Source organism: Impatiens glandulifera, chromosome 1 (genome assembly GCF_907164915.1).
Source record: "Impatiens glandulifera chromosome 1, dImpGla2.1, whole genome shotgun sequence".
Taxonomy (NCBI): Eukaryota; Viridiplantae; Streptophyta; class Magnoliopsida; order Ericales; family Balsaminaceae; genus Impatiens; species Impatiens glandulifera.
Genome location: NC_061862.1, coordinates 101,417,733 through 101,489,821, shown reverse-complemented (window position 1 = coordinate 101,489,821; position 72,089 = coordinate 101,417,733). Strand labels below are relative to the sequence as shown.

Here is a 72,089-nt window from a genome sequence, read left to right as displayed (position 1 = left end):
GCAAACATCCTCCCATTTGACTTTTTTTCCTCCTCTGCCTTGTGTTCCCTAGATGTAGTCTCTCGTGATTCTATCGAGTTCATCCATTACTTTCTTTGGGATGACTATCTATTGTGCTCAGTAGCCAATAATTCCAAAGATGACTCTTTTAACGAGCTCGATTCTACCTTCATAAGACAGTTTTTTTTGTAGCCCAACCCAAGACAAAATTTCTAATCTTTTCTACCAGTTGTCTGAAGTGATTGTATCGGAGTTGTTTTGATGACAGGGGTACTCCAAGGTATTTCACTGGTAGTTCACCTTCCTTGATTTGTCTTTCCCTTCCTCTCCGTCGACTCAATTACATCGCCAATCGTGGGCCTACTACTCACCTCCGACTAATTCCTCAAATCAAGCAGAGCAGCCGGAGGGACAAGAGAGATTTAACCTCCGTACAATCAATCTATTCCCAAGCCGATGCTTTGGGTTACTTGCCCTGCTTTCGGGGTGGTCAACTTCCATACTTGTTTCCTTGCTTAGAATGGCATTCTTAGCCGATGTAGTTGCTTATCACACGCCTTTCACCTGGGCGGTAGAATGAAACGAGAACACCGTGGCCGAGTCAAGCTATGACACGTACCCGCTTTCTTTGTAAGAGTTTTAAAGCATTGAACTAATCCTGCATGGCTGCGCGCCATTCTGGTACCTGGGAGAAGCAGGTCGGTTCACAAAAAGAAGCATCGGACTGAAGAGCAAGAAAGCATGCCGGAACAGGTGGGTCAGGGCTTATATGTTCTCCCGACGAGGTTCGACGTCAAAGTTATATTATAGGAGTACTGCTCGACTTCGCTCTGCTCATCCTTATGAATGAAAAAGGGCGGATTTCACTTTAGTAGAGACTTGGTTCGGTATCTTTAATGGGAGTGAACTCGAGGGAGAGTTAGACTCCGTTTCAAAAGAAAGGGGATTATCACATAATGACGATCAAGTAAAAGGTGGCCGGCCATTCGTCAAGGCCCAGGAATCCGCTGGACATCTCAGCGGCGGGATTGGGTCCTCGCCTATAGGGCCGATTGATTGACCAAGATGGAAATCAATGCCTAGTAAAAGTAGGCCAAGAAAAGAGGATTTCTTTCTATCAGAATCACCCCAGCTGCTAAGAGAAAAAGTGACATAGATTTAGCTATCTCAGAAATGAGTAAGGGCATGCTGTCGGGATTGGACATGTCTTCAGTTCTTTTATTCATTCCGTAGTGCGAAATCCATAAGGGGAATTCGATGGTCTTCGAGATGGTATAGTTCCATTCCAGATTTTATAGTAGGGATCGATTCCCATAATATTGAATATGTTTTCTTTCCTTTCTTCATTAACCCCTCCATAGAAAGCCTGACTTTTGTCCACATTGATGTATGGACCTGTAATACTCAAAAAGATTGTTAGAGCTTCTTTGATTATACTAACAGATTCAACATCCGCATAAGCCACAAAAAATAGATCATCTGCAAAACATATATGGGTTATTGCTTCTTCTTTGCAGTACGGGTGAAATTTGAAATGATGACTTCTCAAAATCATTTTTAAAATGCAGTCAAGAATTTCCATTATTAAGACGAATAGGTAAGGATATATAGGGTCTCCTTGTCTTACTCCCCTTTCACCCTTGAAAAAGCCTCCATAAATACCATTCACGCTCACAACAAAGTGAGGAGTGGAAACACATTGCATAATCCAATCAATGAAAATAATTGGAAAACCTGCAGCAAGGAGGAATTCGTGGATTGATCCCCATCTAATCGAGTCAAAAGCTTTTTCAATGTCAATTTTGAAAGCCACACGTGGCGATATGTTTTTCTTGCCATATCCATTCAATAAGCTCTGCATGAGTAGGATATTATGGGAAATAGAGCGTTTAGGAATAAATGCTGATTGCCCTAATCCTACAAGCTTATCAATAACTATTTTCAAATGTTGCAAAATATTTTTTAAAATAATTTTGTAAATAACATTGCAGCATGAAATAGGACGAAAGTCCTGAATTTTTTCCGGAATTGAATTCTTAGGAATCAAATTCAACATTGTGACGTTCCATTGCTTCAACATTTTCCTGTTTTGGAAGAATTCTAAAAGCCCTTCGCTTACATCTTTACCTACTATTTCCCTGTTTTCTTTGAAGAAGTTCGCGTTGAAACCATCTGGCTCTGGGCTTTTATCCCCTTTCATCGAAAATACAACTTTTTTGACTTCTTCCATACTAACTCTTGTAATCAATTGGTTACCACTTTCTTTACTTATTTTTCTTTGCACAATCTGTTGAAACAATCTTTGACTGTCCTATATTATTGTGCTCGTTTCTGATCCAATCAGCTCTTTGTAGAAACTTATTGCTTCCTCATGAACTGCCTTTTGTCCCTGTAAACATCTCTATTTGAGTTTGTGAGCCTTAGGACATGATTTCTGAAATTCCTTGATGAACATTTTTTATAGAAGAAAGAAGTATTCTTGTCTCCAAATTAAAGCTAATTTTCTCTAGATTTTTGCTTAGCAAAACTTTCCTCTTTAGAACAGAGGTCTCTGAATCGCGTAAGAGCCTCTTTTTCCTCTTCTCTGTTATAAGGTAGATTTGGGGCTCTTAGTGCCTTGTTTGTATTTCCTCCAGTTTTGTTCTGGCTTCCTCTACTCTTTTAGAAATCTCACTATATTTTTTCGGTCTAACTTATTTAGTTTCCCTTTCAGTAATCTTAGTTTCTCACAAACTCTGAACATCTTTGTTCCATTAATTCTGATGTTCCAAGTTTCATTAAGGATTTCATTAAATTCTTCATCTTTCATCCAGAAGTTGAAGAACTTAAAGGGTCTTTTCTGTTTTTTCTCTTTCTCCCAAAAGAATTTCAAAGGGCAGTGATCAGAGATATCTAGTTGCAAAACCTGGATTTGGCTTATTGGGTAAAACTCCTCCCATTTTTCATTCACTAGACCTCTATCAATTCTGCTCTTTCTCATATTGTCCGCCCCTCTTGTAGTTGACCATGAAAATAGATTACCTGAGGAAGACGGTTCAATGCAACTTATGTCTCGAATGCATTCATTGAAATCCTGCATGTCTTGTGTTATGTCTGTCTCAGACTCTCTTTCATTTCTGAATCTTGTAACGTTAAAATCTCCCATAATAACCCACGGTTCGTCGTCCGTAATGTTTCTTCTCAAATCATTCCAAAGTGTCTTCCTCTCTGTCCCAGAGTTGCTTGCATAGACTACCCCAAAGAATATTTTTACCATTGTCATCAGATTGATAACCTCTGTCAAAATAACTTGCTTGCTTTCAAAAATTTTCTTGATTTCAACCCTTCTTTTATCCCATCGTACACAGATTCTACTTTTAACCCCATCAGAGTTATGAATAAATTTCCATTCTTCTTTGAAACAACCCTGGGCAACATTCTCTATTTGACTTTGTCTGACTTTTGTTTCAATAATTCCAAATACTGTGATTTCATTCATTTCTGCTATTCTTCTAACCTCTCTTCTTTTTATAGGGTCATTTAACACTCTAATATTCCATGTTATTAAATTCATTAATGAAAAGAAGATGTTCCAGCTTTACTTCCCCTTCCTTTACTTTTTCTTCCTTTCTGTTTTTCCCATATAGCAGGGCTATAAGGAATTGTATTTTCCTTAATTTGCTTACCTTTCTGTTTAAGAATTTTTTTGTTTCTAAGGGCAACTTTCTTTTGAATTCGAGACTGTACAGTTTCAACCGATTTAGTTGTCTCTTCTTTATCTTTCTCATTTCCTTTACCCACTTCCCCTTTCTTGCTTTCTCCCACGCTTTCTCTTTCCACAACCTCTTCGGTATTGATTCTTGCTTCCAGTTCAAGTTTCTTTGTTACCTCTTCATTCTCAGCTTTTGATTCTGAATCTCTTACCACTCTATCTTCCTTCCCCTGTTCTTCAAAACCATGTTATGAATTTCCTTCCTTATCTTGATCCTTCTGTTTACTCAATACCGATTCTTTAGTAACCTCTTTCTGCCTTTCATTCTTAACATTTTCCTTTTGCAACCTTTCTTGTTCTTCTTTCTGTTTCTTTTCTGTCTCTGTCTCTGTCTTTGTCTATTTCTCGATCTTCTTTTTTCTTTATTCTTCAATTATTTTCGTGCACTTGTAATAGACATGTTCGAATGTATTACAGTCAAAGCATCTATTCGGCCTCCACTCATACGAGATTCTCATAATTGTGGGTTCACCTTTTCTGTCTGTTATCGTCATCTGGTATGGAAGATTTGATCTCGGGTGTATCTCAATGCACATCCTAGCATAAGTCATATGCTCACATTTTTCTGTAGTTGGGTCCATGTAGAGTGGACTCCCCAATAGGCTCGCAAAGTGACTTAATGCTTTAGAGTTATACATGTGGGGAGGGATGTTGCGCAATTAGAACCAGATTTGCGCAGTTTCTTTGGGCTTGCTGAAGAGGTTCATACTTTCTGTCCATTTTTCGAGTTTCATGTAGTTTTCCCCAACAAATGTGTGTCCGTTGATCAGAATACTTTCGAGATCTGATCCTTCTTTGAATTTGAGAAAGTACAAGTCATGAATGTTTGATGTTACCTTTTCTAGACCATTTTCCCCCAATTGTTCCATTAGGGTTTTTTTTGTTACTATAAATGGCACCTTGTTTCTTCCGATGAAGTTGCCCACTATGACATTCTTCCATGACTTTACGCAGTTTTCCTCAACTTCTTGGGGTAGTTTGAATTCAAACGGGGAACCGATAATTTCAACTTTTGGCTTAAATGTTCCAAGGAAAATCTTTCTCCTCTCTTGAACTGGATTGTCAGCTTTTGTTTCCCCTTTGTTCTTCTGCCCTGCATTCTGTTTCTGTTGTTCATTCTGCTCGTTACTCTGGTTTTGCCCTGTTTTTTTTATCCTTCCCTTGAATTTTACTTTGTTCTCCAGTTTTTTTCCAGACCTAGTCTACATTCCAATTAGAATTTTTCTTGATGAAGTAGACTCTGGTTTTGGGACATTTAGAAAGCTCTCTCAAAGTTTCAACAGACCAGTTCACAATAGTATCGTACTCCTCTTTTTTTAGAAGATTCCAGTCTTGTAGGTAATGTAGGTTGAGCTGCTTTGTGTACTGTTGGCTTTTCTCTTTGCTTAAAACGATTTGTCCTTTCTTTCCTAATATCAATAATTTTGTTATCTGATTTCTAAGCCCTTTCAGATTGGCCCTTTCATTAAAACCAACACTCCATTTCCTCGGGTTTGTTTCTTTACCGAATGTTTTCGCTGCCATTCTTTGCGTTTTTCCTGTTTCACCCAGATTTTCTGCATTAATTCTTTCTTTTTCCAATTCTTTCTGGATTACTTTCTCTACTTCTTCGTCTGAGTCAGGTATCTCAATAGTATCAAGTTGAATTTGATTCTCATTGGAATCCGAGTTAATGACCTGTGCATTTTTATTTCCTAGACTATTTTCCAGAACTACTCTATCTTTTCCTAGAGCATGTATTCCACTAACAGTTCTATTATCATTTGCATTCATCTCATGAGTGTTATTGGGATTGGTAGAAAACATACATGCCGTGTTGACTACAAAATCCTTATTATTGCTCTTGCTCACGTCAGTCAGATTTCCACCATTTCCTCCTGGCTTTGGAGACCAATGATTTTCAAAAAGGATATTCGTGTGATTCTCTCCTGAGCCTATGTGGAGGTTAGTTGCATTCGAATTTTCTGTCTTATGATCAGGGGAGCATGTGTTGGATTCACCCATTGCTCGATTAAGAGAGTTGGCCGAGCTTGTACCAACTGTTGACAAAAAGGGAATTGCCCGTACTGCTGAAGCTACAATGTTTGTAAAAGTCATATTTAAAGTGGCCGACACAGACGGATTTGTGTCAGCGAAGCTTTTAACAACTTTACAGTACACATAGGTTTGAAATTGATTTCCTGATGTACTCTAGTCTTAACCGAGAGATCAATGAGTAGATTTAGTAGATTTCTACGAAAAGACGACCCTTTCGACCGAGAGATGAAATCACGACGCACACGGAACACGGATCGCACAAATCGCATAGATGGAACAGTTCGCACAACAACGAACGGTGTGTGATTTCTTTGCGACTACGACCGAGGGTTTCTTCAACGACGATTATGACCGAGAATATGTTATCGGCATATCGAGGCACACACGGCACACATGGCACGCTGATTGCACAGTTCGCACTTCACCTAGGGTTTTGCCGTCCTTAAAAATTTCTTCTTTTTTTCTAGCCTAGCGGCAAAAAGAGGTGGATACCAACCCTAAGATCCTGGGTTTGAGCCCGTCAGGCGGCAAGTTCTGCGCCTGGTTAAATGATTAAGTGTGTTTGCGGGCTACATACTTAATTCTTTGCTCCATTTTATCCCCTCTTCTAGCCTAACGGTAACAAGAGGTGGATATTAACCCTAAGGTCCTGGGTTCGAGCCCGTCATGTGACAAGTTCTGCGCCTGGTTAAATGGTTAAGTGTGTTTGCGGGCTACATACTTAATCCGTTGCCACATTTTTTATCCCCTCTTCTAGCCTAGCGGTAACAAGAGATAGATATTAACCCTAAGGTACTGGGTTCGAGCCCCCCGTCAGGTGACAAGTTCTGCGCCTGATTAAATGGTTAAGTGTGTTTACGGGCTACATACTTAATCTGTTGCCACAAGGTCTTTGATTTGATTTAGAATAAATTGGATTTTTTAAGTATTAATACTTTGATCGATATAACAGTTTGATCAGAATGTCTAATATCTAAACAATAATCATGTTCACATATTATTTTTTAAAGCCCATTTTTTTCTTAAAATTTTGAAAAAATTTCAGCATGTCACTTCTTTTAAAGTTTGTTTAAATCCATATAGACTATTGTTTAATTTACAAATTTTTGATTTAAAACCACATTTCAAATCATGTTTTTTTATATAGATGTATCTTCAATAGTTCAATGAAGAAATGTATTATGTATATCGATTTTGTATAAAAAAAACTTTTTTTAAGTTGTTAGGGTAATAATTATTCTAACAATAATATTCATGGCAAACTGCACAAAATATTGATTAAAATTAATTTCATCTTGTTTACTATAGTTTTTAATTACAAATTTTGTTTTAAATTTATTTAATGTGTTATTATCATTTTATTATTGAATTTAAATTGATTTTTAACTACAACACAAATCTTAATTTTTCTTGAAAAGAAAGATTAAAGTAGATTCATATGAATCAATAAAACAATTTTATATTTATAACTTTATTAATAATTCTATTTGATCCATCTTGTTAAGTTAAGAATTAATGTTTTTTTTCAAATTTGTTTAATTTATTTTATAATTACAAATATGTTTACTAACTCCAAATCTATTAGAATTATTGTGTTGTTTAATTAAAAATAGTTGTGCTCATATTTTATTAAAAAGAAAACATTTTTTTTAATCATAGTTAGTCTAGACTTACTTGTATTCTCCAACAATCTTTTCTATTTTCTTTCACTCTTTTGAATCATTTTTTAATTGTTTTATGATCGTTCAAGTTAGGTTCACAAACTTTTTCTCATCTTTCGAGTAAGTTGTTGAAGTCGAATTTGTTATTTTCCTTTTTAACTTTGCTTTAATACCATGTTAAAATTTATGTGGAAGATTAAACGTATCTTATTTGAAAATCAATCACAAATTAATAAAGAGAGATATTAGAGAACAAGAAACAAAAACTAATTTATGTAGTTATTTATATTTGTTGATAAAAATTATTGACTCAATCAATGTATATATATATATATATGAATTTATGAAACATCCCTAGTTAGCAAAATATAAAATTATCTTAATATTCTAAAATTTAAATAAAGTATTACTAAATAGATCCTATCTCAATTATTTTAATATGTTTTGGACCTATTTAATAGGTTTTAACATTAAAGTCAAAATCGACCATTTTAAAAAAATATATTTTAAAACTCGATCGATGGCTGTGCCTCATAACTCACTTTCTTCTCGAGTTTTGAGTGAGACAATGAACTAAATTAGTAGGCGGGACTATATTTCATTTAAAATTGTCTATTTAAACTAGTTTTGACATTTTTAGAATGACCACTTAATTTACTTTTTAAAAAATTAGAAAATAAAAATATTTTGCATTTTGAAACAAATTTTAGAGATTCTGTTTTTGATTCGGCGATTAGTTACACATGAAAAAGGCATCAGCGATATGTAGGGGTGAGCATAATATGGGTTTACCCAAACCCAACCCTAACCCAAACCCAAAATATTAATTTGAGTTGGTTAATATGGGTTGGGTTGAGTATGGGCTGGGTTGAATATGAGTTGAGTTTAATTTGGGTTGGGTTAGGGTTACCCAAATTACCCAAATTATATAAATTTAGTTTAATTCTCTATTATTAATCCAATATAAACTAATCATTTTCCAACTTTAAGTCGAACACGTTTTTGACATGTTTAAAATATTTTTCATACGTTTAACACGTTTTGCACACATCTAACACGTTTTTAATATTTTTAAAACGTTTCACTTATAACATGTTTTTCACACGTTTAACACGTTTTTACGTTTTTGACACGTTTAACACGTTTTTGACATGTTTAACACATTTTCACACTAATAACACGTTTTTCACGTTTTTGTCAAGTTGAACACATTTTTGACATGTTTAATACGTTTAACGCGTTTTTGACAAGTTTAACACGTTTTTTACATTTTTGGCACGTGTAACACGTTTTTAGCATATTTAACACGTTAACACGTTTTTGATAAGTTTAACACGATTTTCACGTTTTTGGCACGTTTAACACGTTTTTGGCATTTTAACACGTTTTTGATATGTTTAACATGTTTTTCACACGTTGAACACCTTTTTAATATTTCTATCACGTTTTTACGTTTTTGGCACGTTTAACAAGTTTTTGACATGTTTAACACGTTTTCATACTAATAACACGTTTTTATCACGTTAAACACGTTTTTGACATGTTTAATACGTTTAACGCGTTTTTGACAAATCTAACACGTTTTTTTTTACGTTTTTGGCACGTTTAACACGTTTTTAACATAACTAACACATTAACACGTATTTGATAAGTTTAACATGATTTTCACGTTTTAGGCACGTTTAACACGTTTTTAACATTTTAACACGTTTCTGATATGTTTAACACGTTTTCACACGTTTTTCACACGTTTAACACGTGTTTCACACATTTAATATGTTTTCACGTTTTTGGCATGTTAAACACGTTTTTGACATATTTGACACGTTTTTCACACATTAACACATTTTTCACATTTTGGTACGTTTAATACGTTTTTGACATGTTTAACAATGTTTTTCACGTTTTTCACATTTTTAACACGTTTAACATGTTTAATACGTTTGTAACATGTTTAACACGTTTTTCACGTTTTTAACAATTTAACACGTTTTACACATTTAACATATTTTTGACATGTTTAACATATTTTTTTGCACGTTAACACGTTTAAATAAGTTTTAACACGTTTTTGTCACGTTTAACACGTTTTTGGCATTTTTGACACGTTTAATATGTTTTTCACACGTTTGATATTAAACGTGTGAAAACATATTAAACGTGTCAAAAATGTGAAAAACATGTTAAATGTGTCAAAAACGTGTTAAACGTATCAAAATGTGCCAAAATAGAGGAAAACGTGTTAAACATGTCAAAACGTGTTAAACGTGCCAAAAATGTGAAAAACATGTTAAACATGTCAAAACGTGTTAAACGTGCCAAAAACGTGAAAAATGTGTCAAAATGTGTTTAATGTGTCGTAATCGTGAAAAATGTGTCAAACGTATTAAAAATGTGTTAAACGTGTCAAAACATGAAAATAGTGTCCAACGTGTCAAATGTGTTAAACGTGTTGAATGTGTGAAAAACATATTAAACGTGACAAAAATGTATTAAACGTGTCGAAAACGTGAAAAACGTGTCAAAAACGTGTTAAACGTCTCAAAACGTGGAAAACATGTTACACGTGTCAAAACGTGTTAAACGTGTCAAAACGTGTTAAACGTGCCAAAAATGTGAAAAACGTGTAAAATATGTCAATAATGTGAAAAACGTATTAAACGTGTCAAAAATGTGTTAAACGTGTCAAAACGTGGAAAACGTGTCAAAATATGTTAAACGTGTCAAAACATGTTAAAACGTGTTATACGTGCCAAAATGTGTCAAAATGTGTTAAACGTGTCGAAAACGTGAAAAACGTGTCAAAACATGTCAAACGTGTCAAAAATGTGAAAAATATGTTAAACGTGTTAAACGTGCCAAAATGTGTCAAAATGTGTTAAACGTGTCGAAAACGTGAAAAATATGTCAAAAACATGTCAAACGTGTCAAAAACGTGTCAAACGTGTCAAAGACGTGTTAAACGTTCCAAAAATGTGTCAAATGTGTTAAACGTGTCGAAAACGTGTCAAAACGTGTCAAACGTGTCAAATGTGTCAAAAACGTGTTAAATGTGTTAAACATGCCAAAAACATGAAAAACGTGTTTAACGTGTCAAAATGTGTTAAACGTGCCAAAACGTGTTAAACGTGTCAAAAACGTGTTAAACGTGAGAAAACGTATTAAATATGTCAAAAACGTGTTAAACGAATAAAAAATTGTTAAATGAGTCAAATACATGTTAAATAAAAAAAAATAAAAATAAAATAATTTGGGTTACCCAATCCATACTCAACCCAACCCATACCCAACCCATATTAGTAAATAATATGGGTTGAATTATGAGTTTGGTAAATTTAATTTGGGTTGAATATGGGTTAGGTAATACGGGTTGGGTTTACCCGTTTGCTCACCCCTAGCGATATGTCTCAAATGCTCATCGATTGAGATTCTATACTTTAAACTTTTAACCATTTAAAATAATATTATTTTATACCTTATTTATTTATTCAATCTTAAACATTCGCTTAAAGATTTTATCAAACATAAACATGTGACAAGGCTTTATCATTTTTTATTCACAGGGCATGCCTTTAAATTCATCATTATACAATATAAAAAAATAATTAAAATTCAAATATGATAGATTTAAATGAATGAATAATAGAAAATTTAAAAGAATCAAAATAAAATGGTCTTTAGGCCAGCTAACTGATGAGGTTGTTATTAATTTTTTTTCTAAAAAGATTGTGATGGTTTAGGATCAAATAAAAAATACGCTGGCCTCAGGCGGGCGCGGACGTGAAGGAGGAAAACGGGAGATAGACTCAAGGTCTTTTAAAATATATTTATTCAATCAATTAATAAAAAATATAATGTCATTTTTAATTTGTTAAAATAATATTTTAATTTAATATATTATAAATATATTAATATACTAATTTTAATATCATTGTATAATTGTTTTAATTATATAAATATAAAAATATTTAATTAATATTAAAACTGTCCATATTTTTATAACTATAATTATTTTATTTAAATATAATGGACCATTTTAAAAAAAATTATTTAAATATTTGTATTTATATTTTAAAATTATTTTATCTTTAATTATATAATCATTATGTTTATCAACTTGTCACAGTTTTACACACAAATCATATAAAAATTGTAGAGATCTCTACCATTATAATTAAATATTTTATAAAATTATTATATATTTAATCTTATGTTTGTAATATTTATATAAATATTTATCTAGACATGAATTAAATCAATCAACCTGTTTTTTTCTTTCTAAGTAATTACAATAACTATCCAAAAATAATTATCAATATTGAAATAAATTAAATACCAATGTTATATCTATTCATAATTCATAGATATTTAGTTAAATAAAAAAATAATTAAAATATTATATAAGTATTTAAAATATAAAAAAAAAGTTAATTAATTAAAGGTGACTTGGATGATTAATGTTAGTGAGCAAGCCAATCACGACTTAAAAGTGAAATTTGTCCTATTTTTATTCACATACTGCCTAATGGTTCGATGATACCTAAATCTTAATAATATTTAGGTCTTGTTTGTTTAGATTTATTAAATAATTTTAACTTAATAAAATATTATTTTACTTTTCTCTCATCTATCAAATCATTCAGTTTATTAATTAAAATATTAAAATATATTTTATTTTAAATTATTATTTTTTATTTTATTATTATATATTCGTACACATTAAATCATTTAAAAAAAATAATTGATTCATAATCACCATAATTATAACTTATCAAATAACTCTATACTATTTAAATAACTTACCTGCCAATGTCTAAAATATCTCAAATCTTTTTATTTAATAAAATAATTTTATTTTCTAAAAGAAAAAAAATGTTAAAACGACTACTTCAAAGACAATCGCACAAATATACATGCATCATGGTGTTTGATAACAATATAATTATAATTGGGATGCAATTTCAATGTTGAATATGATATTTAAGATTAAGAATTGAAATTAATTTAGTGTTTTTATAGTTCTTAATTTCATTTTCTTTAATTCGATTTTTTTTTTTATTTTTCTTATTATATGTTTTTAATAGTAAATTAACCTTTCGAACTGATATATATTATTTTTAACTTAGAAGTTAACCTTTCGAACCAATATTTTCCCGATTTTTTTTCATGATAATAGGTCTAAACAAAACTCTTGATACTTGAATTATTTTAATATGTTGTGTCAAATAAATATCTTAATAATATATGTTTAAATTATTTTATTATATTTTTTCTTAAAATGACAATTTTGTGAAATTGAAAATGACCAACTGTAATTATAATTTAAATTGTTCAAACATATTTAAAAAAAATAAAAGAATATAACTTAAATGAACATGCTAATAAATTATAACTAAATAACAAGAATATTATGTTAATAAAGATATAACTAAATAATGTATGAAATAATTTAAATGAATATATTATTTTGAGTTTATTTAAACTTAAAAGGGAATGTTTTGAGATTTTCAAAACTTTTTTTTTTATTATTATATAATTCAGTGTCTGAAGTATTGGTTGTCGTCGAAAGAATTTTTTAAAATTTTTTTATTTAACTTATTATATTTTATATTGTATTAGAATATATAATAATTTATATTGCATTTAAAAAAAAATAGTCAAGTTAATTAAATTTTAATAATGTCTATTTTGATCGTATTTAAATTTTGTAGTGTAAGTTTTTTTTTAAGATGTCAGGAGGATGGTGTTTTAGGCGGGACCGGCCCCGAGTAAGTCCATCAAGGTCCATTTAATGAAAAAAAATTATTTAACATTTTTTGTTTATAAATTATAGGTTTAATTAAATTTCATCAAAATAAATTTTTTAATAATTTATTTAAAATAAATTTGGACAACCAAATATTTTTCACTTTTTCTAACTTGGTTAGAATGCAAGAGCATCTTCGTATACTTTATAGACTAACGTTCATTCTTAAACCCAAAATAGGTTTTTAGTTATTTTTTCACTATTGTAAACGCAAATATGTGTTTACACGGTTCACAATCGCAAACTATTTTTTTTTTAATTCAACCCTTAAAATTAGTTTAGGTATATTTTATATATTTAATTAATTTATTTATTTTATTTATCTAATTTATTTATATAATATAAATTTATAATAATGTTTAAAAAAAATATAATAAAGTTAAAAAAATTATAATAATATTTAAAATAAATTTATAATATGTTAAAAAATTATAATAATGAAGAATATTTAATAATATTTTTTTTATTAATGTTTGTTTTATCAAACAGTATTATTTTGTACAATATTTTTTTATAATATTTTTTTTTTTGTATTATTGAATTTTTATAATTAATTTACAATCAAATTTAAAATAATGGGGTGATATTAAAATATTATAATTTATAACCTTGAAAAATATATAGATATATTAAAAATTTATAAAAGTTAATATAAAAAAAAATATTATAAAAATATTCTTTTAAGTTTGAGAATGGATTTTTGGAGAAATATTACTGTTTGATGTGACATTTATACCAAAATAAGTTTTTCGGTTGAAGATCATCTAAACCGCCTACCGCAACTATTATATATATGAAAAATATTTAGTATTTATTGCTATTTGAGAATTGAGATATTTAGTTATAGTTTTAAATTAATTTTTAATTATTTTAATTATTTTTAAATTTTAATGTTATTTTGTTTATTGATAAAAATAATTAGTTAAAAAATTTAATTTTTTTATTAATTTGAAATATAATAATAATGGTTTTTATTTTGTGATATTTGTATTTTTTTAAATTAATAAAATTTTATTATTTCTAAATAATGTAATGATGGTTGGCATTAATTTTGTCTGCTGTTGTTAGATTTGGTACTTAATTGACCAAAGTATTTATTATGGGTGACCAAAACGGGTAAACCCAATCCGTATTATTCAACCCATATTCAACCCAAATTAAATTTACCTAACCCATAAATCAACCCATATTATTTATTAATATGGGTTGGGTATGGGTTGGGTTGAGTATGGGTTGGGTAACCCAAATTATTTTATTTTTATTTTTTCATTTAACATGTATTTGATTCATTTAACACATTTTTATTCGTTTAACACGTTTTTGACATGTTTAACATGTTTTCCACATTTTTCACGTTTTTGGCATGTTTAATACGTTTTTTACACGTTTAACACGTTTTTCACGATTATGACATATTTAACACGTTTTTTCACGTTTTCGGGCACGTTTTGACACGTTTAACATGTTTGTCATATTTTTGACACGTTGAACACGTTTTCACATGTTTTAGCACATTTAACACGTTTAAACACGTTTCACACATTTTCTACATTTTTGACACGTTTAACACGTTTTGACACGTTTTTCACGTTTTCGATACGTTTAATATGTTTTTCACACGTTTAACACGTTTTTTTATATATTTTCACGTTTTCGACACATTTATTATGTTTTTCACACATTTAACACGTTTTGACACGTTTAACATGTTTTGGGCATGTTTTTGGCACGTTTAACACATTTTGACACGCTGAACATTATTTTCATGTTTTGACATATTTAACACGTTTGACACGTTTTTCACGATTATGACACATTTTCACGTTTTGGCACGTTTTGACTTGTTTAACATGTTTTTCATATTTTTGACATGTTGAACACGTTTTCACATATTTGTCACGTTTTTGGCACGTTTAACACGTTTCACACGTTTTCCACATTTTTGACATGTTTTGACACGTTTAACATGTTTTTGACACGTTTTCACGTTTTCGACGCGTTTAATACATTTTTCACACGTTTAACACGTTTTGACATGTTTAACATGTTTTTGGCACGTTTAACATATTTTGACACACTAAACACTGTTTTCATGTTTTGATATGTTTAACACGTTTTGACACGTTTTTCATGATTACAACACATTTAACACATTTTTCACGTTTTTGGCACGTTTTAACACATTTAACATGTTTTCTTATGTTTTTCACGTTTTTGGTACGTTTAACACGTTTTCCAGGTTTTTGTGCACATTTGACATGTTTAACACATTTTTGACACGTTTAACATGTTTATCACATTTTAACAAGTTTAATACGTTTTTCACACATTTGACGTGTCAAAACGTGAAAAACGTGTTAAACGTGCCAAAAATGTGTTAAAACTTATCAAAATGTGTTAACGTGCAAAAAAACATATTAAACGTGTAAAAAATATGTTAAACGTGTTAAAATGTCAAAACGTGTTAAACGTGCCAAAAACGTGAAAACGTGCCAAAAACGTGAAAATGTGCCAAAATGTGAAAAACGTGTTAAACGTACCAAACTTGTTAAATGAACTAAAAATGTGTTAAATGAGCCAAAACGTGTTAAACATGTCAAAAACGTGTTAAACGTGCCAAAAATGTGAAAAATCTGTCAAATATGTCAAAAACGTGTTAAACATGCCAAAAACGTGAAAAATATGTTAAACGTATGAAAAACATGTTAAACGTGTGAAAACGTGTTAAACATATCAAAAACATGTTAAAATGTCAAAAACGTGTTAAATGTGCCAAAAACGTGAAAACTGTGTTAAAATTATCAATAACATGTTATTTATATTAAAAATGTGTTAAACGTGCCAAAAACGTAAAAAAAATGTGTTAAAACTGTCAAAAACGCGATAAACGTATTAAACATGTCAAAAACGTGTTAAACGTGACAAAAACGTGTTATTAGTGTGAAAACGTGTTAAACATGTCAAAAACGTGAAAAAACTTGTTATTAGTGTGAAAACGTGTTAAACATGTCAAAACGTGTAAAAAACGTGAAAACGTGTTAAACGTGTAAAAAACGTGTTATAAGTGTAAAAATGTGTTAAAAATATTAAAAACGTATTAAATGTGTAAAAACGTGTTAAATGTGTGAAAAACGTGTTATAATTGTGAAAACGTGTTTAAAATATTAAAAACGTATTAAACGTGTTAAACGTATGAAAAACGTGTTAAACATGTGAAAAACATGTTCGACTTTAAGTTGGAAGATGATTAGTTTATATTTGATTAATAATAAAAAATTAATTAAATTTATATAATTTGAGTAATTTGGGTAACCCTAATCCAACCCATACTCAACCCAACCCATATTCAACCCAACCCGTATTAACCAACCCAAATTAATATTTATGGTTTAGGTTAGGGTTGGGTTTGGGTAAACCCAAATTATGCTCACCCCTGGTATTTATATAGTTGACGGAGCTTAGTTTGATTCATTGTTTAGTAAAGTTTAGTTATTAATTTTTCTAATGAGTTCCGTTATCATACGGAATACGACTAATTATTTTTGTGGTTGAGCATATAGTCTGCCTACACAATTAATCATTCGATCTGAACTTTCCTTTCCGCCTAACAAATTCGAACACAAGATCTCAGGTAGTTGATGCCAAAACTAGAAAAATAGAGGACAATTAGAATTTTTACTTTCATTTAATTAAGTGTCAAGACTAGAGAAACTATGATGTTGAGAATGAGAGTTATTGCTCACTAATGAATTAGTCTGCACAATAATTTTAAACATAATTATATTTTTATAAATGTATTTGATACCTTACAAGTCTGAGTCAATTTATCTGTATAAAAATGTTAAGACTACTTTGATGTAGTGTTATGTCTCCATTTTATCTTAAGTTTCTTAATAAAAAATAATTAATTTTTAATGTTTGAACACACATAAGCTACACTCTAATTGGATTTAATGAATTCTAAGTATTATAGGATGATTAAATAAAAAAAATTATTTAAATAACTCAATCTAATTAAACATTATTTCATTCTCAATCATTTATTGTATTACTTAATTCATTAATAAAAATATTAAATACTTTATTTAAAATTATAATTTTATTTTATCATTATATATTAATATAATTTAAATATTTTTATTTAAAAAAAATACACACCTACTAAAAATAATTAATTTTTAAATAACCAAAATTATTTTTAAAAACCTTATAATCCAAACAAGGCCAATTCAACTTAAAAGATACTCAATTAGAATGTGACTTGGATAATTTGTATGTGGGTTGGTTAATGAATAATGATCACCCAATTAAATACTCGATTAAATATGAGCATTTAAAAGTGATGTGTGCCCTATTTTTATTCACATTCTATGATGGATAACTAAAACCCATATTTTATTACATCCTCAAATGGATAACTATAACCCATATTTTTATTCATATCCTCATATGGATACCCAAACCTAATTTGTAAAGTTTTAAGATATCAAGAAATCACAAAATTTTTCTCTATTTAATAAAATCATTTTATAAAAAAAAAAAGTGGTAATTGACTTTTTAAAAGAAAACCTGTATATTGAGCAAGAGGCGCTCCCACGCTAACTTATTGATAGGGGAAGAATTTGATAGATGGAATGATGGAGAGAATGACGTGTCACTACATCACTGGTTGGAAAAAAAATAAAGTGTGAGGAGAGAGGGAAGAGAGAGAAAATTTGTTAATTTTTCAATAGGTTGTGTCACGTCATTCCTTTTAAAATTCTCTCTCTCAAATTTCCTCCACAATCATTTATCATATATATATATGATAATGCTTAATTTCAAAGTGTATGAATTGTCGAGTCGAGAGCTGTAGTTAATTTGAATATGTATGTAAGAATAAATAAATATTTGGATCGGTTATTAGGTTGACCTGCCAAATATACTTAAAACGGTTAATTTTAAAAAACAAAATTAAAAATGCTATACAAAAGTTTCAAACTTACAAATTAAGAATATAAGTACAATATTTTAACCAATTAAGCTAATAAGACTTTATATTTAAATTCAACCTAAATTTTGATGAACGTACGACATTGCTAACATCATTGTTAACAATATAAGTTCAATATTTTAATAAAACTATGTATCATATGTAAGAACCTATTTAAAACTTAATTTACAAAATATTTAAATAAAAATAAAATAAAATTTTATTATTTATCTCCCTTTTATATTTGACACGAAAAGAATAAATAATAATTTTTATACTTAGAAAATAATTTTAGGTTAATAACAAATTGGAAAATATTATTTGTGAATTTTAAAAAATAATTCAAAATTTGGATATTTATTAGGTTATAAAATATATATGCATACATATAATTATAAATAAAACTTATCAAACAAATTCAAAATTTTGATATTTATTAGGTTACAAAATATATATGCATAGATACAATTATAAATAAAACTCATTAATTACAAGTTGTCTAATTATTAAAGTGACCACCTTCTACATTCAAGACTATAGTTTGAATCCCTGCATTATATTTGTTTGAGGGGATAATGTGATGGTGGTATATGGGTACAAATTTGAATATATTATATTTGTTTAAGAGAATAGTGTGTTGGTGGTATACGTGGGTACATATTTTAATGAATTATATGTGTTTGAGAAGATAGTGTGATGATGATATATATGGGTGCAAATTTGAATGAATTATATGTGTTTGAGGGAATAGTGTGATGATGATATGTATATATGGGTGCAAATTTGAATAAATTATATGTGTTTGAGGGAATAATATAATAGTGATATATGTGGGTGCAAATTTGAATGAATTATATGTGTTTGAGAAAGTAATGTGATAGTGGTATATGTCACTACAACAAAATATCCTTTTAGCTACCTTTATATGCCAACGCTTATTAAGCGTGGATAAAAATTAAAAGAAAAAAACTTTTGTCAATCATTATTTCTATAAAACCACCTTTATTTTTTTATATACAAACTTTCTTAAAAACTTTAAAATATAACTATTCTAAATTTAATATTTTTTATGTTTTTTTAACTTTGTAAATATTTTATTTTATTATTTAAATTTTTTAAATTAAATTTGACTTAAATTTTATTTACATTAAAATTTATTTCATAATTTAATTTTTTTTATTAACATCTATCTTTTAATTAATTAAAATTAAATTAAATTAAAAGTAAAAATAATTTAAACTAAAAATAAATAAAACATTATATTATATTTAATAATAAAAATTTAACTTATATATATTTTGAAATTAGAAATCAATTTTTAATTACTTAAAAAAGTTCGGACAGTAGAGTCTAGCCCTAGAAGAAAGCGTAACTAATTTTTTTCTACACAGAGCAATTTCTAACCTAAAACAGCCTTTGCCTAATCGGCTATCATCCAAATTGTTGCGCGCAAACTTAGTTACATCCTTCTCCAACCACTAGGGTGCAGCCATATCCAAAATCTTTCCATTCTAATCCAGACCACAATTTTCGTTATTCTCACCGGATCTCCTAACCAAATATCCGATTTCTGATTTCTGATCTCCGATCCGACGGAGAAACCTTAACACTCCGATGGTGGGAGTCTCCTAGGCCCTCTTCCTTCTCGATATCAAAGATAGAGTTCTTGTTTGGCACGACTACCGTGGAGACGTCTCTGTCGTTTAAGACGAACGCTTCTTCACCAAGCTAATCGAGAAAGAGGTTCTTATTCTCAAATTCTATCAAGAAAAATGAAATCAGCATTTCTACCGCTCTTCATTTGTTCAAGTTTAGCTATACGAACTCAATTTTATAGTTTTGTGATCCGATCAAACTGATTTAGCTATCCGTCTTCTTATTTTTATTTATTTATATGGAAGATGATTGTCTCATAGTGTCTCATAGTTCAATTGTATGATCAAACTGTTTGTTTATAGGGCGATCCGAAATCACAAGATCCAGTTGTACATGACAATGGAGTTACCTATTTGTTTATTAAGCATAATAATGTTTATTTGAGGACTGCTTCCAGACAGAACTGCAACACTGCAAGCCTTCTCATCTTTCTTCATCGTGTAGTTGATCTAAGGACTAGTGATCCTCGTTTTATCTTTTTCTTTCTTGATTGTTCTAAATTTGGATTGATTTTATGGTTTATTTGGACAGTTTTTTAAGCATTATTTTGAAGATCTAGAGGAAGAATCACTGAGAGATAACTTTGTTGTTGTGGTAAATGGATGATTGCTTTTATTTTGTTCCATAGTTTGTATTTTTTTTATCATTGGACTTCAATTTCTGTTGCACTTTGCAGTATGAATTGCTTGATGAGATGATAAACTTTGGTTATCCTCAGTATACAGAAGCAAAGATTCTCATTGAATTTATCAAGATTGATGTTTACGGTCTGGAAGTTGGTCAAAGGCCACCCATGGCTGTGACAAATGTTGTATCTTGGCGTAGCGATGGCATACAATATAAGAAAATGAAGTAAGCCATGTTCTTTTGAAAGCACACACTTATGATGACATTTTGTGAGATTTTGTTATGGGTCTTTTCTATTTTTAGGTCTTTTGAGTGTTAATATACTTGTCAACAGCCATGGCCAAATTATTAGGTCAGATGTTGTTGGGGGCATTAATGATGAGAACTTATTTAAGGTGCATTTCCGACCTCATTCAGCTATTTAATTATAATGTTTAAACATGCATACTAAGATGATGTATGAGCTCCTTTCTATCTTGTACACTTACACACCAAAGCTGTATGCATGATTTGCCTTTATATCTCTTATATTCTTTGTATATTTTATAACATAAAGAGAGACAATTCCGAAAGGTTGCAGTTGCAATGAAGTTACAGAAGAGAGTAGAAAATTTATATGATGTTATGGTATTTCAGTTGCTAGAGTGTACACAACTTATAACTAGATGTTCTAAAACTATAAAACCAGACCAGAGTAATAACAGGCGAGTCAAACCTTTCCTCCTCATTCTTCTATAGGATATTCATCACATAACTTCTGCAGATATCACCCTCTTTGATACAAGCTCGTATTGGTTATTGATTATGGCATCATATTTAGGAAGAAACAGCTAAAAGAAAGGTAATTTTTGTTCTGTTGAAAATTTCCCCCGCTTTATTGATAAGTTATTCTTACATTAATTTGTTTCTTTCTTTAGGCGACAATAATTAATCCTTTTATGAAGCGTTACATCATATCATGTCATGGTGTTCCACTCGGCGACATTGGGTAAAAGCCTATATATTGAATAGCTGCAATTCTCTTGATTTATAAAATTAATTATTACGAAAGCATTCGTATGAAGCATTTTAATGTTTAAACAACAGGGTGGTTATGTCAAAATTCGCGTCAATCTTTCTTATTCCCAGCTGCAACAAGTGTTCAAGTATTTGGTAGTATGTTCATTACCTGAGAACTGTCTTTAATTATTCCCCTTACAGATTGTTATCCCCTTTGCCTTTCTTGGAGATAACATGTATATTTAAAACATCTCACTGCAATATTTATTTCTGAGTTTACCTAACAACATTTAGCATTACTATGTTACAAATATATACTATTGGCTAAACATAATCACGCATAGCCTTGATACTTACAGGGACTTTGGGTTGTTGTTGGTGCCATATCCCGCATCAGGATCGTCAAGGAAACTACTTGTCAATTTATGACCCGTCTGCCTTAACATTTCAGTTTTTTATTTATTTATTTTAAGTTTAAAATAACTTAATTCGAACCTATCTACGTTTCAAATCTTTGTACTTGTCATTTCCATTTTGATTGTCTAGTTTTAAGTTTTATAGTCTTTATACTATCCTAGATTTGCTGATTATTTACTGACATTAGTGGTCATCCATGGGACCCTATTGTTGAATCAATGATCATGAGAGGAGGATGAGAATATACTAAATAATGATGATAATTGATTATAATATATATATATATATATTGATTAATGATGGATATATCTCTGGTTTGCAGCTAGAGTAAACAATGAGGCACTTAAAAATGGAATAGATCAGTCAATGTTGTCGGGTTCAGAAGACAACAAAGATGATAAAGACATTGATGATAAAAAGTGATGAAGATCTAGTGTAATCTCGTCTACCAACCATTTCTATTGGATCGGCGTATATATATTACTTAACTATTTTGTCTTTTTAAGTATACAAATTTGCCTTTTAGTCTAATTATTTTTTTAAATCATTAGAACATCATTAAAAACTTGTAATATATATGATTTTATAAGATAATATTGTTTAGAGGATTTATTTTTTTTATTATTATTATTTTAAAGGTTAATAATTGGTAGGTAAGGATTTTCAAAATATTATTTTTAAAGATTATTTAATTTAAAAATAAAATAAAAATTCAGATAAAATTGTCAAAAGAAACTAAAAAAACTTTTAAAAATAAAATAGACTTTTGGCAACGCTTAAATGAATATTACCGACGCTTAAATAAGCGTTGTTAAAACTTACGCCCACCCTGCTTTTGGCGACATAAGAATAAGGGTCGGTGATCTTTTTGGCTACGCTTTTAAGGGTTGTCATAAGTCTTTTTAAGCGTCGTCGAAAGTCCATTTTTGTTGTAGTGTGTGAGTACAAATTTGAATGAATTATATGTGTTTGAGGGAATAGTGTGATAGTGGTATATGTGGGTGCAAATTTGAATGAATTATATGTTATTGAGGGAATAATGTGATGGTGGTATACATGAGTACAAATTTGAATGAATTGTATGTGTTTGAGGGAATAATATGATAGTGGTATATGTGGGTGCAAATTTGAATAAATAATATGTGTTTGAGGGAATAGTGTGATTGTGGTATATGTGGGTGCAAATTTGAATGAATTATACATGTTTGAGGAAATAGTGTGATAGTGGTATATGTGGGTGTAAATTAAAAAAATTATATTTTTTTGATGGAATAGTGTGATAGTGATATTAGAATTATTCTAGTTGATTCGTTTGGTGCATACAATCCAACTTTAGTAAAGCCCAATTACTTAGTGACGAATAATGATGCTAAATATGAAGTGTACTTATTAGGGATGAAGCTATCATTCGATAAAGGAGCCTGAAAATTAGAGGTGACCGGAGACTCAAACTTGATGATCTCTCAAGCTAGTGGAGAGTAAAAAGTAAAATAGTAAAATATGAAATTGTAACATGAATACTTGACCAAGATCATTGGAAAGTTTGAATACATAATTTTTATACATGCCATAAGGATTTAGAACCGGTTTGTAGATGCCTTAGCTACCGTAGCTTCAATAACACAAATTCCGGAGAGCATTAAGATCCAGCCACTTTGAATCCAAAAGAGATACAATCATGTCTATGAAAAATGAATTTTCGCTAGTGCTGAAGTAGTTGAAAGGCATGGTATGAGCCGTTACAAAAATATATGGATGATGGGGAGTATCTGCCACACTTTGGAAAGAAAGAGCGTCGAGAATTGTGCCAATACGCCACAAACTACGTCATCACGATATGTAGGTTATATCAACGATCCTTTGACATTCAAAATATGGTATGCGTAGATAAATCAAAGGCAAAACGGATCATGGACGAAGTGAATTCTAGAACTTGTGGACTCTCATATGAATGGAATGGCCTTAGCCAAGAACATCATTCGTCTTGGTTATTTTTGAAAGAATTTAGGGAAAGAATTCATCCTCTATATCAAGAGTTTATACCAATGCCAATTATATGCCAACCTAAAACACACACCGACCTTGTTATTATATAGCATGACGTCTTTGTGGTCGTTTTCAACTTAAAGTATTGATATTATATGGAATATTCATGCGAACGCTACAAACGAACATGAGTTCATCCTATTTGTTATTGATTATTTCACTAAATGAGTTGAGGTGGCCTCGTATAAGGTACTCAAATTATCTCATGTAGCAAAGTTCACATGGAACAACATTATCAGTCAATAAGGTATTCCCCATTCCATGATCTTTAACAATAGTATACACTTTCAATGAGAATTCCTCAAAGTATTAACGAAGATCAAAATCGAGCATCACAAGTCTTCTCCATACTGACCACATACCAATAGAGTTGTTAAGGCGACGAACAAAATCGTGATCACAATACTAAAAAAGATTACCCAAACAAATAAAGATTGATACGAGAAACTGTCATATGCCTTATGGGGATATTCTTTACTATAGAGATACTTTATTCATTATTTTATGGCATGAAATTTGTTCACCCCATCAAGATAAGGCTATTGACGTTGAGGGTGCTCTAAGAAAAGCAAAGTCATCAAAGAGAATTAGGCAAAATCGAGATATGTTCAGTTAACTCTCATGGAAGACAAATGGTTCAACGTTATATGTAAGAAAGACTCAAGCCTGTCAACAACGCATGTTGAACGCCTTTTATAAGAAGATAAAATCGAGAAATATGTAAGAATGAGACCTAGTACTCAAAAGTCTCGAGAATTAATAGATCCAAGAAAAAGTTCCAACCACGATGGGAAGGATCTTATATTATTTGTAGAATCTTGTTAGGTAGCGCGGTTCACTTAGCCACACTCGACGGAGATAATTTTTCTACTCCTTTCAACCTCAATGTACTCAACATATTTTTCTCTAAAACAAAGTAAGGAAAGGATGTGGCATGGATGTATCTCAAAATCGGTGAATGGCATGTTAGGAAATATTCTTACGATACACGAGGGTTGATTAAAATGTTCAAAATATTTTGAAACGAATTAAATATCTTTTCTAAAAAACACAACAAAATACTTATGTCAACATAATGAACCATTTAATTAACATAAAAATGAAAACAGTGAAAAAATAGTTGTTATCCAAAAACAAACGAAAACTCATTATGTCAATAATAAAGGCATTTACAAGATGATTCTTGTGCAAGCAAACTACTTGTAACGTGATTCCTCTCAAAGAGAATATGTAGACAACCTAAGTCAAGCGAAACAAGTGTTTTACGTTCCAGATATGAAATTAAGGCTGGGTTGGAAAATTTTGACGACAATAAACCCACGTTATTCGAACATCTAATTAAGGTTTCACTGTATTTTATTTTATATTAATTAATTAAAATTATGTAACATCTTTTTTTTTGAATTGGGAAGATGACACCTAAACAAAAACAATCAACTTATGGAAGAGGCATGTCTAGGAATCTCGAGAATCTCTAGAGGAGGACCGATCTCCTCGAGTCGGGTGACTCTAATGAGCCATATGACACACCCGACCATGTAGATCCGACGTCACCAGAGGTTGAGATGATGACGACATCATCCTCCCGGCCTGCAGATATAAGTTAAAATTCTTTGAATACATAAAAATTCAGTTATTAATGGTGTCTAATACTTTTGCAGGATCTACATCAAAGAAAAAAGGTCGGGGAAAAAATAAGAACACTTCCCTCTCGAAGTTGACCCCAGGTGAGAAATAACAATAGAATTCTTGTCAAATGGCGGGGGGGTGTTGCGACAACGGCACAACATGGTACATAAATATTGGGCTCGTGGTTCAGGACCCGTCTGTAATGTCACATCGTCTGCTGTATTGATTAGACTTGAGCTCCAATGATATAGAACATCTTTGGAAGTCGATAACGGTAAGTGTTAATATTTTATTTTATTTACTTGCATTCTCTAATACGTAATAATAATTAATGAATAACTTAATCCCGTGTCTTGGCAGAATCGTTTTAAGGCAATGCTGGAACCTATCGAGTATTATCGGAAATAGATAATGGAACATGTTAAGGTGGTTTGGGATAAGTACCGATGTGATATCAACCGGAATCATGTTAAAGCTCATAATGGGGTTATAGAAGCTATTAGAGAACACATCCCGAATGAATATACAGAAGATGATTGGAATTATATTTGGGATCGTCACTTTCTCATAGACGATTTTTGGGCGAATCTTTAAATTCTAAACTTTATACATTCTTGTTATAATATAACTAAGTATTAATTGTTGTTTTCAAAAATAGGTAAAAATGAGCGGAACTCACAAAATAAGAAGAATCTTTGAATGACACATCATGCAGGGAGTCTGTCATTCTCTCACGTGACAGCAAAAAATGGTAAGTGTATGTATTCGAGAGTCAATAATATGTTAACTATATTTTGATCATTAATATTAACATTTAATCTTTACAGAAGAGGACTATTGGTAAGGCACCATCACACATTGACATTTTAAATGAGACACACGGTAGAAAAGGAACAAATTATCTATATTCTTTACTCTACCATATTGGAAAACTCTATTGTTGGGACATAATCTAGATGTCATGCATATAGAGAAAAACATGTGCAATAGCATTGTCAGAATAATGATGAATGTGAAAGAGAAGAAGAAAGATGGACTGAAAGCTCGAAAAGATTTACAATTAATGGGCATAAGACACTCATTGCATCTCGTTGAGGTCGATGGAGTTCTTCAATGTCCCGCTGCCCCGCACTTTCTCCTAGTCAAAAGAAAAAATTCTGTGAATTTTTGAAAAAATTAAAGATGCTGGAAGGATTTTGTTCTAACATTGCGGGTTGTATTAACTTGGATAAAAATAAGATTCAGGGTTTAAAGAGTCACGATTGTCATATCATATTAGAATATCTTCTTCCTCTAGCGACATGTGGCTTAATTCCAGAAGATGTCTACGATACCGTTGTGAATCTATCAAAGTTTTTCTAGTTATTATGTTGTAAGTCGTTGAATAAACGTGACTTGGACCATCTTCAACTTGATATTGTTATAACGATATGTAAGCTCGAAAAAATATTTCTGCCTTCTTTTTTTGACATAATGGTTCAGTTACCTGTATATCTGGCGTTCGAGGCTTTTCTTGGAGGACCTATACACTATCGATGGATGTACCCTATTGAGTAGTAAATGGGTACATTGAAGAATTATCTTATAAATAAAAAAATTTCGCGAGACGTTCATTTAGTGAGAATAATGTGGTGAATGAAAGTATTAGCTTATGTGCGAGATATTTGGAAGATCAAGATCCCCCGCGTAATTTAGTGTGAAATTCAACCATATCTGTATTTATATATTTGGAAGAGTTATCAAAGGGAATTAGTTACACGTACGAACCGGGTGATTGAGAGATGACTCATTCATACATATTAAAGAATTGTCCGGAGGCAGAATCAATTTACAAATAAATGCTCAATTATTAGTTGTACATTTATCCTTCAATTTACATGCATGGACTCAAACTTTTCATTCAAATTGTATGCAGTGAGTTCAAGCGAAAATGTGATAATCATTTCATACCAATTGATGAAAGTGATAGACGTTGTGTAGCCTATTTCAAGACAAAAGTGAGTTACAATTGTTATATAATTTTATTGTATTACATTAATTAGGATAATCTTACACATCTCTTATTAGATTTCTCAACTTGGAGAAAACATTTATGAGGATCTAGGAATATTAGGAAGTGGTCCTACTTCTATGGAAGAGATTTGTGTCGTCTCGAATTAATGGATACAAATTCAACTTGAGAGACATGATGAAGGTTTAACAACTCAAAATAGTGGTGTTGTTTGTTGTATTGGGTAACAATGATACCGAAATATTGTTCTACTACGGAGTGTTGACGGACATTATAGAAGTCAAATACTTTAGTGGAAGACAAGTGATTATTTTTAAATGCAAATGGTTGATGTCCATTTGGGAGATCGGGGAATAAAAATAGACAAACATGGTTTTATAAGTGTTAATGTAACCGCACTTTGAAAATCAGAATCATGAACCGTTTTTTCTTAGCAAGTCAAGCAAAACAAGTGTTTTACATTTCAGATATGAAATTAAGGTCGGGTTGGAAAATTTTGACGACAATAAACCCACGTTATTCGAACATCTAATTAAGGTTTCACTGTATTTTATTTTATATTAGTTAGTTAAAATTATGTAACATCTTTTTTTCTTGAATTGAAAAGATGACACCTAAACAAAAACAATAAACTTATGGAGGAGGCATGTCTAGGAATCTCGAGAATCTCTAGAGGAGAACCGATATCCTCGAGTTGGGTGACTCTAATGAGCCATATGACACACTCGACCATGTAGATCCGACGTCACCGGAGATTGAGATGATGACGACATCATCCTCCCGGCCTGCAGATATAAGTTAAAATTCTTTGAATACATAAAAATTCAGTTATTAATGGTGTCTAATACTTTTGCAGGATCTACATCAAAGAGAAAATGTCGAGGAAAAAATAAGAACATTTCCCTCTCGAAGTTGACCCCAGGTGAGAAATAACAATAGAATTCTTGCCAAATTGGGGGGGGGGGGTGTTGCGACAACGGCACGACATGGTACATAAATATTGGGCTCGTGGTTTAGGACCCATCTGTGATGTCACATCGTCTGATGTATTGATTAGACTTGATCTCCACTGACATAGAACATCTTTGTAAGTCGATAATGGTAAGTGTTAATATTTTATTAACTTTCATTCTCTAATACGTAATAATAATTAATGAATAACTTAATCCCGTGTCTTGGCAGAATCGTTTTAAGGCAGTGCTGGAACCTATCGAGTATTATCGGAAATAGATAATGGAACATGTTAAGGTAGTTTGGGATAAGTACCGATGTGATATCAACCGGAATCATGTTAAAGCTCATAATGGGGATATAGCAGCTATTAGAGCACACATCTCGAATGAATATACAGAAGATGATTGGAATTATATTTTGGATCGTCACTTTCTCCTAGACGATTTCTGGGCGAATCTTTAAATTCTAAACTTTATACATCCTTGTTATAATATAACTAAGTATTAATTGTTGTTTTCAAAAATAGGTAAAAATGAGCAGAACTCACAAAATAGGAAGAATCTTCGAATGACACATCATGCAGGGAGTGTGTCATTCTCACGTGACAGCAAAAAATGGTAAGTGTGTGTATTCGAGAGTCAATAATGTGTTAACTATATTTTGATCATTAATATTAACATTTAATCTTTACAGAAGAGGACTACTAGTAAGGAACTATCACACATTGACCTTTTCTACGAGACACACAGTAGAAAAGGAACAAGTGATGACTCTACTCGTGTGGTGGATCCCCATGTACAGGAGAAAATTGTAAGTGTATTTCACATTTCACTTACTTAATGATGTTATAATTAACTAATCAACTTTACTTTCATTTTGTAGGATGAGATGCGTCAGATGCTCGAGATAAATCTCGATATATCCGATTATGAGCTGACCGAGAACGTTTTTGGACGACAAGGGCAATCAGGGTCATTGAAATGGGATTCGGGGTAAAGCCCACCCAATTTAGAGGAGATTTGAGGGGTGGAAGAAAGTTACAGTGAAAGGAGCAAGAGTACGAGCAGTTACGTACTGAATTACAAGAGGAGGCTTCGAAAAGAGAACAACTAGAGTCTTTAATACTTGAGTCACAAAGAGAAGCACTTGAGACAAAAAGACAAATAAAAATACAACTGGAAAGACAAAGAGAATAACTCCAGAACTAGTTGGCGGCGTTTATGGCGAGATATCTTCCACCTCCGAATAAGTTTGGTATATGATATATTATTTAAACTTGTTTTTATCTTTTAATATTTTGACCGGTATGTTGGATGATTGAGATTTGGTTTATTAGATGATTGTATTTTTGGATGAATTGAGATTTAGGTTTATTGGATAATAGTATTTTTGGATTATTGGAATTTTTGTATATGACATTTGGTATTTATGATATGTGTATGATTTATGTCTGAAATTGTTTGGTTTAAATATGTAATATTCGGTTTATAATCATTTTATATATAAAAAAACTAATAATAGTCGAGAGGAATAGGCGACTTCTTTCGGTAAATACATACAGTTTTCTTCGAGAGCCCTTATGCCCTCGCAAATACTCTATTTTTTTTCAAAGACAGATCTATCACTGAGAAGATGCGAGAACATTCATCGCGTTTGGTGACCTCTATCACCGTAGGATATTGTCTTTCTCCGAGAGTTTTTTTCTCCTTAAAGATTAATTTTTTCCTAGTGTAAAAGGTTCACACATTCATGTGAAGTGTGAATGATTTACTTTCTCGTCATAAATTTTATAATCATTTAGAATGCTTTCTTATAAGATTTTTAATGTTTAAAAATTAGAATTTATACAACAATTTTTCATGTAAATTATTTAACATGGCTATGTAAAACGATTCATTACTTCATTTTAAACGATTGTCACATTAACGTAAAACGTTTCACACCTTAATTTGAAGCGCTTCACTCTTTTATTGATTTTTTTCTCTCTTATCGTTGTGGCATGCCACGTCGTGTCGTGTTATTTGTCCATCGATACCATTATATATATAATATTAATTATTCAATATTAAATATCATTTAAATATAAAAAATAAATAAATTAGATGTATAAGTTAGTTATCCAAATAAGTTGCGTACATATATAGCGGAAGAAAAAGCTAATGAAACATATGGGTGAACAAATGGGTAAAACCAATCCGTTTTGTCCGATCCGTATTAAATTTAAACTAAATTTATTCAATCCGTAATCCAAACCATTTTACTAATTAATACGGATCGAATACGGATTGGATTGAAAATAGTTTGGATAATCCAAACTAAAAAATATTTATATATATCAATTACTTGAAATTAGTCAACAAATTTTTTTTATTATTTTTTTTTTAAATTCGATTTTTTTATTATTATTAAATTTAATTTTAATAAAAATAATAAAAAAAATATAATTATAAAAAAATAAAAATAAATACCATTGTCAAAGTGATGATAAGTAAAATATATATTATATTGAGATAAAATTTTATTTAAAGAAAAATAAATTAAAAATATATTTTTATTTAGATAGTCTGGATAATTTGGATAATCCTAATCCAATCCGATTTAATTCAATCCAAACTTAATCCGATCCGATCTTAATTCAATCCGAAATATCCAATCCGAATTAGTATTTAGAATTCGAATTGAATTTAATCTACCCAATGTTCACCTATAATGAAACCTATCCTTTAATGCATTGAATAAGATGTCCTCATCATTCACCTAATTTATTAGTTTTTTCCTCTATTTAACACAAAGAAGATGGAAAAATCATTAGTTTGACTTTAAATATAATATCCAAAAAAATCAACCATACCATAGTGATGACCAGGCTATTATATAATAGACGAGAAGAACAGAACGGTGAACTAGTTCTATCATCTTCTTAACTATGGCGATAGCTTCATTAATTAGCTTTCTCTCTCAACAAACTTCAACCATTACAGTTATATTCTCCATAATCGGCCTTCTTCTCTCGCTTAAACTTGTGGCTAAATGGAGAATAATCGGAAGAAAAAGGAAGTTTCATCCAATTGGCGGAACGATGATGAATCAGTTGTTCAATTTCAGCAGATTGCATCATTACATGACAGATCTTGCTCGAAGATATAAGACTTACAGGTTAATTGCTCCTTTTAGGAACGAGATTTATACTTCAGATCCAGCAAATGTTGAATACATTCTCAAATCCAATTTCCAAAATTACGGAAAGGTACGTACGTATAACTATTAACCTACCTTCTTCTTCTTCTTCGACCTAACAATCTCTAATTTTGAGTAATTAACAGCAGTTGTTCATAGTTTATCTGATTCGTTCATTCATATATATATATATATATAGGATTAAGAACATCGGTTGAATAAGGTAATCAAACTGGAAGTAGTCGAATAACTTGTCAAATACACTCGTAAATCTTACGACTTACACATAAACTGGACTGAATAACAACTAAACGTATCAACAATCAACAGGGGAGGTCAATCTAATATTAGGGTTGGGCCCATTTTTCTATTTTTTATTTTATAATTTTCTTGAAGCACACATACAACTTTTATTAATGATCATATTTAGATTGAATTCCAATTTCATTATTTTAGATTATTTAAATAATTTAAATCAAACAAATAATAATAATCAAAGCTGGTTATAAAATCTATATAATAAAAGAGTAAACATAGATGATAGGAACTAGGAAGATCTCGCGATAAAAATATATGGTTATAATGTCCCGCGTTCGTTAACCCATTTGGTTAAAGAGTTGTACTTGTTTTTATTAAGTTGCTAGTCTGAAACATACCTATAGTATTTTTAATTTTATTTTTAACCGTTTTAATTTATAGGCGGGTCAACTTATAATCCGACCCAAATATACCTTTACTCTCATATATATATATATATATATAAATTAACCACAAATCTCGACCCGACAATCTGGAAACTTTCAAAATTAAGTATCATATTATATATATATATATATATATATATATATATATATATATATATATATATATATATATATATATATATATATATATATATATATATATTTATATATTTGAAAATGAATTTTTTTTCTATCTGATATTAAATTTTAAGTCTATTAAATGTTTACATATATCTTTACCACTATCATTTTTACACAAAATTCTAATTAAAATTTTTATTTTTTATTTTCATTTTTTAATTAATTAAAAAAATACTTGTGATTACAACAATAACAATAATAATTATAAAATACTACTTCCAATTATGTTTCATTTTTTTAAAACAAATTATAGATTATTTACAAATATTGAAAAATTATTAATATTTTTAAACTAACAAATATTTTATTATTTTATTTAATAAATGAATTAATTTGTTAATATTTGTTTATTCATTATGAATTATTTGAATAACCATATCTCAAAAACAACCTATCATCATTTCATCCACTTCATCACTTTTTTTTAATTTATTACTTAAAATATTTTTTTTATTTTAAGTTATATTTTTTTATTTTATTATTATATTAATAATTTTTAAGTATTTAAACAAAATTATCATCCCTTTAAAACTAAAACCAATTATTATTTTTTAAATAAATTTAATTTTTTTGAATAACTTCAATCTAAATCAGGCTGAGTAAAATAATTTAATAATATGCATATAAAAATGTTGAATTATAATTTATTTTTAAAATACAACTGAAAATATTTTAATTTAAATTTAAAGTATACTGTGCTCACCTGGCGCAGTGCCATCAGTGGCCATGTGCAATCAGAATTATTTTCATATATGTCTTTATTATAAATTAAAGATAATATATATTATAAATTAAAGATAAGGAAAGTTATAAATAAACTTAAGAGGAGAGACAAGGGAGAAGGAAAAAAGGGGTGTGAGAGAGATGAGGAATATATATTTTTTTCAACTAATTAAACTCCTTTTCTTCTTATTTTCTTTTTCAAATTATTTATCCTTATCATCTTTTTAAATTTAAATAGTTTGATTTTTTAAATTAAAATGATTTTTTTATTTAATCAATTTAAATAATATTAAAGTATACTTTTATTTTATTTTAATTTAAATAATATTAAAGTATACTTTTATTTTATTTTAAGTGAATTATAAAAACTCAATTATAATTTTAATTCTGAAGAGAAATGTTTAGTTTTATTTAATCTGATTTTGTTGTCATTTTAATTCAAAAAGTCTTGTTTGGTTGTTTCTAAAAATAAATTACTAACCAAAATATTACATTACTAACCAAAAATGACTTCTAATATTTTTTTCATCAAAATATTCAATTACTAACCAAAATATTACATTACTCTTATTTATTTTTATAAAATTTAAATCTAAATTTAAATATAAAAATAATATAATAATTTAACCAATTCAAAACTAAATAACTTATTTTTTCCTTAAACAAATTTTTAATAAAAAATCAAAATTAACCAAACATTAAAAACAAGTTGGATTTCACACTCAACACTTTTATAATATTTTTGTTATAATTAATATTTTATAAAAATTAATATAACTAAAATATTACAAAAAAAATATATAATTATTAATATTAATAACATTACAAAATTATTTTAAAGTAAAATAAAAATTAAATATATTATTGCCACCCTAAATATATAATTAGAGTAATTTGTTTGAAAAGACATGCACATATTTCTTCTCAAAGTTCTCTCAACTTCATGTTTCGAAATAGTTACTATAACTCATATTTACGACGAAGTTAGGCTATCTTTCAACATTAAAAAAAAACGGATAAAAAATATTAGAATTCATTTTCACTGCGCCTTCGCTCTTCGTGTGTTTGCAGGGGATGTATAACTACATGAATTTAAGGGACTTATTGGGCGACGGAATCTTTGCCGTCGATGGAGAAAAGTGGCGTCAACAAAGGAAAGTATCTAGCCATGAGTTCTCAACAAAAGTGTTGAGGGATTTCAGTAGTGTGATCTTTAGGAAGAATGCATCAAAAATTGCTAATATCATATCAAACACCATCGTTTCAGGTCAAACAATCGACATTCAGGTGAGTTAGTGTAATTTCATACCGCCTTCGGATTCAAATTATTTATATATTTGAGTAATTTAAATATTTTTATTCAAGTTTAGAGTTAAAAGCTAAATTATTTGAGTAAAATGATTTAAAAGGTATATTAATATATATATATATATATATATATATATATATATATATATATATATATATATATATATATATATATATATATATATATATATTATTTTGATTAATAATTTGTAAGATTGATATGATAATTTAATGAATTTTGTTTGATGATTAATTACTATCATTAATCTCAAGTCACCATTCGCCAATATCATTCAAATCGAAATATATAATATTTAATAATAATAATAGAGTTGTTGGTAGAGTGATTTTGAGAAGATAAAAAATATATAGAGGGATGGTAAGTATTTTTGTTTTTAAATAAAGAGTATTTTAATATTTTAGTTAATAAATTGTATAATATGATTAATTAGAGGGTGTGAAATGATTTTTATTTATAATTTAATTTATAAAAAAAACTTTATTTTATTTTATCAAAATAATCTACTTTGAGTAGGTTCTTTTAAGATAATCACCTATTATTCAAATAACTAAGGCCTTATTCAGATTAGGTTATTTAAATAATCTTGTTGATTGATATATAATTATGAAACTTTTGGTTGGATTTTTTTTACTGAATAAGGCATTGAAAAATGTCTAAACAAAACAATTTTTTTGTTTTACAAAATAATAATAATTAAATAAATGCAGGATATATTTATGAAATCAACTTTGGATTCCATATTCAAAATTGCCTTTGGAGTTGAACTAGGCACTATAATTTGTGGATCAAGTAGTAATCAAGAAGGAATAAAATTCAGCTATGCCTTTGATTGTGCAAGTGCCATGTCCCTTTGGCGTTACGTCGACCCATTTTGGAAATTAAAAAAGTTTCTAAACGTCGGATCAGAAGCAAAGCTAAAAGAGGCGGTCAAAATAGTCGATACATTCGTATATAAACTTATCTCTAATGAGGAAGAAACACGCAAGTCAGAACATTACTCTCCCGTAAGTATTAACAACATTAATAAAAACAAATCCTTTTCGAGCCCAACACTTATGAATTTTTTTCTTTCTTTTTGCCAGATAAAGAAGGACGACATACTGTCGAGGTTTCTTCAAGAAAAGGGACCTGATGCGAATCCGAAATACTTAAGAGACATAATATTGAACTTTGTAATAGCTGGAAAAGATACAACAGCTGCAACACTATCTTGGTTCATGTACATGATGTGCAAACATCCTCATATACAGGAAAAAGTTGCCAAGGAAATAGAAGAACATACAAGTGATTATTATACACAAAAAGTGATTTCAAATAATTCTTTTGATGAATTTGCAAATTCTATAAGTGATGAAGCAATGGAAAAGATGCAATATCTTCATGCAACTTTAACTGAGACTCTCAGGCTGCATCCTGCTGTTCCTGTGGTAAGTTATTTATAATTTTGCTTTAAATTATCTAGGTTTGTGTTAGGATGAAAAAACATATATAAATTTCCTATAAACACTTTTTTTTTGTCTTAATATCTTAAAAGATAATTTAATTAGGCATATATATTCATAATATTATTGAATTTTGTCGTCCAAACTCATATTCAGAGAGTGCTTCTAAATGGACAATTATCAAAATAAATACAAATGTTAAGCCTATTTGAAAACTAGTATCTTTTCACAGCACATTACACAAATCTAAAAAGTTGAAATTTTCATATAGAATAAGATTTCCTATTGCATCAAGATCAAATTACTATTATTATTTTGTATCATGTTTCAAACTAAAATGTGATTTTTTTGTTATTTAATTTGGTATACAAACTATATTTTAGCTCATTACCCAAATTATATTGTATATTTTTTTCTTTAAGTATATAATTATTTTCACAATCATGGAACAATTCTTTTTAGGATCATGATTGTATTATTTATCATTTTTTCACAAACATATCAAATATTGATGTTTACCTTGTCTATATAGTTCATGTCTTATATGATCCAATTGGTTATCGTTAACAGGACGCGAAAATATGTTTTTCTGATGATACACTGCCCGACGGGTTTAGTGTCAATAAAGGTGACATGGTTTCCTATCTTCCATATGCAATGGGCAGGATGCCATTTTTATGGGGCGACGATGCAGAAGAGTTTAAACCTGAGAGATGGCTCGACGAAAAAGGCATCTTTCAGTCTGAGAACCCTTTCAAATTTACCGCCTTTCAGGTTAGGAACCGTTGTCATAAACTTGTAGTCACACACACACAAAAAAGAAAAAGAAAAAGAAAAACAGCCTTAGTGACTTTTTTTGTTGTGCATAAACAGGCTGGTCCGCGAATTTGTTTGGGAAAGGATTTTGCGTACAGACAAATGAAGATATTCTCGGCTATTCTTTTACGCCATTTTGTATTCAAATTGAGTGATGAGAGGAAACCAGTCAATTACAAGACAATGATCAATCTTCACATTGATGGTGGTCTTCATGTTCGCGCCTTGGTCAGGTCAAGTTCTTAGTTTTTCTAATCGCAAATAATAAACTATGTCCAATATCTATCTGTATTATTGTAGTAGGATTAACTTTATGTTGTATTATTCCTACTCTTTCTATAGATCCTTTAGCATGCTCATAAAGATTCAAATCTTTGTAACCATTTTCGAAAAAGATACATTTCATGTATTTTTCTCTAAAACATTATATATTGAATGAATATTATGTCTTATTAGCAAAAATGTAATGTGGGATATTAAAAGAATCTAATCATAGAGTCTGTTTAATTTGCAAGAGCATTTTGGAATTTTATTCTTCTAAATTTCGTAAACATAACATGAAAATGATGCAATGAATTTAAATTTTTTGCAATATTTTCAAAAATTAAGTGTCACTTTCACATAAGTTTGTTTGATATTCTAACATTTTTTTAATAATGTACAAATTGTTTCAGATTTTAAGACAGTATCTTCCATTGTAGAATAAAAGCCTACCCTCATTATTTTTACCCACAAGTGAAAATGGTGACCGATCATTTGTTTTATCAAATGACATCATTATTTATTTTCATGAAATTTGGTGAATTAAGTTGTCCAAATAATTGTTCTATTTTGATGAATGATAATAGTTTCGTTGTTGAGTAATATAATTTCAATCTTAAACTTTTCTAATACGGTTTGTAATTATTATGAATATATATTTTTAATTAAAAAACTAGTATTAATTAGTTATTGTTGAGTTTCTATTTTTTAATGTTCATGTCAAAATTGGTTAAGAATTTAGTTGCACAAATAACATTAGGAGAAGAATCATTACTTTGTTTTTTTCATAGTATTCAAATAAAAAAAACTAGAGATAGAAAAAAAAAACAAAGATGAAAAAAAAATAGTTAATAAGAATATGTGAAATTGTTCACAATTTCATACAACAAAATAGTCTGCAATTCAAATTGAAAGCAATTTGATTTAATTAAAACTGTAAAGAGAAAAATAATACAAAAAAAAAAAGCAATGACTGACCATTTTGTTCCCCCATTTAAAAAAAATGAAAATAACAAATAAACCCTGATAATATATATTTTTTTAAAATAAAAATTGAAAACTTTTATGAAGCACAATTACAACTAAGACCACTTTGTTGGATAAGCATTTAAAACTCATGAAAATTGATAGAAAAGGCTTCTAAATTTTTTCAAAAAAAACTTTTATGAACATTGATAAGAGTAATAATAATATTATCATACACACTATATTCATAAAAGACATAATTTTTCTAACAATCTGCATTTACTTTGTCAAGAAAAATGAAAATAAATGATGGTAAATGATGGTGCAGCAATCGCCGAATTATGAACTCAAAACAATCTTTTTTGCCAAAACTGCGTTAGAAAAAGTTGCAATACAAAAATAAACTTTTTTTACAGTCTAACACAGATTATATCGGGTATTATATACCCTCCCTCTTCTGCCATACATACATTACTACTACACTGACCGAGAGAGAGCTGCGAATTGCAAACAATTTAATTCATTTTTGTGTAATGGATAACTTCCGCTTGCCCTAGCAGACAACAACCTTTTTCGATGAAGATTGTTGTTGGTAAACTCATCATCGTCATGGTCCACCAAATAAATACAAAAAACTAATTTTTTTACCAATTTTCTCATTTTATAAGGGGGCTGAGACCATCACCTTCCCAACCCAGCTTTAGCATATGATCCACTACCTTCAAGCTCAACTGCAAGTTCATGGAAAAAAAAAAACAATTAGATGATTCAAATTGATTAAAAATGTCTAGCAGAAAATCAAGGATGATTCATATTATGATTATAAAAGGCAATTAGAGATTGTGCAAGTTGAGAGATTTTATGTTCTTCCATATTTTGCTTATTGCAACACTTGATCCAATTTCTTTTTGTTTTCATCGCCTGGTCTTGGCTTTCGATTTTAGATCTATATAATATAAAGATTTTTACAACCCACAGTGTAGCTCAAGTGGCAAAAATCTTACCTTATAGAAAATTTTACATATACAAAAATGTATAAAACTTTCATCTCCACCAATTGTAAAGAAAGATATAAGAGTGAAACACTAAAATTCTCGCCTAAGAGATGACTCAGATTTGATTCTCACTAAGAATTAAGAAGAAAAAGATTTATAATATCTAAAGGGAAATATATTTTCAATAGCACAATTGTGCCTCTTTGTTAATCTAAAGGAAAAAAATCTAAAAGTTGTTATGTTTGTCAAAGATTACAAGGATTTAAAAATTAACCTGGATTATGATAAACAAAAATTAATATGGATCATGACACTATTATACAAAATAAAGCCAAAACACACACTATAATTAATCTAGATCATGATGAAGAAAAAATCTGAATCATGATAAAAAAAAAAAAACTATCATATACTAGTTTTTAACAAACCAAAAAAATCACTTGCAAATTTAACTTTTGATGATTTTTGAATGAGAAAGTGATAAAAACACCTTTTTCCAAACAGTCTCTAATTTAACAGTTATTTTGTCCATTTAAATGGATTCTGAACCCAGTAGAAGTTTTTTACCAGTTAAATTAGAAAATAATAAATATAAAAAAGCAGAAATAAGTTGTGTCAAATTGTTGATAAATATACTAATACTGACTTCATTGACCTGGAAACTATGTGACTTCATTGACTTCAACTAGTTCACATTTACCCTATACAAGCATTACATAAAAATAAAATCCCGAAGACCCTTGTTGTAGTCTAGATGGCCAAATGAGAACCATCTTCATATTTAAGACTTTAGATGGGCAGTTTTGGTGTAACTTTTTTTCTTGTTATCATGATCCGGAAAAATCTCATTACAATGATCTAAAAAATAATCACATCATAATGGAGTAAAATCTCTAAACCAAATGAAGTAAAAAAACACACTATAATTTGCATGATGATTTGTAAAGCAACCAAATTCACAGTATAATCTGGATCATGATCCGAAAAATAATCTGAACAAAATCCTTAGTTAGTTTCCAAATAGGCAAAAGCCATTTAGGACCAACAGAAATGAAATGGGCAAAGAAAAAATAAAAGACAGTCAACTTACAGCTGGATCAGTGAAGACTGTTAATTGTTTATCAGCAGTTGATACCAAAAGATTTGAGTTATCTTTGTTCAGTGCCAGAGCAGTAATTTCTTTTCCTTGCTCCAATTTAATAGTATGAAAGACCTAAAACAAAGGTAGCAAGTTAGTCAAACAAACTGTAAGCTATGGACTAATTATAACAAAAAAAATATGAGCAAGACATATATTTGTTAGTGGACTATAACACCACGTCCATAAATAAAACTGCCCTAATGGGTCATTTGTAGCTTAGAAGTATTTGTTACTTACCCTTAGATTCTGCAGAGCAAAGAAGCAGATCGAAGGCGAATAAATTTGCGTTGTAACTCGATTTGCATCGTCAGATCCAGGAGAATATTCCCCAGTTCCCGGCACCATCAATTTCTCAGAAGAAACGACATTAATATTTCCCAAACACGAGTTTAACCCAATCAAACCATTCATCCCGTCTAAAGATATCTCCATGCAACTAACTTTACAAGAAGTCGGCAACACAGAACTAGCTATTTTAGTTCCATTAAGAGTATAAGTACTGAGAGTATGAAGATTTCTATTCCAAGCCATTATTATTCCACGGGATGAAAGACAGACAGCATGAGCTTCCAAACCAGACAGACGTCTGATCAACCGACCTTTACTAATCGAGTGTATAAGAAGATCCGACGAATAAGAACACGACACAACAATTCCAAGATCTGAACTGACGCTGCAGCAGGTAATTTCATTGAAATGGCCGCGAAGAACATGTAATGGACCTTCGATTCGCCGTCTTTGGGTTTTTTCTGACAATATGTTGGCTATTGTGTTTGAATTTGTTGAAGTTGGAGTTCCAGAGCTAGTAGAATGATCGGATAAGTTTGATGATTGAGAAGTGGATACTTGATGTATTCTCCATAATAGAATGGTGGTATCACCTGAACCGGTAACAAGGTATTTACTATCAGGTGATAGAGCAAGGCAAGTAACTGGAGAAACATGACCTCTGGCAACTTCTAATGTCTTGGCCCCGTCTGAGGAGATTACTTTGATTGTATTATCCACATGCCCACCTAATTTAAGCCACATCAGCTTGAAAAGTAAGATATAAGTCAATGGAATGCTATTGTCATTGGTTTACCCCGGAAAAATCGAGTTACCAAAGCAAAGAAGAATTTTGGCAGAGATCACTTCTCTATTTATGTTTTTCACAAAAGTACAAATAAATAGCCCATTGAACTTGCACAAGAAGTTCAAATCACCAACTGCAATTTTATTGGGCTTAATTTATCCATAGAATGATCTAAGGTTATTTGAATAACCAACTAATTATTTTCAAATAACCTTGATTGATGTAGGGTTATTGAAAAATAGGTTATTTGGGTCAAAAGACTAGAAGGTATAAAGTATAAATATAAACTGGATTTTTTTTTAAAAGATTAGAAGGTATTTTGATATTTGAGTTCATGATTTGAATGACGAGTAGATTGTTGATTGGATTATTTAAAAGTTCAAATAACCTCTTTTCTCCACACACAAAAAAAAAAAACTTAAAAAACCCACATCAAACAATGCCTAAGAGTCTAAAATTCCACTGTGCAAATTAAAACAAAGCAGAAGGGAAATCCGATGACGTTAACATGTCTTTTTTTGTAATAAAGGGTAAACTTTTCATTAATGAGAAAATTGTTGTGAATGCGAGAAGCATTCAAAAGAAAAAGTGATGAATGTAATTAACAGAATTGAATTTCACTTCAAAATGATGGTTTAATTACAAAGCGGCTTAGTTAGGTTATTATTCAAAATTGACACCAACGAAATTTTGAGTGAACTTTGGGTGCAAGTTCAGAGGACTACTTGAACTTCTATCCTTTATTTCTTATCCAATTTTCAATCTCAATAATGTAACACTTCTCTGACGATAAAAGAGACCTTAAATCCGTACAAAATGCTCCCAGAAAAGGAGATAAAAGATTTACCATGGATTTCAATAAGGTGTTCTTAGTGGGAATCAAACATGAGACCTCAGACTCTTCGTTCAAGACCATTACCACTTGAGCTACCAGGATGGGTAAAAAAAAGGAGATTAAGATATCAAATATATAAGAGCTCACCAGTGATGATTTCTTTGTTATTTGTGATGGCAACTATAGCTGAACTTCGGATACCAGAAGCTGCAAATGCAAGTGCTTGAGGAAATTGCAACTCATCTTGACCAGTTCCTGCAGATCCTTTGAACATCCGCATGAAAGAACCGCCAGTGGCACTAGAATTATTCTTTCCATGATGAAAAAGGAAGGGCATCCCTTGTCCATCAGGAGTGTTTGGCTGCCACTTGTGCTGTGCAACATGTGCAGCTGGAGCATTTATGTCAACGATTATAACAGAATCTGAAGAAGCCTGAATAGCAGCTGCAGGCAAGTTACAGCGTTCTGGAGAAGGAATAACATATGGTCTGATCTCTTTGGGATTCCGGAAAATAGTCTGGCATGATATAAATAATTATGATAACTGTGTTAGTTTTCCTTTTTTCATAGAGAGATGAATGTGTTGATTAGCAATGCAATATGATGGAATTATGTAACAGTTTAATATTGATATACTTCAATAGATAATAGAGATTAGGGTTTACACCGTGAAGAATGAGATGGGATATGAGAGAAGGGGATGAGACCTAAAGAATATAGGATGAGGATACAGATCCATTCATTCAGACTTTTCCAATCATAAGTGTGTCTACCCTAGGATACTATTTCTTTATATAGTGTAAAATAACCTAAGGCTACAATCCTCTACATGCTAGCTCATGATCCTTCCGGTACACCATCGATCAGCTTGTGACAAATTATTTAGGAATTCTAAAGGAAGAAGCTAATTCATTGATAGTGCTTTACAACAAAATATGATCACTGTGTTAGTTTTCCTTCTTTTTTCAATGAAGAAATTTAGTGTTTGCATAGTTTTGATCAAAAATTTCATTTTTGACTTTTTTTTTAGTTGTTGTTTGTTTGTGTGAATACAAATGTGTTTTCACTTTCTTTACAAAAGTTAATCTAAAGACACTTGGTTTTTTCTAATAAAATGGTTTGCCAATTTCTCAAAATAAGGAAAAAAATATATATACAATCGGCAAGAGTATAGCAACTAGATCAATGACAAGTCCATTATTTGGAGACCAAGATATTTTTCCCTAGATAAGGCTAGCATACCTCCCACTCCAATCATGGTGCTCCTAATGGTAATCGAACTTAAACCTTAGCCTCCCAGTTTAAGACTCTTACCACTTTGAGCTATTTTGGGTGGGACCTAGTCTATATTTATCAACCCATTCCTTTCTTACTTCAAGAGATAGGTGAATACTATTACTATGGACACAATGATTATGTAACCTAAAACTAGAAGACAACCTGTTGCTTTTTATCCTTACCTGCAAGTGAAGAACCTCCGCTAGTGGCATTCTCCTGATGTGAGGGACAGTGAGAAGCTGGGAAGGGGTTTGTCCAAAGTAAGCAATTTGGTCTTGTGTAGCACGCTGTTGGACCTAATTCAATAAATTATGAAAGGAAATATTAAAGAGAAATTCAAAATGTATACTTACGAGGTTTATTAACCGCGAATGACTTACTTGATCTGAAATTTTATCAACATCAATTGTTCCCTCATAGGTAATATAAAAGAAAACGTTATTAGCCTGAATAGCCTCTTTCCCTCGTTGTTTATTCCTGAGATTTAAGATCTTCAATGAGTATACAGCTTCAAATAGTGAAAATTTTAGTTCTGACAGTCTTTCAGCAATTAGTCATATAACAATCTGAGATCTATCCTTAAAACAAAAGACTAACCCAAATATGAGATCTATCCACTCATGTAAGTGAGAAGATACATGCTCACTCTCAAGAGCCATTTGGTGCTTCTGGATAAAGTTAACAGGGCTTTCAGCCCAAGGAGGAAGCTTGACACAATCTGGAGGGAGAGAATGAATCAAAATAACGTGATTCTAATAAAATATCTACCTAAAAAAAAACTCTTACCAAGCTTTTCACCAAGTTGTGTTGTACCAAAGTCAATGGAATTGTCATTTGTTAACATCTCTGGGAGGTAAAACAACTCAGGAACCTACATCCATCATCAAGAGAATAATAAAGAGAAGGAGAATATGGAGCTTGCAGATCGCATGTCTGAATACGATGCAGTAGATAACAGTGCTACCTTAGTTGATGCAATTTTATGAACAAACACTGGATATATGGGATCCAAGGATTACTATTAAATCTGTCCTAAATAAACATACCCAACAATGCAAATGATAACTGAAAGAAACAAGACATGAAGTTGAAATCTTGAAATATACCAATTCTTTTACATCGCTCATGTCCTCGAGAACCCCATTCCAGGTAGCACCAATATCAGAAAACATTCTGTCTGCATGATCAAATTTGTCCCCCTGTAGTTGTATTGCAAGGGTTGTAAATGGCTCCATTCTGAAAAGATAATACAACACCTGTGGAAGAAGAACACCAACAATTACAAAGGATCAGAAGTTACATATCTGAGAATTAGTGGAGCTTGCTTGGCTTTCTCATCTAGGTTGATATTTTGTATTTCTTCTTCATTGTGGGTTATCAATTGCAGTTATGCAATGTTTACTCCAAAATGAAATATGATGACAAACAACAAATAAATTGCAACCAGGCACACAGCGCTTTTGATGACTGAACCTCACTTGACGCCTTATGCTTCCCGTTTGCAGCCTTAGCTTTTCAAACAGCTTAAAGAAAACTAAGATTCTTCATTAGCAAAGCCCTACACCCGACTAAACCAAAGTTTTTGTTATTCACTCAGATTAGAAGCTTTTCAACTACTTAGCTACAAAAACCCAGCAATCAGAGGCTTTTACAAGATTCCTAAGAAGAACAGAATGACTGATTAATGCAAGCAAAAACCTTGGTGGCAGTTTAGTATGACAGAACATCTTTAGGCTATGTTTGGTTCGGGTGGAACTGGAATCAATATTGGAATTGGGGGTCCAATTCCAAAAACTTTGTTTGTTTATGATTTAAAATAAGGAATTGGAATTATAACTCCAATGATATTGAATGTATACAATGTTTTTTGAAAGGAAATGTAAATGATTTTTTAAGTTTCAATCCCATCATTCTCATTTTGGAATTGCAATTGTATAATTTCTCCAAACATTTTAATTGAATTGTACTGTAATTCTTCATATAAAACTGGAATTATAATTATAATTCTGATTATACACATCCAAACATAGCCCAAGTTTTCATGTAGATCTTGTCCAATAATTCACAAGTAGAATGTTGGTGATGCTTTTGGTCTCAAAGATAAAATTCATGCTATAGTCAAAATCTCATGTGCTAACATGCATTAGACTCAAATAGAACTGAGTTGACTGGTGGTTGTAAACAAAAATCATGACGGCATTTAAGATAAAGCTCTACCATGAAGAAAATCTTAATGTTGTCCAATAAATTATTGAGCAGCATGTTACTAAAACTTGTTGTCATGAAGATCTTATCAAGCTTTAAGGCAAAACCTCCTTATGCTATCATACATAGTTTTTCTCTTATACAAAAGTGTGTCAGAGACATGCCAAAACCATGTCAACAAAATAAGATTCTAATAATCAATACAAGAAGCACCACAAACAACAAGCTGCTTTCATTACAATCACAAGACAACCAGGTAATAAGAGGATTCACATAGGAACTCATCATGCACCATATAGAATGAAGGACATTACAAAACCTACCGTTCCAGCACTGGAGTAATGAGAACCGTAATGAAACTTGGGAATGTTTGGATCATCAAAGCTGGCATATCTTTCTTGAAACTTTGTTAATCTATCAGCATTTAAAGCACCAACGGGCTGCAATAAAGGCAAGTAATACATTCAATTTGATCTACGTCATTTCCAAAAGCAAAGCTCCAAGAATTTGTTGATACCTTTGAAAGATCTCGATAAGAAGAAGGATTGGCCAGATCCAACTGCTCAGAAGTATAATCAGCAAGAATCCACGGGAAAACAGGATACTGCAAAGAAAGAGAGATACTTCATGCCTTTCTAGAAACTTAGCCCAAGGTCAAGACACTAAGGAGTTTAGAGGTTGAACTGCAATTTGTAAAGAACTACATTTATAGATAAAGGAAAGTAAACATCAAAAAGTTACTAGAATCATGTCGGGCATTAGCTGAGACAGCTCCAATTTAAAAGGACAACATGCATTTTGCACATGAGAATGCAGGATTGCAAATCCATAAGAGGGAGAATGGGTGTGTAACAGTTATGTTTGACATCAGTAAATGTATAATAGGTGATTGCCATAACAATACTTTTTTTGGTCATAAGACATAAATATTGAGATGCACATTTTGTGACATTTTGTAAAACCACAGTTGTTTTACAACAGTCACATTTAGTGACATTTCTAATATATGCAAGTTTTAATTAGAAAAAGAAAGACAGGCTGAGTTGCACAATGTAGAAAACCAGAGATGATAGAAACACGATGGGTTGTTTCTCAAGGATGGAGGTGAATCCATCATATCAAACCAGCTAGAATAAACAAACCTAAGCGTAAACCATGAGAGGATGAGGCAGATGCAATATATCATTAATTTTCCACCCTGCTAATTGACACCAGAAAAAGTAACCCACCTGAGTGATATCATTATAACTACGCCCGGCCAGTGTATTAAGCTGCATTAAATATTCAAAGTTGCTTATCTGCAAGAATTAATTCAAATAAGATACTGTTTCAAGCAAGAGAACGATCTTGTAAGCAATATTAAATATCAAACTGAAAAATAATGTGACACCCATTCTCAGGGATTACCTCCCATCTAGCCCACCGTTCCATTAATTGTGTTCTTTTAAGCAGTTGATCAGGTCTCTGCAATGAAGTATGCATCATAAAAAACCAAGAAAAATAATTCAAATAAGACCGGATGGAGCTTATGTCAAGCAAGCCGATCCAAAACTCAGGAGCAAGGATTTGTAAGGAAAAGCAGACCTGGGTTGCAAGATATATATTGTTCAAATGAGGAGGGCGTGTTTGGACAATAGCTCGGTATGCATTTTTTCTACCCTCTGAGCTCTGTAACAACAGATCAAAGAAAAAGACTTGGAACAAGAGGGATGAGGTTACTGAAAAAGAGCAAAATAGAAGTGCCAAAATACAATACCCCAAAATCGAAGAAATAATTGGACCGATCAATCATAAACAACTCAAGAGCACTTCTTCTTAGGAGGTACCTGCAAAGCTAATAATGTATGAGAAGAGAAAAAGTGGGATCAAATAGACTAATCAACCAAAATCAAAAGAGGTGCAAGAAAAGACAACTTGAAGTCTATTTCTTCTAGTTATAAGAAGTGTTTATATAAATTAACATACAAGGTTAATGCAAAATGTCTGATAGCACCACAATCTGTTATACTTTAGCTCAACAATGTTATTTTGACAAAGATAACTTTTATTGGTTTTGAGTGGGTGATGTCTGAGTCAATCGTCGGTTGTTGGGAAGTTTGGATTGAAACCGCGACTTCGGTTGGATTGAGCCGATGGGTCCCTATCCCGGTTATCTTATGGTAGACCATTTGGCTTGAAAAGAACCGTAGGACGTTCAGTGATCGCGGTCGATGGATGTGTTTACTCCACAATGCTATTATTATGACCTCCACGGAAAAACTGGTGGAGGCGACCGGTGAACTCATTTATCTTCTTGAGGATTTCCAAGATCGTTAACGCTAGTCTTTATGCTGTTCATCGGTGAGCATTTTGTTTTATGTTTCATTGTTGTTTCCCAAATGGTTAACCCCATTGTGTTTCGAGTGTGTTTGGTGGCACTTTGGGACACTCGTTTTTTGTTTCTTTTATCGTTAAGCTTAAACGATTCTCATATATACCATATTGAATGAACTTCTTCAAAAAACAATAAAATAAAATTTCAAGAAAAGATATGAGAACACGAAGTGCATTCACGGGTTACAAGAAACAAGAGAAAAAAGACAAGGCAAAACGTAATATGTTGACATCTGTACAATTCCCTGTTAATAAAAGCTCTTTTACCTCAGAAAAAAGGAGGGAAGGAACAATTCAACGACAAGAAAAATAATTCAGAAAAATCATTATGGAACATCTGTCTTAGTTTAGGTGTAATTATCTGTGCACCATATGCCCCTCAGAACAAATTCAGTCATCATTATCTATGCACCCATATACTTTGATTGACGATTTTAAAAGTTCAGGTATTATGGAAGATCTGTCTTATTTAATTCATGCTAATAAACTCCACTTAAATCTCCAAGCATGTTAAGTATAACTAGATAACCAAAGCAACCAAAGGCCACAGTGCTCAAAACAGTAAATTTAATTGACGGATTGATTAAATTTAATAGATGGATTGATATAAAACAGTAAACTATTGCCTCACCTTCGGCTGTATATTTGATGAAGAGAAGATATTGGCCAGCTGCGATCCTTCTCCTGGAGTTGAGTTTCATTAGACTGATCCCTTTCTTCACCAGCCGATATATTTGATGTGTTATCAACAATAAAATTAATACGTCTGCTTGTTATCTGACAATGGGCAATAAGTGAAAATTAGCACATGCTAGGAGGAAGGGACTATTTAGTTGAGCTCTGGAAACAAAAAACCTAATTTGCAACAAACAATATTAACATCTGAAAATGTTTATAGTAAAACTGAAGTCATTGCAAGTAGCTATGCTTAGCAGATGACAGATTTGTAAAGCTTACCTGAAATGTGCCTGGAACAACCCTCAACGGTCGGACCATGGAGGATGGAAGTTCAAGCATAATTCTTTCATCTAATTCACTTGGAACATAACCAGAGGTAGTTGCAGATGGGTTTTCCAACAATTCCTGGCTGTTAGTAGCGTGAGAATCTGTTGAGTCCAGAGTGTTTTGTATGGAGTGCTCAACAGCTCCAGCCATTCGTCTTTGAACCTCATCATTCCGTTCCATATAATCAGGCTTACCCTCAAAATTATTTAAATCTTCGTGCTCCTCATCCTCTTGGATCTCCATTGACATAGCTTCAGCTGCCAAAATAGAGACTTTTGATGGACTGACAACATTCTCTTTACAAATCTTTGGCTCAACGTGGTCTTCATAATTTGCAGCAGCACCACAATGATCGGACCCTCTGTAGTTCCTCTTTAAGCATAGTCTCATCCTTGAAGAACTCTCCATGAAATCTAATTTCCAGAAAACCTAAATGGCAAAAAGAAAAAATTGTTAAAGCAAAAATAGGTTAATAGAATAAACATCAGCTATAACATACCTTCTCCGGATAACACAAATTGTTCCCAGATGGCCCAAAAAGACACTTCAACTCCATTAAGCAATGAATGAGTTTACGCCAGGCACGAATTCCAGTCAGAAGTTGATGACGCCCTTTAATATCAACTTGTGACCGTCTGTCAACCTGAAATTTAACAGGTGCATCTATGAAACTCATAAGGTCCGGCCCCAAGTATTGGATAAGAATACAATTCCATATTTTAAGGGATATTGTAACAGAAGCTTTCATCGTACCTCTGATCGTTGCATGTTTCTAGCTAATGCTAGACTTCCAACAAGGACAGCAATAAATTTATAAGATACAGCATTAAAATCTTTTCCATAGACAGACTTTGAATCAACTGACTGCAAACATTCCATCCAAGCAGTTCCCATTGCCTCAGATATATTCCATCTGTTTACGCGTCCCATATCAGTTTCATTCCTCCGTTGTGCAGATGTGGCCATTGCTACTGCACTTAGACCTCTTCCAGAGCCAATTTTTGCATTTCGTTCAAGATCACGTGCAGCAGCCAAGGCTGCAGCTTTAGCAGCAGCTTTGTCTCGAGGAACAGGAGGAGATTTGCTGTCTAAAGGCTTCTGAAAGCTAGAGAATGTGTGAAGACGAGTTGTTTTTCTCTCTAGCAATGAAGTGTCACGTTTTAGCTGAGCAGCATTAACAATTGTGGGCGGGTCTCCACCAGCTGCTCCAGCAGCAATCATTGCTAACGCCATTGCAGAAGGCGGTGATGCAAAAGCAGCAGCCCAGCTGGGGGAGATCATTGCTAGAGCAGCCTGAACATCAGTCAACACTTAATATCTTACAGTAGATATAACATTTGACAATTTGTTAGGAACAAGGCATATAAGAAATTCAATTTCTTAAAGTAGCATTTAACAATCAGTATCTAAGACGTGGTGAAATCTACTTCCAAATGAACAGACCTAAAACTTGAAGGATAGATACAGACAAAAGAAGGAACATTGTAGAAAAACATAATGCATTCCTTGATTTCATGTTTAGACAATCCTACATCCCCAACAAAGATGAGGTTCATAATCATTTGACAGAAGAGCAATGAGTTAGCAGTTCATATTCCATGGATCCAAAGCCAAAATTGGTTGATTAATATTCACTAAGCAGTTTCAAGCTTGAGGTTTAACACATATATGGTATTACCAAAATTACATAGTACACCTGAATACACAACTAACTACAAACTTTGTGTCATTTCACCTATATATATATTCATATAGTAAGTTAATATAAAACTATAGGTTGATAAATCGTATTTGGAACACAAAACATTAATGCTATTAACCTGAATACACAACTACAAACTGTGTCATTTCACCTATATATATTCATATGCTTATATTCCTTCCCCTTAGTAACGTTTGAACGCATCTTGTGCTCTTTTTAATAAAAGTTGACCTTTTTCAAAAAAAATATCATATGTTTATAGTAAGTTAAATATAAAATTATAGGTTGATAAATCATAGGAACACAAGTCGTTAATGTTATTAACCTCTATAGGCAATGCATCTGCAGCAAGAGCACGATCATCAACTACAAGAGGATTCAAGCCATCTGCTGTGGCAAGCTCGTGAATTCCTGCCAAAAGAGGACGCCATCTCCTCAAGACCGCAACAAAAGCAGGCAATATGGATTCTAGATACTGTTTCCGCAGAGGAGTTCCGTCTCTGCTTACAGCATGCCACACCTGCATCATACATATAGGAACTGGTAACATAAGAAAAAATAACAGCTAATCCTGCTTCTAGATGTGAAAAGGGGATAGACAAGCTACAAGAACACGATGATAGGTGTAACAAGGGACAAAAGTAGCATATTTGCATATAGTTAAAAACTAACCTCAGAATAAAGCACACAAGACGCAACCAACACTCGCTGCCTCCTGGATTCGGAGATTGGCATATTCAAGAGAGGAGAAAGAACGCTGCACATGAAACCATGGATAAGGTCTACAGATGCTAGTAAGAAATGTAAGAAAGCAACTAAAAGTATGTATGATGTCCTCTAAACAACTTCACCCAGAGACATATTCTAATAAACAAAAGAGAGTAGAAGAGGAATAGATTAATAAGATGAAGGAATAGATTAATAAACAAAGATATGTAACAAAAGGAGGATAAGTTTCATACAAATCTGAGTATCATTAGAAAAAGACAATCAGAAAACTGCCAGAGTTTGTGTCAGATAATTTAGAAATAAGACAGATGACCACAAATAAGACCTGGCTAATCTGAACTCTGGAGCATGGTCTTGTGTGTAAGCTCTATAACATTGAACAAATACTAACAGTTTTTCATTTCACTGGATTCTAAACAATTAAAGAAAAAAATGGTTTTCGAAGTAAATGATAATCAATTAACATCTAAGCCAGAATCAATTCAGATGTGATACACATGTTCTCCGGGAAGATTACTTGACGCAAGGCACAAGATTTTTGTCAACAAGAGAAGCACAAGGAAATTCAAGAATTTGTTAAAATTGTCCAAAACAAGGGAAATTAAGAGAAACAATATCTTTTCAATTGTAATTATATGTCAATACTCAATTGCAATAACTTGAAAAAGAAAAGTGGGAGCAAAAGTTGTATAGTTACTATAGTATTTGTTTCTTGTGCGAACAAACCAAAACCATGTTGGGAAATTTGTATAGAGGAAATGTAGTTGACAAGGAAAAGAAAAAGCAGTATTACCTCCACAAAAGCGAAGATAGTGGCTTCCTTGCTGACATACGAGGACTGCTGCTATTAAAGGATGAAATACTCGCAGCAGACTGATTTGAACGTTCTATTAAACCAGAGTTGCTTACATTCCTCATAAGCAAACTATCTTTACCATCATCGTCTTCCCTCATTGAGACAAGCACCATGCGAAGCATGCACAAGAATGGTTGGTCACTATCTAGTAATTGATAAAGCCCAGCCATGCCACCCATACCAGTACCAGATCCTCCTCCAATACCAAGACCACCACCCAACCCAGACTCATCTAACAGCAAAGCCTGGAGCATAGCAACAGACTTCTTTACAAGAGGAAGTTCTATCCAGTTTCCATTTTCATCTTTCTCCAAAATGGATCCCCATGCAGACCATCCACTGCCACCTCCACTAGATGCTGCTGTTTTTGATGGCATTCCAACTCCAAACCACAATCTGCTCCTAAACCTCCAACCCTCGGACAAATCTATGACACAGCTGCCATATGATACAAAAGCACACGAGACTGATTGATAAGGCTCAGCAGCAGCAGCGGCCGTAAGCCTTTCCATGACAGCTGTAGAGATTTGCCCATTAGCATCAGCCATTGAGGCAAGAACCTGTATGAACTCAAATAACGTTAGGTCCAAATACATTTCAGAATAAACTAGCAACAGCAATGAGTAAACGTGCTTTAAATAGATTCCATATGGGAATTGTCTCAGTGTATCCAACTAAATCAATAACCATAAAAAGAATATAGCACCATTACTGCATTGAATGTTCCCAGCTATTAATCACATAGAAGGCATTGTGTGACAGAATAGGTCAAATGCAAATATAGTAAAAGAAATAAATGGAAATCTATACGACAGTGGTTTTCTGGGATCAGATCCAAAAGGGAGCTTTTGAACATGATCTGTTGGCTAAATGGTGTTGCGGAAAAGAAAGCAACAAAGATTATAATATTGAGGCAGTGTGCCTAAAGGTATTGTCACTGGAGTTCGCAGGAGTCTGCCTCTGGCATAAACCTTATTCTATTTTTTCCCCTTATATCTAGAAGTTCTACTTACCATCATAAACATCCAACTACATATGCACAAGTAAGCTCAGGGAACCAAAAGAAGAAAACTACCACTCTAAATGCCCCTTCACAGGCAAACAGAAGATACATCTAGACGAAGCATGATATAACTAAATGGCTAATATAACAGATAGTATGAACAATACAACTAAGATTCCTGTTCAGGTTTGTCCACAAAGACAGGCAATACTTTGTTGAATTGGGAACTGGAAACCTACATCCAGGGAGAGGCCACCAGAGTCATTTGAAGATGAGTTTCTGTCACCACCTGATTCCATAGATTCTCCACCAATTGCCAAAGTTGATAGTGGCGAAGCAGAACCAGCTGGCACACGTGAGGAACTGTAAAGTTTACTTTGCAACCGTAAGTGATCTTCAACAAGCATTAGAATCACAATTGCATTCTCTACCAGAGCCACAGCAAGTAGGGCAGCATTTTCAGCTCCTGCCTTGGCATCTTTAGGTGCCAAACCCTCCGCAGCAACACCAGCAGCTGCAGCAGCAATAATCTGAGTCTGCAAGAAAATATCATATATATCAGATTTTCACTCATCTTTTTGAGCTAATAGTTCTCAATTTGTACAACCAGCTGCTAGGATACTGTCTACTCTATATATAATTTAATTAGAAATTTGCAGTTTTCTAGTGATTGTAATCTCTTAGATATCCAGATAACAACAGAAATGTCACAAAAAAATCGATTATGAAGCTAATAGAATAAGTCTTCAAGAACAAAATGTGGCCAACAACTTTCACATGTGGAGGAAGTTGGAACTCCGATATAGAAAAACATACCGTTAAAACTGCACATCATAGCTTGTTTATTTTCTCGATTAAATCCCACTCTCTCTAGGAAACAAGTTAATATCAATTTCAATGATTTTACAAATTTCTGATCTACAATCAATATTCTTAAGAGTTGGCTGTCATTATAGTGGAAAAGTGAAAAGGCTGAGGTGACAAAGTTAAAGGAAAGGAGGGTAAAAGAGCCAAGAATGTTACCTGAACCTGTAGTTCTCTCGCAGCAAAATCCATCAAGTCACCTAAGAGTCTTCTTTTGAAAATAGGTAATGACTCCTCACGCCTTTAGAACCAAAGGAAGTTTTGATTAAGAAACTATTACTGGAACATTAGTAGCTGTGGTTTGGTTAACAATGCAAGATAATTCATCTCAAGACAAAAGAAATTCCAACACAATTAAAGAGAAAATCTAACTTTGAATCTAAGATGCTCAAGAATAAGTATTATGCCAGTTTTTTAAGCTAGGAGAAGCCCATAGAATTAGAAAATGATGTAAACAGTACCTGATACGTTGATCCCCTGTGCTAGATCCACCCACCATTGACAGCCATTCTGCACAGTGAATTGTAGCTTCAACATCCTGTCAAAGGGAAATAATAACCAAATATATAAATGAATTTTAGGAAACCAAAAGGCTGAGGAGGAGGATCCCTGGCACCTTAATCACATGGCATAAAAGTAATTTTCTTGGATCAAGCATCTTTCAAATGAAAAAGAAAGCAAAACATAAAAGCATGAATAAATTAAGTTATCCTTAAGTAAGTTCTTTGTTACAGTTGCCTTTCAGTTTATGAGACAGAATCAAACAAGCTAGTTAGGAAAAAAAAAAAGAGGATTCGAGTTTTAGGTCCTCCTTGTTCATAGGTCGTTAGATTGTATGATCCAACCATGTTGTGTAGCTGTAACATGCATCGTATGATACTTATTTAACTAATAAGTCAATTTTTGATTGGTTTATAGAATTCTACAAAGCATGGTGTAACACCCTGAACCCGTGGGTCCTCATCGTGTGTGAGGATATAGGCTATAGATATTTTAAGCAAAACAACTCGGCTAGGGATGCAACAATGCCCACCTCCATGAATATGAAAACACCCCGATTTGAAAAACTAATCCCCGACTAGGATGTCTTGACTCAAACCTTTCCCGAACTCACTTGTATCCCTTACCCCACAGGTACCCTATATTCAGCGCAAGACATAGAAAATAAATGGTCACATGGTTGATTTATTTTATTTTATTTTATTTTGAGAAAATTGACTTAGTCCTTTCATTAAAAAAATGTCCCAAAGTAAGAAAATGATATAATCGTTTTTGTTGAACAAACATTTGCCTCAACAGATTTGGAATTTCCAAACGGAATTAAGCAATTATATCTAAATGTTAAGAAAAACAGACGAGAGAAGTGACATTGGGGTTGTGGCTTAATTATGTGTAGAGAGGAAGAGGAGAGAGAGAGAAATGGATGGGTCTTTATAATTGGGGATTCGGTCGGGTGAAAGGGTTGGTATTGGGATTTGGTTTGGTTTGGTTTGGTAGGAGAAAGAGGGTTAGTGTTAGTATGGGCCGCAGATGCCTTAGAGCAAAACAATTCAAACCCTATGGAACTTTTATTTTCACCCGGTTTGTTCCTGTGAGCACCGACTTGGAGAGTGGCAGGAATCCTTTTTGGGAACCTTGGCACATTTTATCCCTTAGTGTTGTGGCTTTATAATATTATTTCCTCTCATTCTTTATTACTATGGTATTTATTTGTACAACTGCATGGTTGTTGATTGCTTAAAACGACCGCTTTTCTCTTTTATAAAAAAATGAAATAAACTTTTGTTAATAATTAAGCTTTGGGGTTTTAAGAAAAGGGGGAGGAGTTGCGAGAAAAGGGCCAAAAGACAGATATATCTTGTAAAAATAGGATTTTATTCAATAGATCAGTCACAGTATTAAAAACTACACATTCCCGTCCTGACCACAACCAGGTGATCTCTTTTTCTCCCGCATCCGTGTCCATGAACACGGTTTCACCTACCTGACTACGCCCCCATCGGATGGATACCCATGGGATTATAGGTACCATCCATAAATAGCCACCACAACCCAAGCCCTAAAAAGTACCTATGAAGGTAACTATAGTTCAATAGACTTGCACTTATAAGGAGTCCATATTTCTTATGAAAATTTCCCAAACTTAGACTCACGACAGCATTGTCGCGTTTCATTAATAGTGGCTTAGTCTTAGTTAGAACTCTAAAAAAAATGTGGCCACAGGGGGGTAAGCACATAGCCCACAAACACACTTAGTCATTTAACCAGGCGCAGAACTTGCCGTCCGACGGGCTCGAACCCAGGAACTCTCAAGGAGACTGGGGATATCCACCTCTCGTTGCCACTAGGCTAGAAGAGAGGATTAGTTAGAACTCTAGAAGTGACCCACGTGGCTCTTTGTTCCATTAGGAATCTGTTGTAATGTGATATAGAATTAGATGATTAAAGAATTGATTTAATAGAATTTTGAAATAGGTGAGGAGAGAAACCTAACTACTAGGATGAGAATTACATGGAGATGAGAAGAGAGAATTTTATGAGGGAAATAGAACTTCAACTCATTTCATCATTTATTCAATTCTAACAAGTTTTCCCTTCTTTTTTATAAGTTCAACTTTTCATACAGCGAAGAAAAAGGAACGCAAGAAGTCTAGCAAGTCTACCTATATTTATACTAATCTACCACTAAGAGCCCTCTTCATAACCGCGAATCGTTAACCGCTAGATGTCTTCAATTATTCTTTATTCAATTAGTCCTAACCCTTCCTCTCGTATCAGATTCAAGAGGTGACACAAGGACATCACACATGGAATTGAAGCAAAGGAGATCATAGAGTTGCTCAAATTTCACATCAGTGTGCAGTCCTACTACTAGTTTGATCTGATGGAAATTTGTTCTGGATGCATCAATAATTAGGTGAAGTTCTATTATCCTCTATGAAGCTGGACAGATCAATAGGCTTTCCTTATTTTTCTTTTCCCCATTCTTTTAATCTGGAAGTACAAATACTAAAAAGGAAAACTGAACCAACAAATTAATATTAATTCAAACTTAGATTCTAAGTATTGTGAGAAATAAATGTCTTCCACTGACAACTTAGAAATAGGTTATTTGAATATCAAGAATGGTACTTTTTCTTGATATTGGCCCGAAGTATATAGACTTTCTAACAAGTGAGTTAGAGTGAAAACATCATGTGCATGGAAACACACTAGTGGGAGAAATTTAGCTGCTAGAATAGTATCAGCACCATATTGGAACCTTATCAAACAGATTCTTAATTCTCAAATATATAGGTGCAGAATTGTTTCTTTAATTTCCCTTTACTGGTTGAGGTTGGGGGTCATGCATATTCTATAAATTCTATTTGTCACAAGAAAATAGAAGAAAAGAAAATAACCTTCCATCCTTCCTTCTGGCGCATTGAGAACTCCAGCATGATTATCAGGAAATTGTGGATAAGATCTTCTACATCACCTAAGGTTGATGAATTTACACTACTTGAACCTCTCTGCAGATGTAATTAACACAAATAGATAGTAAGAGAAGCACAGAAAACTAATCACTACTTCGAAACTTTATCGTCAACTTGCTTTGTAACTAAAACTGACAAAAGAAAATTTTGGGAAGAGTTTCAGATTAAGAATTAAAAACATACCTCATGATTCGAAATGAGAATCTCCAGAAGCCACTCAGGCCATTCCTCCATTTTAGTTAGGCTACTTCTGTTTTCGGGATGACTGCAAGCCAAAATCAAAAGATCCTGAAATCAAATACAAGAAGTTGATAAGATGGCATGGTTGAATATCACAATGCTGATATCAAGCAAAACCAAATATTATCAATCTGGTCCAATGCAAGTCTTGACAGTCCTATCCAAGTTGACTATTTTTTGTAATAATTTTCATTTCAATATAAAAGTACCTGTCTCTGTCATTACATTTTATCAGCACATGCATGTATTAAGTGACATATTGCCTTGTCTTCCCATGGACAATTTAGAAAATATAAAGTTGTATGTGTATAGCATCATAAAGGAGGCCCCCTTCATAATATTTCTATTACTATATGATCATTCGATTAAGCAAATTAATAACCAAAGAAATCAGTGGCTTTTGATGAGATGGATATGTATCAAGATCAACCACGCTATCAGACAATGGCTTTTCTATTTGCTTTACTAGTTGTGCTTCTAGATAGAATTTTGAGGTATTTTCTGAACTGTATAATTGTGAGAAAGAGATAGAAGGATATACTGTGTAGTTCAAATGTAAAGTTATCAGCCTGTGGCTGACATACCAGTCCACCAGATAGACTATATCTCCTATAAATCCTCAAATTCAAATGATAAAGTAGCACTTCCTAAATATGAGGAGCTCTTCCCTTATCTCGGAGGAAATAACTGCACAGCTATTAGCTAACTGACCTCTAGCAAGCTAATTTATTTATGCAACTTTTATCAAGTAGTTTTCATGTGATTGACATCACTTTTTAATGTATTAAGTTCATAAATAGTGTTGGCTAAAAAACAATTAATAGAAAATGCATTAGTTTCATCTTCATGGGAAAAGACTCAGCATACATGTCAATATCATGGAAAAGATTGGAGTATGAACAACATGCTTAAAACCAGCTTAGATAGTAGAATACATAAAGCATGCATCATGTGACAAGCCAGGAGATATAACCTGCAATGCTCGAATTTGGAAGGGTGTTGGTGCGTATGGAAGTGAATGCAAAAGAACCAACAAAAGCTGTATATGCTCAAAGCGGTGACCAGAATCATAAAAGTTCAACCCCTCATCTGATGAAGCGGCATTAATCTGAAAAATGGCATGAAAATTAACATATCTGAATCATTAGATCTATTGCAGCTTTCCACTTAATCTTTATAATAAGTAGAGATTTGGACAGTGAATCTCTTGTTAATGGCTATCATATGCATATCTTATCCTTTTGAAAAATGCCATCTTATGTAAAGAAAATCAAACTTAAGCAACTCTGTAAAGTGTATCTTTTGATCAGTCTTTCAACAGCTGACTCAATATGCCAGAATAACCACAACAGCTTAGTAGTATGAGTAATTGTGTAGTCTAATACTTTGATATGTACGGTTAACTAAGGAACTATACATACCGTGGCACCTAACAAAGACTTGTAGACATTGCTGGTCATAAGTCTGTTTGGAGCAGCCTGGAAAGCTTTTTGTAAAGCAAAAAGAAGAAGTGCAACTTTATCATCAAACATGGTACCACCTGCCTCTTGCACGACTGAAAGATTACTCTTGGTCATTTCTAAAGAAGGAGGCCAATCAATTTTAAGATGGCCTGATTTGACTAGAGAACCAAAAAGACCGATGACGCGAACCACAACACAATCACTTTTGTCAACATTATATACATTGTTCCTTGCATTGTCAGCACTTATCGAGAAACTTATACCACCCAAATTTCTCATTAGAATATTCTCAGAAATGGACTTCTTCCTCTCAAGACTTGCCTGAGAATTAAAGAAAGTAGCCTTGCTACCTGTGGAAGACTTTGGTGTATAATCCTTACCCGGAAAATCGTCCACAGAGTCCCCATTGTTGTCACCATGACTTCTTTGAGAAAACAAAAGGTTATCATCAAATTCAGATCCATCACCAGCCATGTCCCCATCATTCTCAAATGACGAGTCTGGCTCATCAGTATCACCATTTTTTGCCTCCCGTTGAAGTAGGACAAGAAGTGTTTCTATTCCACCACATGATAAAAAGGCCTCCGCAAACGTCTTAGCCCTGGATGTATTTGGCTGCACAACCAACCTGTACATGAGGTGCAATGTCCTGGCAACCTGGACAAGGACAAATAGATTAATACCACTAGGATCTCATAAAATAGCCATCAAGCTATTTACACCTACTACTTTTTTGTAATAAATAATAAGGTAAAAGACAATGCCACTTCATTATTTAATCAAGCCTTCATGAGAAGGTAGCAACCACTGGGCTATTTTTTTATCATTTCACATAAGTATAGCTTCCCATTTGAAGGGGGGGGGGGGGGGGGGGGGGGGGGGGGGGGGGGGTGGGGAGACAAATTAATTTGAAAGGACACCAACGAAAAGCCCTTCTGAGAAGTAAATAGTTTACTTCCACAAATATCCAACAAAAACTGAATTCTGTTTTCAGAATAAAAAGAAATGGACTCGAGTATTGGCTTCAAAACATTAAACAAAAGGAAGTTGGGTAATGGTCAAACACCATCACACTATCTTTACAACATTTGCCAACATATAGTACTCACCATGTTAAGTAAACAGGCAGTATTGTGCCCAGATAAAGTGGATAACAAGTATAGGACTTAAATAAAGACAAAAAGTGAAATACAGGGAGAACAATAGTATCTGAACTATTCCATCTCAGGCATAGACAAGATGCAATGTTACCTGGTTAGGTTGTGGACAGTCAACTATGAACCCTAGTAAGCATCGGACATCATCCACAGCTAATTGTGGAGAAGCTGCCACAACTAACAGTTCAATAACCACTAGAAGTTCATCAACCAAAGCATTCACTTCACCGATAGGACGCATAGAATCATCGACTGAGAAGGTATTCACTGAATCTTGTTCGCGTATGGTCCAATAGCATCTCCGACAACCATCAAGAAGCATCTGAATGGCATTAGCATCCCTCATTACTGACGCCTCTGTGAAAACCATGTCTGCAAGTGAGGAGAACAGCTTCTTCTGCAGTCCGTAATTGCATAAGCTCCAAATTTTAAGATCTAAGAGTAATGTACTAAAGAGCTGCACTTTAAGTGGGTGATTATATTTTTGAGATTGGCATAAGGAAACAACAGCAGCAACTAGCTCCTCATCTGCAACTCCGTCACGCTTTCCAATGTTAACGGAGGAAAATGTTTGCAAGAGATAATTTAAAATCCGAGACAAAACCTCTGGACCTCTGGCCTGGCACAATTCCTTATTGTTTCCAGGGTGTTGAATGGCCATTGCCATAATTCTAAATATAGGGGCAGCAAGGGCTGCAGTTGCCTGGGAAATGGATTGATCCCCTTGTTGTGGCTCTAAGTTGTTACCCTGCACATTGCTTACAGCTAATGGAAGCAATGACATGGGACCTCCATATGACAGGGCCCATAAAGCCTCAGCTGGTCGCATTCTTGTAGCAACATGCACTTGCCCAAGGACTTCCGCAGGTCTTCGAACCATCCCTGTTTGTTCAAACAACTTAGCAAGGTGAGTGAAACGTAAAAGTAAAATTCTCACTTTTAGTTTTTCTTAGAAAGCTTCAAGTTACATTTTATCCAATTTCTTTTAAGGGGAGAAATCCATAGTCTTGGTTTCTCCTAATACAGAACATTTAGGGACAAAGGCAAGAAGACACTAGAACGTGAAAATACTGTTTCTGGAGAGCAAAAATATATTATGCAAAATTAAGGATTGTAGATAAACAGAAAAAAAAAAATACACGAGCATTTTTGGTACACACTTTTGTCAATGTGACAAAAATAAAATAAAATACATTTTGGCAAAAATATTGATCAAAAGAAATTTCTATAGCATCATCTAAAAAATTGTCAAAAAATAATTTTTTCATCAACTTTTCATCTAAAAAAGTTTAATCTGAATCAATTACACTTTTCATACCAAATTTAAACAAAATCACTTTCACTTTTACTTTGGAAATTTTCAAAACTGATTGTGACAAAATACTTCTTGAGGGTCCTAATTCTGTCTTGTAAGTAATTTCAGGAAGAAAAAAAATTGTTTTATTCAACCAACTAGATGGGAATCACAGGCATAGCCTTGTTCTTGTGGTGAAATGTAACCCTGTTTCAGTGTTTGGCAATAAGAAAAAGGATATTTTTTAAAACCTGCAGCGCCGCTTGGTGAAGCATCTGGACAGTAGCGACCATTGAGCAAACTGGGATGGTAGATAACATGTACACATCCTGCTATTTCTGCATCCAGAAGGGCACTTTCTTCTGCCATTCTCTGTAGATGTTCGCTAGTTGCAAGCCATGGTAGCCCTGCTGCATTACCAAAAGAAGGCAGTATATCCCCCCCTCTAGTAGCCAAAGAAGTCATTCTATCAGGCCCAATCGGTTCTTTAAAAATATACACAGGCCCCATCTCAGCAAATAGAGGGCATTGGCGACGCCGGCGTTGTAAACCAGCCATTGTAGGGGGAGGATTAGTTCCAATACAGCAAAACGCAAGAGGTTTTGTGATTCTAGGGAAGTCAAAAGGACGAGATTCGTATAAAGATCCATCAATATACAATCTTAACTCACTTTCAGTTTTACCAAGTAATCCCTGCTTAGACGTATGCTCCAGACCAATAAAATACCAACACTGAGGCTTGAATGCATGAGTGAAATGCAACGAAGCTCTCTTTCCCTTACCACTACCAATTTCAACCACCAAAAACTGAGCGTGAAAGTACGCTTCCATACCCTGATTATCTGCAGACAAGAAACTGAACAGACGCGGCATGTGCGCTGTTCCTTCACCAGCAAGAGCACTTGCAGCAGCAGCAGCTGACATGGCTGATGATTTCCCAGATTTAGCTGCCGCTGCTGCAGCAATGGCTGCAGCAGCTGTTGCTGTATTTAAAGTGTCAGCAAACGACTCGATATATATCCATGTCGCAAATGCGTATCCATTTGTAAAAGGCCATCGGCTATCTCCTGGACCAAGCAAACCAGAGCTTTCTCCATCAAACTCAAACGAACAAGCGGGGCCTCTCGATTCCTTTCCACCAACAGCTCTTTCCATTGCAGTCATTAAACGAACCGCCCATGGAGTGTTGAGAGTTGTGGTTATAGCTTGAAACCATTTACACAAGTCAACTACATTAAGTGAATGCCCTGCTAGGTATTGGATGCATAAACACAAAGGAGTTCCATCCCATTTAACCTGCTTCGTGGAACTAACATCCTCAACAAATATCTTCTCGGCTGACTGCAACAGAACTCCCAACAGACCTGCAATTGAGCACATTGCCCTATTTCTTGTGCAAGCACGCAATATAGCCAGCAATCCTCTGATCATCCGTGTCCTAGGGGACATGAAATCAGTACTGTCACCCTTCCAAGGAAGCCAGGGAACAAGCTCACCAGCCACAATAGCAGCTCTTGAGTTTAGCATCACACTAGGGGGATTATTATCCTCGTCTTCTTCAAATGATTCAACACCCCCCATTGTGGCTAGAAGCGAATCAACTACCAAAAGAGCAATACCCTCAGCTTGCACTCCATCCCCAAAACTCTCTATACCGCACACTATATTCTTAAGATTGTCCATACTTTCTGGTTTCCCCATAATAGCAGAATCCACCAAATGCAAAAGCTCTGGAGACACATTTGGCACTATTGACTTAAGCTTTGGCTTTTGAGGTGAATCAAAAGGTGAGTAAATGCCATCACCATGTGGATAGGAAGGTGAACCAATGTTGGCAGAAGAAGATCGTATGGTCTGCTGAACTGGTTTAGGGCTTGAACTGTGGACATCAGTTTGTGTTGTGGAATACATAGAAGAATGGAGACCTGAAACAGACCTCTGAGGTGAATATAGATCATTATGCTCACTGACAGAAGATGAGGTCCTTATATTAACTAAACCCGGGGACTGAAGATCTATATGGATACCCTTAAGATCTTGACCGTGTTTCTCTTGATCTTCCTTCAAAGGTACCTGCTCAAATTGGTCATCTTCTGTCACCGAGTTAGTGAGATTACCATCTTGCAAAACTATGTTGCTTGTGATGTCCATGCCACTAGTAGATGTATTAAAATCTCCAATGCTGGAAGCCCCTGGTGAGTCTTCTCTTCCAGTAACTTCTATATTCTTAGGAGAATCCCTTGCAGATTTTCCTCCATGTTCAGGTACCTCTTCTTGTTCCATCATATTACTTATGTTGACTAAACCTAGTAATGCTCATTAAAGTATCTGCAGGACATAGTACCTACAAGATTAATGACGTGAACAGAAAATTAGCATCACCAACCAAAAAATGTTATCAAATGAAAACTGTATGAAGAGTTTGTCCAAGATCCATCAACACCTAACAACAAATAGTGGTAATTCCAGGTAGATATTTTAACTGCAATAATTTCTCTTTCAATTTAACTTTTGCTCCTTTATTTAATAAAAAATATTTTGAGTCATCAAAAACAGATCTGCTAAAGGAAACTCCTAATGAACAGGTAGCCAGCTCCAACCCCTTCCTCAGCTGAGGTTCTCAGAAATTAACAAATCATGCAGATAACCATAGTCATTACAAGAACAGTATATAAGATGTGAGACAATAAGCAAATTAAAACGATTCTATTAAGGAAATTGATAATCTGCATTTCAATAGTGCTAGAAGTAAACAACAATTAACTCCAACTCGTTTCTTATGAAGCATAGGATAAGCTATGAATGTTTTGGGTTGAACAAGAAGCTCAGGCGCACATAACACGTCCCGTATATGCTTTCCAACTTAAGAAACTTGCTGAGTTGAGCTCACAACTTCCCTTTTTCTTTCCAAATTCTTCTATTTCCTTAGAAGAAAAACATAATAATGTATGTTCTAAAAGATGCTGAATATCTTACTTAACCCGAGTGGAAGGAACTATAGGAAAAATGGAGCAAACAGTTGCAGATCTCAACCAAGTAGTCTAAGAGAATAAAGGTAGATACAATAGAAGTTTAAAGTTATCTGACTTGATCATCTATTAATTTAGAGCAAAAAGATTTAAGAATCAATAATAGTGAGATGCTTCTCAGATCGGCGGTTCATATACACACATTGATCTATATATTCTATACACGTTCGTTGATGAATGATTTTCCACAAAACGTCAAAGATGGAATGCGAAGTATCAATTGACGGATCAAAGTCAAATAAGGAAAAAAGGGAAAAAAAAAGGTAAAGTGGATATAGGATCGAGAATTGTTACCAGCAGATCGGAAGGAAGTGTATTTGTAACCTAATCCTGCATGAAGGTATTGCAGTAATCGATAATGGTGAACCCTGATTACAGAGAGAGATGGAGGAGGTGTGAGAAAATGGGAGGAGGGAAGACCGGTCTCGAAATGGAAGGCGGATTGAGCGCGAGAGAGAAGGCTGAACAATAAAATGGGCATCACAGTTTTAGAACAAATTAAGTAATATATGTTGTAATCAAATTGCTTTCTTTTTTTTTATAATTAAATTGCTATTTTAAATTTTAAAATATACAAAATAAATAAATAAATTCAGTTTTGAATAAAATATTTATAATAAGACACTTTCTTAAAATTTTCAATATTTGTTTTGCGGTTAAAGTTTGGTTTGTTGGGTAACAGTTATTCAGTTAACAAAATTAATTCATTTAAAAATTTTAATCAAATAAAAGTAATAATGAAAAATAGATTATTGTAATATTTTATCAAATAATGTAAATAAATTAAAACCAAAATTAAATTAATTAATAATAATAAACAAAATATTTTATTGTAGAAAATTAACATAGATAAAATTATTCATATTTAACCTACTCCATTAAAATGTGTTATTAAAGTTATACTTTTCATAAATTCATGTAATAAATAATAACCAAACTTGTTGACTTATTTAAGAAAACTTTGTAAGATCCTTTTTTTCTTTTCTTTTTTCTTTTTTTTTATAATGAATCCAATATATTTAATGGATGTTATTGGGTAAGACTTTTTGTTTCTATGTATTTAGTTCGTCCTATAAATAGGACACATAGGAACATTGTAAACATATCCCTTTGATAAACAATAATACATTCTCTCGTTGTTATATCTCTTGTTCATTATCTTGTATGTTTATAACACGTTATTAGCACGATAACTCTCGATCCTGAAGCAAAGGTCGAAGGCTCCCTCCTCGTCTGTGGTAGCCAAATTTTCGCACCTCATTTGTGAAAACCAAATCGATCAAGATTCACAACGGTATTCTCTTATACTTTCAATCTTAACTATTTCATCTAAAAATTTCGTGTCGAACTTTACGAATTTAGAGTTCAAGGCTCTTGACATCATCAGAAAAATTACCTTTCATGGATTCTAGATGCTGAAATTCATTTTTCCGCTAATGGTCTTGGAAATACCATCAAAGATTAAAACACTACGTCCGACCAAGATAAGGTCAAAGCAATGCTTTTCCTTCATCGTCATATTCACGAAGGTTTAAAAATTAGAGTATCTCACTGTGAAAGATCCATTGGTCCTATGGAACAATTTGAATGAAAGGTATGATCATTTAAAAACTATCATTCTTCCAAAAGCTCAATTTGAATGGCTGCATTTGCGCTTACAAGACTTTAAATTAGTGAGTGAATATAATTCTGCTTTATTACGGATTACTTCTCAACTCAAACTATGTGGAGAAACTATTATTGACGAAGACATGTTAGAGAAAACATTCTCCACATTTAATGCATCGAATGTGCTCCTGCAACAACAATATCGGGCAAAAGGTTTTGAGAAATATTCAGAATTAATATCATGTCTATTATTGGTCAAACAAAATAATAAGCTTTTTATGAAAAATTATGAGGCCCGTCCAACTAGATCGAACCAATTTCCTGAAGTGAATGTGGCATCATATAATTATAGAGGACGACATCGTAGTCGTGGTCGTGGCCGTGGTCATTTTTTAGGTTGTGCCCACGGAAATGGTAATGGACGTGGTGGTGGTGGTCGACACAATATCCGCAACGATGATAAAAATGATCAAATTAATAAGACCGTGGAAAACAAATGCTATTGTTGTGGCATGAAAGATCATTAGTCACGTACCTGTCGTACGCCGAAGCATTTTATCAATCTTTATCAAGCATCACTAAAAGGAAAAGGAACCATCGAGTCCAACTCGACTTCGGCTCCCGGTGATGATAAAATAGCTTTTGGACTCGATAATTTCTCCGGATTTGACGTAGTCGATTTTTTTGTCGAGCGTGAAAATAAGAATTAGATCATTTGATATTTTGTGTTTTCTTTATAATATTTAATAAAATTTCGAAAAAAAAATAATAATAACAATAATAAATAAATATATAAATAAAAGCAATATTAATTAATGTTATATATATATATTTAGTTTGATGATGATTTTTGTATTATTATTATTATTTGTTCGTTATTAATTATTAATTATTAATATTATATTTTATTTAATGAAGAAAATGAAGGTTCCTGGAAGCGAACACGTAATGAATGAAAAATGCAATTATCTCGTAGATAGTGCCTTAACACATACCATTTTGAAAAGAAAGAATTTTTTTATTTATTTGGTGATGAAAGAGACATGTGAAAACAATATCGGGTAGTTAAAAAATTATTGAAGGCTCCGGAAGAGCAAATCTTATATTACCTAAAGGAACAAATATTTGTATTGATAATGCATTGTATTCGTCCAAATCTCAAAGAAACTTGTTGAGTTTTAAAGATATTCGCAGAAATAAATACCACGTCGAGACTTCAAATGAAAGTAATAAAGAATATTTATCTATCACAAGTATCATCTCGGGTAAAAAATGTTATTTAGAAAAATTACTCGTAGTTTCCTCTAGATTATATCTCACAAACATAAATGTTAGTGAAGTACATGTAGTTACAAACCAAAAGTTTGTCGATCAAAATAATTTTATTACATGGCATGATAGATTGGGACACCCGGAGCTATTATGATACGAAGAATGATTAATCATTAATGTGGGCATTCATTGAAAAACCAAAAGATTTTTCTACCCAATGAGTTTTCTTGTGTTGCTTGTTCATAAGAGAAGTTAATAATAAGGTCATCACCATCTAAAATTAGGATTGAACCCTTGAAATTTCTTAAAAGAATACAATGTGACATATGTGGGCTTATTCATCCACCATGTGGACCATTCAGATATTTTATGGTATTAATTGACACATCAACAAGATGGTCACATGTGTGTTTATTATCAACTCGTAATCAAGCATTTGCAAGATTTCTTGCTCAAATTATCAAATTACGAGCTCACTTCCCAGACTATTTAATTAAATATATTCGTTTTGATAATGATGGAGAATTTGCCTCCCAAGCTTTTAATAGTTATTGTATGTCAATTAGGATAAGTGTTGAACATCCAGTAGCACGTGTTTACACACAAAATGGCCTTACAGAGTCATTGAAAAAAACGTCTTCAACTAATTCCAAGATCATTGCGTATGAAAACGAAACTTCCGATACAAGTTTGGGGACATGCTATTTTACATGCAACATCATTAATTCGTATCAGACCTACACATTATAATGAGGTCTCCCCTTTAGAAATGGTTTATGGTCAGGAACCAAATATTTTCCATCTAAGAATTTTCGGATGTGCGGTATATGTGTCAGTTGCTCCACCACAATGCACAAAGATGGGACCTCAAAGGAGATTGAGGATATATTTGGATATGAATCACTGTTTATAATTAAATATCTTGAGCCATTGACGGGTGACTCATTCACAGCATGGTTTTCCGACTATCATTTTAATGAAATGATAATTCAAACATTGAAAGGGAAAATAATCAGTTGGAAAAAGAAATAATCTGGCATTAGTTATCATTAGCTCACTACGATCCTCGTACAAAGCAATCTAAACTTGAAGTTTAGAAAATTATTCACTTGCAAAATTTAGCAAATCAATTGCCAAATGTTTTTACTGATCCTAAAAAGGTTACAAAATCTTATATTCCAGCTACAAATGCTCTAATTAAGATTCATGTCCCTGAAAGACAACCCACTACTACTAACGAGCCTAAAATGCAAGTGAAGCGTGGCAGACCAATCGGTTCCAAAGATAAAAATCCTCGAAAAAGAAAAGAAGTAATGGCTCAAACTGAGGAAACAATTACTCTAGAAGAGTATCTAGTCATTGAAAAAATGATTCCAAAGGAATCGCAGGTACCTGACAATGAAGAGATCTCTATAAAATATGTTTTGATTGGAAAAAGATGGAATCGAGATGAAATTGACGTCGATGAAAATTTTGCATATGCTATAGCATGCGATATTGTTAAAAAAGATGAGGATCATGAACCAAAGTCTGTAGAAGAATGTAGACGGAGAAATGATTGGCCAAACTGGAAAGATGCGATTGAAGCTGAATTAAAATCACTCGCAAATTATAAAGTTTTTGGACCTATTGTCCATATCCCTGAAGGTATTAAATCGATCGGTTATAAATGGGTGTTTATAAGAAAAAGAAATGAGAAATTGAAATTGTCAGATATAAGGCACGACTTGTTGCCTAGGGATTCTTGTAGAGACCTGATATTGATTATGAGGAAACATATTCTCCCGTGGTGGATGCAACAACATTTAGATATCTGATAAGTTTATCAATACACGAGAGAGAAAGTGCAGATGAGATTAATGGATGTTGTTACAGAATATTTATATGGCTCCCTTGATAACAACATATACATGAAACTCCCTAAAGGATTTAAAATGCCAGAAGCATTTAATTCAAATCGTCGAGATCTTTACTCGGTTAAATTATGCAGATCTCTATATGGATTGAAACAATCTGGACGTATGTGGTATAAACGTCTTAGTGAATATTTATTAAAGAATGGATTTCAAAATGATCCAATTTGTTCATGTGTATTTATTAAGAGATCTAGATCACAATTTATAATAATTGCAATTTATATGGACGATTTGAATATTATTAGAATTACTGATGAACTATCTCAAATAGTTAGTTATCTTAAGAAAGAATTTGAGATGCAAGATTTGGGAAAAACAAAGTTATGTCTTGACCTAAAAGTTGAGCATTTAGATTTTTTATGGATAAAGTGCATCCCCTGAGTAGTCCAATGATCGTGAGATCGCTTGATGTAAATAAAGATCCATTTCAACCTCGTATGTGTGATGAAGAACTAATTGGTCCCGAAGTACCATATCTTAGTACTATTGGAGTACCAATGTATTTGACTACTCATACTAGACCTGATATATCATTTACAGTAAATTTATTAGCGAAATATAGTTCTTCACCGACAAGAAGACATTGGAATGGAGTTAAGCATATTTTCCGGTACCTTCAAAGAACTAGGGACATGGGATTATATTATCCATATATATGTAAAGCCGAATTGATTGGGTACACAAATGTAGGGGTCGGATTGATTGGGTACACAAATGTAGGATATTTATCTGATCCTCATAATGGTAGGTATCAAACGGGTTACATATTCACATATGGTGATACAACTATATTTTGGTGATCTATGAAACAATCAATTACCTCCACATCTTCAAACTATTCTGAGATCATCGCTATTCATGAGGCAAGTCGAGAATGTGTATGGTTGAGATCAATCATTCATCATATTTGAGAGTCATGTGGTTTATCTGTAAACAAGAATTCTCCAACAATTTTATATGAGGATAATGCAGCTTGCATTGCACAATTAAAATGACGATATATTAAGGGCGATAGAGCGAAACACATATCACCAAAATTCTTTTTCACTCATGATCTCTAGAAGAAATGTGATATTGATGTTCATCAAATTCGTTCATCAGATAATCTAACAGATCTATTTACAAAAGCATTGCTTACTATGACCTTTGAAAAATTACTGTATAATATTGGCATGCTGTATAATATTGGCATGCGGAGACTCAAAAGTTTACAGTGATGTAACAAAAGGGGGATTTTACGTATTGCACTCTTTTTCCTTTAATCAGGTTTTATCCCAATGGATTTTCCTGATAAGGTTTTTAATGAGGCGGGATACAAAGGCATCCAAGGGGGAGTATTTGCAATATATTTAATGAATTCCATTGTGTAAGACTCTTAATTTTCATATTCCACAATTATGAAGACCTTTGGTTTCTATGTATCTCGTCTATAAATAGGACACATAAGAACATTGTAAACATATCCCTTTGATAAACAATCATACATTCTCTCGTTGCTATCTCTTTTGTTCATTATCTTGTATGTTTATAACACCATTTGGATTTTTTTTTTTTTTTTTTGGTAAGATGTGTTTGATTGAGAGTTTGAACTCGACTTGGTGATATTGAATTTAAACAAATAAATGTTATTAAATTTGTTAATATATATATATATAAATAATTATAAAAAAATATTCCATTATTTTATTTAAATCAATATTCCAATAAAATATTTAAAAAATAATTTTTAAGTAAATAAAAAATTGTCCAAACTCAACTTCAGTTCTAAAACTGGGAGTTTTTAAATAGGGTTAAATAATGCAAAATTTTAAAAATTTATTTAATTTTAAGTGTTTTTGTAATTTATTGATATTTTTGTTTCAAATTTCGATACCAAAATATAAAATAAAAAGATGTTTTCAATTAGATATATAGAAAGTATTTTCAATATGTTTATAAACATTTTTCATAATTTTATGAGAAAGGATAGAGGACTGGACCGCGACTCCCTACGTGGTGCCACAGTGGATTAAATAATAATAATAAATTAAACATTGCGCGCCTATTCGTATTCTCTTTTAAACCTATTACGCCCTTTTAACCTCCTTCCGCTTCAAACCTTAGCTTGTGCGCCTCTTCCTCTAAGAATCCAGTGTTGTCTTCCCCTTCCGCTTCAAACCCTAGCCCGTGCGCATCCATTTTTCTTCTTTCCCTTCCGCTTCAAACAGACCACGCGATTTCCGTTCTCCGTTTGATTTACGTTCTCCTTTCTCCGTTCGATTTCGTTCCCCTTCGACTATAACGTCGCTTCAAAATGGTAAACTCATGCATCTTTCTTTACTTTAGTGTGACATTGAGTGATGTAGTCTAACTTGAAACCTTTTATGATTTTAGGATTCTAATAAACAAATGGTCTTCTTTGATTCTAA

At 32.4% G+C, this 72,089-nt stretch overlaps 3 protein-coding genes across 4 annotated transcripts; 2 read left to right on the top strand and 1 right to left on the bottom strand.

Annotated features, from left to right (window-relative positions):
- Positions 1–6,059: 6,059 nt before the first annotated feature.
- On the top strand, positions 6,060–29,562 carry LOC124938540 (AP-1 complex subunit mu-2-like). Its single transcript, XM_047479003.1, has 7 exons — positions 6,060–6,086; positions 20,186–20,323; positions 20,415–20,477; positions 20,560–20,735; positions 20,845–20,905; positions 29,260–29,376; positions 29,449–29,562. The coding sequence occupies exons 1-7, from the start codon at positions 6,060–6,062 to the stop codon at positions 29,560–29,562; spliced, it is 696 nt and encodes a 231-aa protein (XP_047334959.1).
- A 1,850-nt stretch (positions 29,563–31,412) lies between these two features.
- On the top strand, positions 31,413–37,284 carry LOC124922588 (cytochrome P450 704C1-like). Of its 2 annotated transcripts, XM_047463310.1 has the most exons (6): positions 31,416–31,813; positions 34,422–34,637; positions 35,388–35,684; positions 35,763–36,107; positions 36,693–36,896; positions 36,996–37,284. In XM_047463310.1, the coding sequence occupies exons 1-6, from the start codon at positions 31,493–31,495 to the stop codon at positions 37,182–37,184; spliced, it is 1,572 nt and encodes a 523-aa protein (XP_047319266.1). In that variant the 5' UTR covers positions 31,416–31,492; the 3' UTR covers positions 37,185–37,284. The 2 variants fall into 2 exon arrangements, with proteins under 2 accessions (XP_047319265.1, XP_047319266.1); XM_047463309.1 differs by having other exon boundaries at positions 31,413–31,813; positions 35,388–36,107.
- A 1,223-nt stretch (positions 37,285–38,507) lies between these two features.
- On the bottom strand, positions 38,508–65,361 carry LOC124919431 (BEACH domain-containing protein C2). Its single transcript, XM_047459667.1, has 32 exons — positions 65,180–65,361; positions 62,108–64,200; positions 60,657–61,444; positions 59,364–60,062; positions 58,916–59,050; positions 57,886–57,990; positions 57,628–57,738; positions 54,688–54,764; positions 54,386–54,467; positions 53,602–53,898; positions 52,297–52,919; positions 51,447–51,531; positions 51,100–51,294; positions 49,826–50,365; positions 49,572–49,715; positions 49,025–49,501; positions 48,699–48,844; positions 47,451–47,520; positions 47,279–47,362; positions 47,102–47,158; positions 46,924–46,992; positions 46,212–46,298; positions 46,018–46,134; positions 44,596–44,745; positions 44,276–44,360; positions 44,087–44,207; positions 43,870–43,966; positions 43,672–43,785; positions 42,359–42,728; positions 40,539–41,317; positions 40,251–40,373; positions 38,508–38,896 (listed from the first exon to the last, which is right to left on the bottom strand). Exons 2-32 carry the CDS (start codon positions 64,140–64,142, stop codon positions 38,822–38,824), a joined length of 8,937 nt encoding a protein of 2,978 aa, XP_047315623.1. The 5' UTR covers positions 64,143–64,200; positions 65,180–65,361; the 3' UTR covers positions 38,508–38,821.
- Positions 65,362–72,089: the final 6,728 nt, after the last annotated feature.

What these genes read in the sequence shown, in the direction of transcription:
- LOC124922588 (XM_047463309.1), top strand. Translation starts at nt 31,493, where the DNA reads ATGGCGATAGCTTCATTAATTAGCTTTCTCTCTCAACAAACTTCAACC. An exon ending in ATTTCCAAAATTACGGAAAG is followed by an intron (nt 31,814 to 34,421) that starts GTACGTACGTAT and finishes GTGTGTTTGCAG; the next exon opens with GGGATGTATAACTACATGAA. An exon ending in TGCATCCTGCTGTTCCTGTG is followed by an intron (nt 36,108 to 36,692) that starts GTAAGTTATTTA and finishes TATCGTTAACAG; the next exon opens with GACGCGAAAATATGTTTTTC.
- LOC124938540 (XM_047479003.1), top strand. Translation starts at nt 6,060, where the DNA reads ATGGAACAGTTCGCACAACAACGAACG. An exon ending in ATGATGAGAACTTATTTAAG is followed by an intron (nt 20,906 to 29,259) that starts GTGCATTTCCGA and finishes TAATCTTTACAG; the next exon opens with AAGAGGACTACTAGTAAGGA. An exon ending in CCCATGTACAGGAGAAAATT is followed by an intron (nt 29,377 to 29,448) that starts GTAAGTGTATTT and finishes TTCATTTTGTAG; the next exon opens with GATGAGATGCGTCAGATGCT.
- LOC124919431 (XM_047459667.1), bottom strand. Translation starts at nt 64,142, where the DNA reads ATGATGGAACAAGAAGAGGTACCTGAACATGGAGGAAAATCTGCAAGG. An exon ending in TTGTTCCAGGCACATTTCAG is followed by an intron (nt 48,845 to 49,024) that starts GTAAGCTTTACA and finishes GCCCATTGTCAG; the next exon opens with ATAACAAGCAGACGTATTAA. An exon ending in CAGTCTTCACTGATCCAGCT is followed by an intron (nt 38,897 to 40,250) that starts GTAAGTTGACTG and finishes ATGAACTTGCAG; the next exon opens with TTGAGCTTGAAGGTAGTGGA.